This window comes from Lactuca serriola, chromosome 5 (genome assembly GCF_051521515.1).
Source record: "Lactuca serriola cultivar US96UC23 chromosome 5, Lser_US96UC23_V15, whole genome shotgun sequence".
Taxonomy (NCBI): Eukaryota; Viridiplantae; Streptophyta; class Magnoliopsida; order Asterales; family Asteraceae; genus Lactuca; species Lactuca serriola.
In genome coordinates, this window is record NC_136412.1 from 23423294 (window position 1) to 23485325 (window position 62032).

General features: G+C 38.6%; 2 protein-coding genes and 1 long non-coding RNA gene across 3 annotated transcripts; 1 reads left to right on the plus strand and 2 right to left on the minus strand.

Moving 5' to 3' along the window:
• Positions 1-38004: 38004 nt before the first annotated feature.
• Positions 38005-40924, plus strand: LOC145049340 (uncharacterized). Its single transcript, XR_013683267.1, has 4 exons — positions 38005-39026; positions 39354-39412; positions 40012-40094; positions 40812-40924. It is a non-coding gene; the product is annotated as an uncharacterized LOC145049340 (long non-coding RNA).
• A 2216-nt stretch (positions 40925-43140) lies between these two features.
• LOC145052218 (uncharacterized) lies at positions 43141-49909 on the minus strand. The gene is made up of 3 exons (XM_079000012.1): positions 49574-49909; positions 49016-49226; positions 43141-48117 (listed from the first exon to the last, which is right to left on the minus strand). The coding sequence occupies exons 1-3, from the start codon at positions 49742-49744 to the stop codon at positions 43358-43360; spliced, it is 5142 nt and encodes a 1713-aa protein (XP_078856138.1). The 5' UTR covers positions 49745-49909; the 3' UTR covers positions 43141-43357.
• A 4011-nt stretch (positions 49910-53920) lies between these two features.
• LOC145052219 (long chain base biosynthesis protein 2a) lies at positions 53921-59453 on the minus strand. Its single transcript, XM_079000014.1, has 12 exons — positions 59190-59453; positions 59027-59092; positions 57976-58064; positions 57672-57817; positions 57462-57586; positions 57287-57380; positions 57021-57184; positions 56742-56903; positions 55924-56050; positions 55665-55831; positions 55448-55555; positions 53921-54394 (listed from the first exon to the last, which is right to left on the minus strand). The coding sequence occupies exons 1-12, from the start codon at positions 59313-59315 to the stop codon at positions 54299-54301; spliced, it is 1470 nt and encodes a 489-aa protein (XP_078856140.1). The 5' UTR covers positions 59316-59453; the 3' UTR covers positions 53921-54298.
• Positions 59454-62032: the final 2579 nt, after the last annotated feature.

Genomic DNA, 62032 nt, shown 5'->3' on the forward strand with positions numbered 1-62032 from the left:
ACCATCCAGGCAAGGCCAACGTGGTAGCTGATGCATTAAGTCGGAAGGAGTACTCTAATCGCCGTACGAAAACACACTCGATAACCATTCAATCTCATCTGGCCACTCAAATTGCATCAGTCCAGTCAGAGGCTATGAAAGCGGAAAATAGAACTAGCGAGGCATTGCGCGGGATGGAGAAGAACTTAGAAGCAAAAGAGAATGGGGTATACTACTTCATGAACCATATTTGGGTCCCAAAAATCGGAGGATTTAGGGAGACCGTTATGAAGTAAGCCCACAAGACACGATACTCCATTCATCCCGGTTCGGACAAGATGTATTTGGACATTAAACAACACTATTGGTGGCCTAACATGAAGGCGGAAATCGCAACCTATGTTAGTAAGTGCCTTATGTGCGCCAAAGTAAAGGTGGAATACCAAAAACCTTCCGGATTGTTACAGCAACCGGCAATCCCTGAGTGGAAATGGGAGGGGATTTCTATGGATTTCGTGACCAAGCTGCCCAAGACATCGGACGGACTGGACACCATATGGGTAATAATCGACCGACTGACGAAATCTGCCCATTTCCTGCCAATCAAAGAATCCTACAAGATGGAGAGACTGATGCGGTTGTACCTACGAGAAATCGTAAGACTCCATGGAGTGCCAAAATCTATCATCTCGGATAGGGACAGTAGGTTCACATCGCGCTTTTGGCAATCACTCCACAAGGCAATGGGAACTCATCTCGATATGAGCACCGCATATCACCCACAAACGGACGGTCAAAGTGAACGAACCATTCAGACGCTTGAAGACATGCTTCGTGCATGTGTGATAGACTTTGGAAAGTCTTGGGATACCCACCTACCGTTGATCGAATTCTCATATAACAATAGTTACCATTCGAGCATCAAGGTGGCTCCTTTCGAAGCACTGTACGGGCGTAAATGTAGATCACCGTTATGTTGGGCTGAAGTAGGTGACACCCAACTAGCAAGAACGCATACGTCAGACAGGGCACTAACAGGACCGGAGATCATTCGCGAAACCACAGAAAAGATCGTTCAGATCAGAGCTCGATTACAAGCATCGCGTGACAGACAAAAGAGCTACGCCGATAAACGACGAAAGCCCTTAGAATTCCAGGTCGGTGATCGAGTACTGTTGAAAGTCTCACCCTGGAAAGGGGTTATACGTTTCGGAAAACGGGGAAAGCTGAACCCGCGATACATTGGACCTTTCGAAATCGTCGCCCGAATAGGCCCAGTAGCATACAGACTACAACTACCCGCGGAGCTAAACGGTGTACACCCCGTGTTTCATGTCTCTAATCTGAAAAAGTGCCTATCAGATGAAACCCTTGTCATTCCTCTTGACGAAATCGAAATCAATGAGAATCTCCTGTTCGTCGAAGAACCAATCGAAATCATGGACAGGGAGGTGAAGCGTACTAAGCAAAGTCGCATCCCGATCGTGAAAGTACGGTGGAACGCAAAGCGTGGGCCAGAATTCACGTGGGAACGCGAAGATCAAATGAAGCAGAAGTACCCTCACCTATTCTAGCATTCTCAAATCTAGCTTTCAAACAGAATTTCAGGACGAAATTCCCTCTAACGGGGGGATGATGTCACAACTGGAAATTATGTGTCATGTAATCTATACACTCAAGTCAATGTGAATCAAAAACTTAAGGACATGATTGACACCTATGATTATGACTTCAAAAACTTCAATCAAATACATTATACAAGTACTACAAATAGTCATCAAACAATTGGAAACCCTAGAAGTCCTTGTTTAAGTCCATTTTGGACTAGGACTCCCTTATTGGATCCAAATGGACCAATAAGCTTCCAATTAGACTATCATGGGCTTAGAACCCTAATTGGGCTCTAATTGGATCCACACTAATTTATTTCAACATTTTGGGCTATATTGGGCCTAGAATGAAATGAATTAAAAGCCTTGATACATAAATGACCTCAACTAGTCCAATAAAAATATAAAAATGCTACCACATTCTTTTAGGCTTAAAACATACCCAAATTAACTCTAATATTGGGCTTAGGGGCAAAGGCCCAAATTTTTCCTTTTCCCTTCCAAATTCTCGGCCCAAGGCCCAAGTCCAAGAGGAAATGGAAGAGTTGACTATTTGTTTGCCACCTCATTAATACCCAACATGTTTCCATGCACCTTAGTCCATATCTCCATGCATATCACTTCAAAAGTCATCTCTTCTTCCTATCTCTCTCAGTCTTGGCCATACTCACACACACACTCACAAAAATCTCTCAAGCTCTCTCAAGAACATCCCTCCCTCTCCACTCAAAATCTCGAGTTTTAGGAAGCATTCAAGAGGAAATTTCCACAAATTCTTCATCTAAGGTAAGATTATGCTTGGATCTATGACTTAGATTCTTTTTGTTAACAAAATCCTTTCCTAATCTAGCCAAAAATCGTGATCTTGCATCCTAGAACCATCTCAAACTCGAGATCTTCAAGAAAAGGGTGCTAAGGCCAAAAATCACCAAGTTTTCTCCCATATTTTCTTAGCAAAACCGAACCCACATCCAAGGTGAGCTTCATACCCCCTATTTTCTGTTTTTATGAGTTTTGTGGGGGGGGGGGGGAATACAAGTGAAAGTGTAGATCTATATGTGTTTTGTATGCCTTGTATGATTTCCATGCTTACATGTATGCTTTTGTGTGCTATAATGTTGGATCTAGCCATAAAACCCCTCAAAACCGAGATATATCTTATGTTAAATGATTTTAGCATCAAATATATTTCTACATACAAAGTGTTTCAAGAAAAATGGCTAAGTGGTTTAGTAACAATTTAATTTGGGCTAAAAACACAAACTTTGGGCCTAAAATGTGAAAAATACAAAATTAAGGGCCCAAATTGGCATATCACGAATTCTGATGGATGAGGTGTGCCAAAACAGTTTCAATAAAACAATTTCTGGAAATATACTCATTTAGGGGATTAAAAACATAAATTTCAAGCTTAATGGGCTAAAAATGACATTTTCGGTCCAATGAGGCCCATTATGCGAGATTTTCTGTTTTGGAGGGCCAAAACTATATTTTTCTGTAAAACAGTGGACTATAAGTGTTCCAAATCCTTTTCAAAGGTTTAAAACGCTTTTTAAATTTAAAAAGGACCAAAATTGCAAAAATTTTACAATTTGGGCCAAAATTGTCAAAGTTGCGAAAAAGAAGGGTTATAACCGAGAAAACTGAAATTTCAGGGACTTAAACTGTTTTCATTGAAAAATATGCTGAAAAACATCAAGTTCAATGATTTTTGGTGTTAAAATGTCAAGAAAATTGATTTAAGGACCAAACCGGAAAGTATTTAACTAAAGGGTTGAAAAAGTAAATTTTACAAACAATGAGGGGCTGAAACAGAAAACTTTCAAGGCTAATTCAATACATGCAATTTGATCAAACAATGGTACCGCGACTATCGATGAAATACAATACACAACAATACCAAAAGTCGTTGTTAAACGAATTGGTTCGGTCTCGAACCAATAAAAATCCGAAACTACTAACACGACGACACTACGATTCATACAAGTAACGTTTGGGAATTCAATATACATGCGAGTGTGCACAGACGTCTACGCACCATCTTTGGGCCCCAAAAGTGTAAAATCTTGTTTGTTGGGCCTAGCTAGCCCAATGACCTGATCTTAAGGCCCGAAGACCTTTATTCTACAAAGTGTTGGGTTTCACCGACTTGGTACAACGTAGAGGGAATTTCAATGGCTTGTATACTACTGGTCCCCAAGGGTCCTTTGGTATTGCTAGTAAAGTCTACATTTTTGCGAGGCGGGTCAGGGACCCCTCGTACACATTTTTTTATCCCCAACCGGTTAATGGAGTCATCGAGGTCTTCGTGTCCTCTTCCTCTTCGGATGTGGGACTACACGTAGTCAGGGCGGTTGGATAACGTGATTAGTACGGACGACTCCTACGGGATCGTTAGTATAGCTATAAACTGGTCGTTTGTGTAATGCGTGTTTGTAGCAATTAATCATGCCCAAAAATAATCCAACGTCGCCTGGGAATGAGACTACTCTTTTTGCAATGGTTTCAACGTAACTTCATGGAATTCAAAGGATTAGGAAAACATCGGGTTTTCCTAGGGTTTTTCAATACATAACGGATTCGAAATGCATACAATTTTAATGAACAATTTTTACAAGTATAGAAACAAACAAGCATACCTATGGATCTTCACACCTTTTTGACTATACTATTTTCAGAAAATATCGGATTTTCTGGTGGTTTTCAAACAATACAAAACATTGGATTTCAAACACTACTTATGAACTCACCAACATTTCATATGTTGACGTTTTTCAAAATACTTGTATTCTCAGGGAACCAGTGATACCAAGGAAATAATATTCAGTGGTGGCCTGCAGTTTATTTATGTACGAGTCGAACAATTTATTTTTGGGAATGTAATGTTTAAACAATGTATTTCATATAAACGCTACTGGTTGTACTATATTAATGCATGGTGACGAATGTTGTTATGTTTCATATATATTCAATGTTATGGTATTCAATTGAGTCACAACAGCCCCCGGACGTTTCCGCCGTCTGGTTCGGGGGTGTGACATATATTTAGTAAAACATTAGAAATAAAACGTTCACCGGTCATAACATTTCATAAAAGATATCGCATGTCTGGAAAACATTTTCATAAAACATAATAAATGTTAGAGTACAAATCCCCAGGAAGATCTCATAGTGCGGAATACGAGGCATGTGTGTGATGGGCCGCTACCGCACCAGCTCCTTCCCCTTCGAAGAAGAGGTACCTGAAACCAAAACTGAAAACTATAAGCACGAAGCTTACTGAGTTCCCCCATAATACATCATACCATACAAACATACAATGAACAACTAGGAGATACGGGTCTCGCCCACACTCATGAAGATACGGGCCTCGCACACACTCCACTAGCTGGGAGATACGGGCCTCGCCCACACTCCGCTATCTGAGAAATACGGGCCTCGCCCACACTCTGCTATCTGATAGATACGGGCCTCGCCCACACTCTGCTATCTGAGAGATACGGTCCTCGCCTACACTCCACTATCAGAGAGATACGGGCCTCACCCACACTCAGCTGCTCAACCATAACATACAAGTATCACACAGACAACGAGTATAAACAATTCTATCATACTGACATATATCATAATCAACTCAACTATGAGATATGGGCTCTGCCCACACTCCAACACTAACATATCGTCTATACGGGCCGGCCTTGGTGCCTTAGACCCGTTACTACTGGAAGGAAACTCACCTCGAAGAGTAGCTACCGAAAGTCTGACTGTTAGACGTCTGGCTGCTGCATCGGCAATCTTCCGGCTACAAACCCATAAACATAGATTAGCCACTCATAAATACCCTTAGGTCAATTGACTGACCCATCCCTGGTCCAAGGTCAACTCCTTGGTCAAAGTTAACTTCCAGTTGACTGGACTCGCCGAGTCGTGGCACAGACTCGCCGAGTCCTTCTCCTACTAACCCGGTCCTACTCGCCAAGTCCCTCTTTCCACTCACTGAGTCACCTCTGACTCACTACTCGGGACTATAGAACCGACTCGTGATCTGACTCGCCGAGTCCGAGAGCAACTCGCCGAGTTCCATGAGCAGATCTCCTACTCACTTCCAATCCTCACCAGAACACTCCGAAGAGGATTTGGGGTTTTGGGACTACGTTACACTTCTAATTCCGCGTGTAGATACGAAGGGTTGGACCTTCAACACTTAAACCCCTCTTACTCTGTGAAAGTTCATATGACTCGCCGAGTTTAATGAACAACTCGGCGAGCTCCAGGCAATCTTCATAGGACTCGCCGAGTTGTTCATCAAACTCGCCGAGTTTAAGACCATCTTCATAGAACTCGCCGAGTTCCACTTAGGGACTCGCCGAGTCTCTACGACCCACTTCCCATACAGACCAAAACTGAGACATGCAACGCTTCTAACCCATAGATCTATGCTCCTAGGGCATGCTTATCACGTAAAGTTGCAAACTTTACGTGCATGCATGGCCCTATAAGCTCAAGAAGGCAAATCCAAGGTCTTTAAGGGGTCATACACTCAATAGGGACCTCAATAACTCCAACCACAGAGACTTTATACTTCTAGGATGTCCATAAGATCCCAATCTGAAGTCCTTTCGGAACTTAAAGCATAAATACATGGAATTTGAGGTTTTAGGGCTTGAAACCACTAATTTGGGACAAAAAAGGGATCTAATGAACTAATGATCAAGGTAAGAACTTTTCTACCTGAATGGAAGCTTCTCACAGTGTAGATTCCGGACCTACCTCCCCTCCTTGCACACTTCAACCTCCTCTTCCTTCCTCTAAGCTCCAAACCTTATCCACAAGGCCAAAATCACTCTCAAGAACAATATGGGGGCTAGGGTTTCTTCCTATAGTTCTCTGGAAGTGTTAGGGACTAAGGAGGCCAAGTTAGAGCGTTTAAATAGAGTGCAAATGCCCGAATTAGGGTTTTTGTCCAAACAGGGTCTACTCGCCGAGTCCGGGGACCGACTCGCCGAGTACAAAGTTCAAACCCCGCGCCTTGTCCCGCTCCTACTCGGCGAGTTGGTCCTTCAACTCGCCGAGTCCAAGGCAAAAATGCATAAAATTAAAATATTAATCACAAGAAGTACGTACCAGGAACCAGGTGCTACATCTTGGGAAGGTATTTAACCATTACCCTCAATTATTTCAGCTTAGACCCCATCTTTGAATGAGTTTTAGGGTTTTAAAAAGGGTATCAAGTTGGTATGGCAATCTATGGGCTAGATCTGAAGTTGTAACTTCAGATCTGGACCCTCTTTGGATTATTCAAGCATAAAGTTCCAACTTTAGTCGAATTTAAGGTCCCCTTGGTCCATGAACACCCATTAAGAGTTGGGTTTTGGCATTTAGAACTTGTAAAGCAATGCATGCATGTAAAGTTTGCAACTTTACGTGATAAGCATGCTTAAGGAAGTTAGATCTGCAATTTGGGACCTTACCATGGCTTAAAGACGTCTGCATGTTAAAATAACTAAAGGGACTCGGCGAGTCATATGAAGATGTGCATTAAACCCGACGAGTTGGATGATCAACTTGGCGAGTCAGATGAAGGAAGTCGTGAACTCGACGAGTTGGTTGAACAACTCGGCGAGTTAGATGAAGATGGTCATGAAACTCGACGAGTTGAAGAACAACTCGGTGAGTCGTATGAGTTTTAGCCAAGGATATGTTTGCGTGTATACCCGTCGAGTTGCAAGGAGGAAACTCGACGGGTGGCCTTAAGATTTGATCAAGATTCGAAGGGACTCGACGAGTCACCCCGATGACTCGACGAGTTGGAATGTGCTTCAAGGACTCGGCGAGCAGTCGAGTGTACTCAGCGAGTTGAGGTCAACATGGATTGTTGAACTTGACCAAGGACTTTGACATTGATCAGGATTTGACTAGTGGGTTATGGAGTGCCTTATAAGGCTAAGGACTTATGAGTATATTGTGCTATGGTTATAGGTGGTGGAGCCTATGACAAGTGATCCGATAGTTGAAGTTACCTTCCGAGTCGACATATGCGAGGTGAGTTATCTTCACTATATCGATAGGGTCTATGGCACCAAGGTCGACCCTTTAGTTGTTATTGTTATGGTATGCTACATGTGATATGATCAGTTTGATCGGAATGAGGGTAGACAATATGTTATGCTTTTATGATCCGTAGGGATTGGTATGTTAGTGACCTGCTAGGTCGGTGCTCTAGTTACAAGAGAATTCTATGATTGATGATCAGTGAGATAGATATGCTTGATGTTTGTATATGCCAGTATAAGATAGTATGCGCACATGGTTATTTGCTTGTTGGTCGGGTTGAGGCGGTCCTGCTTTGTGCTGAAGGCCAACATACCCTATGAGCGGTCCGGGGAGACTGTAGGCCCACGTGGCGGACCAATCATGCCGAAAGCTCGGGATAGATTCAGAAGACTGTAGGCCCAGAAGGGCGGACCAGTCAGGCCAATGGCCCAGTATGCATGTTGATTGATTGATTGTTATTGATATGGTTTCTGTCTGTACGGTATTGGTATTTTGGGGGTAGCTCACTAAGCCCTCGGGCTTATAGTTTTCAGTTTATTGTTTCAGGTAATTCAGGAGATTGAGGGAAGACGAAGGCGTGACTGTACCGCTCCTGCTCCTTATGATCTGTTTTGGGACACTCTGATGATAAATGATTTGGAAATGTTTTGTAAAAACAATTACTATTTGTTTCTTTTGTTAATGTTAAAAGTTTAAATTTGGCGTAAATTTTATGGATGTTACATATTAGTTGAATGGTAGTTGAATATTTTTTATTACAAATGCTTTTTTTTTTAAATCAAAGTTAAGTTGTTGAAATATTTATGCAACAATTAATTTATGGACTATGGAGTCAACAAAGCATTCATGTAGGTTCAATCAATAGATTCGCCACCCTCCAAATACATGCAAAAAATAAAGATGCAATCCTGCCAAACTCATTTCAACCAATCAAAATTGTTCACTGCTCCCTCTCTCTTCTCACCAAAGAAACAACGAGTTAATAGTAGTAAGCCCCCTAGCGAGTGCTAGGGGGCGGTGTTCAATATGTCTGGCGAGTGTTAGCGATCGTGCATAGCGAGTGGACTCCCTTTAGTCTTAGACTAATATTATGTTGTGTTGCTCCCCCTTACAAAATGTCTATTCAGACTTTTTAGTTGCATTCAACGTCAAAAAGTACAATTCCAATAAGTTACAATTAGAGAAATATTTTTCTTAGCTCAATATATTTATGTTTTTTAATTGGGTTTGTACTTTCATTTTACTCATCCAACCCACCTTATACAATTTTTTTTCATTTTCCAAAAAAAAAAATGTGAAGCTCGTGCGTGTTCACCACTCATAATCATGTCACCCCATTGGTTAACAATATTCTTGAGATATTAAAACAGTTAGGTGTAAGACCCATGTATTACATGGGTTAATTAATTAATAAATTAATATATATATATATATATATAAATGCTTAAGTAGTTAAAAACTTTGGATTTATAAGAAAATAAGAAAAATAATGAATTATTGAAAAAAAATTCTTTAAAATTTAAATAAATAAAAAAATAAACTAATGAGCTTTAATTTAGAAATTTAGAAATAAGAAGGTAAGTCTATTAATAAAATTGATATTCATTTATTACTACATTTATTGTAATTATTATATTAAACTATTATGTGGAATTTATTAAAACTAGCAAAGTACTCGCGGCTACGCCACTTTTGGGGTAATATGGAATAAATGGGCAAATTTTAAAAGATATGTGCTAAAATTGTAAATCACCACAAATAATGGAGAAAATCGACAACCCTTAAAATTAGATGTCAAAAGTATACAGCTAAAAGAAGGGACACTGGTGGAGAAAATCTAAAAATGTTGTGACAATAATGTTAAAGTTGCCAAAGTTGGGAAAATATGGTGGCAAAATTCTAAATGAGGTTTTTTGTGTTTTTTATGTCAAAATGTAAAAGTTTTGACTACAATAACGAAAAGTGTCAAATTCATTAAAGAGTTGTGGCAAAAACACGACAATGTAAAAGTTTTGGCTACAATGACTAAAAGTGTCAAAGTCACTAAAGATTTGTTGCAAAAACCTAAAGTCACAAAAACTCAATCAAAACATAAAAATGTAAAAATTTTGATTTTAGAGACTAAAAGTGTGAAACTCACTAAATACTTGTAGCAAAAACCTAAAGGTCAAAAAATTACTATTGCTAAGCCCCTTTAGATTTAGTATATATAATAATAATTAAAATATATAAACCATAAAATGACATGTATAAAAAAATTATTTCAAATAACCACAAAATGACATTTGACAAAATAAATGATAATGTAACATGTAACAAAAAAACCTTCATTTATTAGAGTAGATACGCTTATTTAATCTAGAGTAATGGTAAACATCCTCATAAAGTCTATGTTGTGACAAACATTGATCAATAGTCGTACAAAGCAAATCATTTTTGGATGTAAAAGTAATATAAGATCTTCTCATTCTCATGCAACACTCAAGATTTACTAATCATACGAGCACTCATACACATGTGATGCAATTTATGACAAGACTTCTATGAAAATTATACTAGCAAAATATATTTTTATTCCTTTATGGTCACATTTATGTGTTACGTACATGTTTTCCTCCAATTTGGTCATCTCAAAACACGTTTTTTGCTTTTTATCCCATTTCTCTGGAAACATCTAACAATTTTTCATTGTGAAAACTAGTTCCATTTTTCTCCACTCACTTTAGTGCAGTGATCAAAGTGGGTGTTAATTGGATGAATTTAGTTCAATTATAACTTGATTGGATGGATTTGGTTTTTATTTGATCTTGAGAGATACCATCAAAAGTCTAATAAAACAACAATTCCATTTTGTGTATTAAACACTTAGAACCAATCAATCTAACTACAACTAAATATCCAATGTTGGTCGGTTTGTTTTAATCGGATTTGAACCGGTTTAAATTCGATCAGATAATACAAAAGCTCTATTTTTTATTTTCTTTCACTTTTTTTTTGCTTTATTTGTGACATGGTCACCAATAAGTTTAGTCTTATAACCCATTCAAATTAGGCTTGGTAATCGTGTCATATTCGGGTTGGCGTGTCGCGGGTTGGCGGGTCAAAATATGTCAACCCAAACACGGCCCATTTAAATATACAGGCCATGGGTTGACGGGTCATGGATTGACGGGTCACAGGTTGACGGGTTTGGAACATAAACTCATATATGATCTGTCAACCCATTTATTTATACGGGTTCACAGGTTGGCGAGTTCGTAGGTCAGATTTCATAAATAAAATTGACAATTAAACATGAATAAATTCGCGATGGTTGATGCAATCATATCCGAATTTTAGACGTTTAAGTCTTAAACATCCAAATGAAAATTAAAAACATTCATAGAAACATGTTCAAACTAAACATTCATACAAACATATATAATTCAAATGCTAAAGTAATAGCCACATTTCATATTTTTTTCTCCCAAAAAACAAAGTCAATTACCCAACACCATTTCGATACCTGATTTCGATCACAGAGTAACAGAGATGTTGGGTCAAAATATGGTTTATACTTTGTTTTTCTGAGTAATTATATTTGTATGTAATATTTTATGAGCTTTCAGTCTAGTTTACGGTCAGGTGGTGTTTACGGTTGAGTTTATGGCCGTAAACAGGTTTACGGCCGTAAACCCATTTACGGCCCATGTCCACCAAGCCCATGTTACCCTTGTATAAATATAGGTGTTAGGGTGTGAGGAACAGATTGATGAACCCTAGAGATTGATGAACACGAAGAGAGTTTACGGCCAGAGAGAGAAAAAAACTATTGTGTGTTAGTGTGTGTGTGTGAATCTCTTGTATCCGGATCAACATTCTATTCATTAATACATTGAGATTCATCATCTTCTTCTTCTCCTTCTCTTCTATTTGATCTGACATCATCCGTTTGATTGGGATTCCGCACCATCAAACGGATCTAATTGATACACAGGCAAATTAGGGACTTACAATTGGTATCAGAGCTTGGTTGTATCCGTCAATTTTGTCAGATTTGGAGCATTATTTGATCTTATTTTCGAAATATTCTTGTGTTTTTGGATAGATCTCTAAAAAATAAGGGGGGTTTCTTCTTTGTGTTTTTCATAAAAAATGGTTTTTGATCAAGTTTTGGAGCTTCAAAATCGAAAAATCGTTGTTTTTTGTCGTAATCAGCGAGGAGTTTGCGGCCGGCAGCTAGGGTTTCGGAGTTCACGGCCGGAGTTTGCGGCCGGAAACTGTTCACGGTCGCCGGAGGATTGCGGCCGGAGTTTACGGCCGGGAATTGTTCACGGTCGCCGGAGGTTTGCGGCTTCGGCGACTTGCGGCTCGGCTTGGTGGGATAGGCTCGGTGATCGGCTAAGGAAATCACGGCTTGGTCGGATAGCGGCGCTTCATTAAAAAAAAGGAAGGGGAGGAGTGAATTGTTGACGCAACCCGGGTCTCCCATTCCTCCTTCTTCAACGCCTTACCAGTTGAACCAGCTTGCATCTTGTTCCTTTCCTTCGAAATTTAAACTATAACCCGTCTTTCTCGCAACAAGTTTTCCTATTTTGACACTTTTAACCCAAAATTCAATTCCTTACATAAAAAAAATTAAAAATAAAATAATAAATAAATAATAATAATAATAATAAAATAATAAAAAAAATTATTTATTTTAGACTTTATTTTTTAACTTTTGACCTTAAATTTTGACTTTGACTTTCAAGTTTGACCTTTGACTTTAAACTTTGACTTTTTCGTTTAACTTTTAAATTTTCAAATTTAGCTTTTTGGTTTGACTTTTGAGTTTAACTTTTTAATTTTGACTTTTAAGGTTTATAATCAAAGGGTTTGACTTTTAAGTTTGATTTTGGCTTCTAGTTGTGCTTTTTAATTGATTTTAAGGTCATCGAGGGAGTTGAAAACATGAAAGAGAGTCGTCAGGATATGTTAAGACAAAATTTCAATATTTTCGATTATATCCCTGGAGAAACCCTCGAAACTCAGTTACAACGATTTACTACACTTACTACTGAGATGAATATAGTTGGGATCTTCTTGTCCAAATTTGAGATAAACAAAAAGCTATTGAATTCACTTCCGAAATCGTGGGATATGAACGTGGCTATCATCAAGAAGACAAAAGATCTCAATCATCTTAGTCTTGCTGATGTAATTCAAGAACTTGATGCTCTGAAGTTACATGTACTCCAGCTTGTGAAGCCACGATTAAATTTCTTCGGGAACAAATTGATTTATTAAAAAGAGAAGTTGAGGACCTGAGATATGAAGGATATCAACTCAGGAAATGACAGAAACCCCTGAAGGCTGAATTAGAAGCAAAAACCAAGGACTTTAGGAAGCTTCAGGAAGAGTATAGCAACAAGTGTGAAAATTATGACTATATTAAGAGACAACTTGCTGCTGTAACTGAAGAACTTGACACTTTGAAAATTAAGTGTGGAAAAACAGACGTTAGTTTTAAAAATTATATTGCGTCAAGTCAGACAGTCGAGTCCTTATGTAACACCGTAAATTTTCAAAATAATTTTTCTTTTTCAAAATCACATAATGTATCACATCACAAATCAAAATCCATAATCAATACTGTTTTCAAAAACAATTCCCAAGATCTCTACACATAATAAACTCCATCGGTGTGTGTGTACGTGTCAAGCCGTCGCCTTCCCAAGGTCCTCGCTAGTACCTGAAACATCAAACACAACAACTGTAAGCATAAATGCTTAGTGAGTTCCCCAAAATACCACATACCACAAATACGCCACTCGAGGCTAACCTGACCCTCTGGTCAAGATGTCTCAGCGGGACCCTCCAGTCCCGCAGCTCGTCGGACCCTCTGGTCCAGTCATAGCTCATTGGGCCCTCTGGCCCGTTCTGAATCGTTGGACCCTCCGGTCCGGTCTATATAGTCATACAGCATACAAATAACACATAGCATACAATCTCATAAATAGCACATAAGACCCTCTGGCCAAACCAGAATACCACTCAAGGTAACGTATAATGAGAAGACTCACTTCGCGTGTCTCGGTAACTCGTAAATCTCTTAACCACTAGTGCTCGATCTCCCGAGCTATCGTCCTCCTACAACACAAGCGTATTTCTACTTAACACTACTTGACTCTGACTGACTAGTACCACGAAGTCAAACCAGTCAACACTGGTCAACGGTCAACGATCAACGGTCAACGGTCAACCCGACTCACCGAGTCTGGCGTGGACTCGCCGAGTTCCTACGGGAACCCGATCCCTCTGAATCTCTTCCGACTCACCGAGTCACTCACCCGACTCGGTTACTCAACCCCTGGTTCATAATCGACGAACAACTCGCACCAACTCGCCGAGTCCGGGAATGGACTCGGCGAGTGCATTCCATGCACAACCCCAAACGACCTTCTGAGGTCAGATCCGCTTCACTAACTCATAGATCCAGTCTCCTTAAGCTTATTGACCACGTAAAGTCCAAGTCTTGATGCTCATCAAGCATTGAATAGCTCATGAATGATGTTTTAGCCTCAAATACATTGATCCCAAGCCAAAACCTCCATGGATGCATATAAAGCTTTGGCAAAGAGGTGCTCTGGACCTCTATGGGTCCAGATCCAAGACCTTAACTCGCTAAGGGACCATGAGGACACTAGATCTAGCCACAAATGGGTTCAAAAGCCCTAAATCTACATGAACATCACAATAACAGAGAATGATTCGAGATTGTACCTCAGATGTGATGTTCTGGACCTCAAATCTTCAAGAATCCACCCCTCTCTTGCTTCCTCTTGGCTAGATCTCCTCTTTCCTTGCTAGACAACAACTCCAAGATCAATAATGGCTCATTCCCTCACTTGAATCACTCAATTGCTCTAGGGTTTCACTCTGGGGTCTGATGAGTGCAAATGACGGCCATAAGGCCCTTTAAATACGCCTCAAACCCGAGAAATTAGGGTTTCATTAAACAACATGGACTCGCCGAGTCCACTCTTGGACTCGTCGAGTCCGGACGCGAACCCGCGTCCAAATCCGCGATCATACTCGGCGAGTCTAGGCTCCAACTCGCCGAGTCCCCTCACAAATTACCAAAATAAATAAATAAATAAATAATACCTGAGAATCCGGGCTGTTACAATTCTCCCCCACTAGAACTAGACTTCGCTCTCGAAGTCTCGCTCTGCAAATAACTCCGGATGCTGCTCACGCATCTCACGCTCCGGTTCCCAAGTCATCTCGGACCCCTTCCGATGTTGCCACTGAACCAAAACCAAGGGCACCTCCTTGTTCCGCAGAACCTTGATCTTTCGATCCACAATCGCAACTGGTCTCTCCGCGTAGTTCCGGATCGCATCCACCTGAATTTCCTCTAACGGCACTACCGCCGACTCGTCGGCTATACACTTCCTCAACTGAGACACATGGAAGGTATTATGAATTCGCTCCAATTCCGCAGGTAGCTCCAAGCGATATGCTACCCTGCCCACCCTCTCGATCACCCGAAACGGTCCAATATACCGGGGTCCTAGCTTGCCCCTCTTCCTGAATCGGGTCACTCCTTTCCAAGGAGATACCTTCAGGAGAACATAATCACCAACCTGGAACTCGAGCTCGGTTCGACGTCTATCTGCATAACTCTTCTGGCGACTCTGAGCGGTCAACAACCTCTGCCTGACCTGTTGGATCTGCTCAGTCGTCTGAAGCACTATCTCCGTACTACCCATCATGCGTTGCCCTACCTCACTCCAGCAAATAGGGGTACGACATCTCCTCCCATACAACAGCTCAAAAGGTGGCATACCGATGCTTGAATGATGGCTATTGTTGTACGAAAACTCTGTCAATGGTAGATAGGTGTCCCAACTCCCTCCAAAATCCAAAACGCATGCTTGGAGCATATCCTCAAGCGTCTGAATCGTCTGCTCGCTCTGTCCGTCCGTCTGCGGGTGGTATGCGGTATTGAAATGCAGCCTCGTACCTAACTCCTCGTGGAACTTCTTCCAAAATCTGGAAGTAAATCACACGTCTCGATCCGAAACGATCGACAACGGAACCCCATGCTGCGATACCACCTCCTTCACATACAACTCTGCCAACCTCTCAGCAGAAGAGCTCTCACTGATAGCAAGAAAATGAGCGCTCTTCGTCAACCTGTCCACAATCACCCAAATTGCATCGACTCCTCTCGCAGTCCTTGGCAATTTGGTGATGAAATCCATGGTAATCTGTTCCCACTTCCACTCGGGAATCTCCAACGGCTGTAGCTTACCATGCGGACGTTGGTGCTCGGCCTTAACTTGGCAACAAGTTAGGCACCTCTCGACGAACCAAGCAACATCCCTCTTCATACAGGGCCACCAATACTGCTTCTTTAGGTCCAAATACATCTTGGTAGCCCCGGGATGGATCGAGAACTTCGATCGATGCGCCTCCTCCATCAAAATGGTACGCGTCCCTCCCACAAACGGTACCCAAATCCGTCCCTGGAAGGTCATAAGCCCACGGCTATTGGTAACAAACTCCGACACCTGCCCGATAACTCGCTCTCTCTTACGGTTCTCCGGTCTCACTGCCTCGGCCTAGGCCCCTCGAATGGTATCCAATACCGGAGTCATCACCGTCAACCTCATATAGATATCTCGCATCGGGGCACCCTCTGCCCTATGACTCAGGGCGTCAGCTACCACATTAGCCTTGCCTGGGTGGTACAGGATCTCGCAATCATAATCCTTTACCACGTCCAGCCATCTCCTCTGCCGCAAGTTCAGGTTGGGCTGATCCATCAAGTACTTCAAACTCTTGTGGTCCGTGTATATCGTACACCGAACCCCATACAGATAGTGACGCCAGATCTTGAGGGCGAACAGCACAGCCCCCAACTCCAGATCGTGGGTGGGATATCTCGTCTCATGAGGCTTCAACTGCCTCGATGCATACGCGATCACATGCCCTCTCTGCATCAACACCGCTCCCAACCCCGATATCGATGTGTCATAGTACACCACGAAATCCTCCATCCCTTCCGGTAGTGCGAGTACAGGGGCTTCGCACAATCTCTGGCGAAGGGTCTCAAACGAGGTCTGCTGCTCTGGACCCCATGAGAAAGTAACACCCTTCCGGGTCAACTTGGTAAGTGGCACGGCGATCTTGGAGAAATCTCTGATAAATCTCCGATAGTAGCCTGCCAACCCTAAGAAGCTCCTGATCTCCGTAGGTGACCTCGGCACCTCCCAACTCATCACAGCCTCGATCTTGGCCGGGTCAACCAAAATCCCATCCTGGTTAACGAGATGCCCTAAGAACTGGACCTCCCGTAACCAAAAATCGCACTTGGAGAATTTGGCGAAAAGCCTCTCCGCTCTTAGAACTCCGAGGAGCTCCCTCAAATGTTCCTCATGCTGCTCTCTGGTCCTCGAATACACCAGGATGTCATCAATGAATACAATGACTGAACGATCCAACATCGGCCTACACACCCTATTCATGAGATCCATGAATGCCGCTGGTGCATTGGTGAGCCCGAATGGCATCACCACGAACTCGTAATGCCCGTAACGAGTCCTAAACGCCGTCTTCGGGATATCCTCATCCCGAACTCTCATCTGGTGATATCCCGATCTCAAGTCAATCTTGGAGAACCAAGACGCCCCCTGCAACTGATCGAATAGATCTTCAATCCTCGGTAACGGATAACGGTTCTTGACCGTCAACTTGTTCAACTCCCGGTAATCAATGCACATCCGGTGTGAACCATCCTTTTTCTTGACAAAAAGGATCGGCGCTCCCCAGGGAGAGCTACTGAGACGGATGAACCCTTTCCCCAACAGCTCTTGCAGCTGTGAGGATAACTCCTGCATCTCTGGCGGTGCTAGCCGAAACGGCGCCTTGGCGATAGCCGCAGCCCCGGGAACCAAATCGATACGAAACTCCACCTGCCTCTCGGGAGGCACACCCGGCAACTCCTCGGGAAACATGTCCGGGAACTCACGCACTATCGGCACCTCATCCGCTGAACTTGGCCTCTCGCACATTTATCACATAGGCTACGAACCCCTTGCAGCCCTGCTGCAAACTCCGCCTCGCTCTAGCGGCCGAACAGAAAACCGAACCACCACGAGTCCCCTCGCCGTAAACCATTAGCGCTCCCCCACTAGGATCTCGGATCGTCACCAATTGACACTCGCAATCTATGACAGCCCTAAAACGGCTCAACCAATCCATTCCTACTATGACACAAACATCCCCCATAGCGATCGGAATCAAATCGATCGGGAACTCCACCCCGAAGATCTCCAGCATGCATCCACGTATCACCTCGGTAGCACATACCTCACGCTCATCTGCTATGGAAACCCGTAGAGGTCGACTCAACGCCTCCCTCGTAATACTAATGTGCCGACTAAAAGCCAAAGATATGAAAGACCGACTCGCACCCGAGTCGAATAAAACCAATGCAGGTACAGAACTCACAAGAAAAGTACCTACGCATAACATATAGCAATTACAATAGCATAAACTCAACATAAAATAGATAAAGATTACATACCCGCCACGACGTCAGGTGCTGCGCGGACCTCCTCCGCAGTCAGCTGGAAGGCTCTCCCCCTAGCCTTCGGTGCTTCGGCCTTCACTGGCCGGGTATCAGTAGCTCGAACCACAGGTGCAGATCCCTACACTGACCTCTGAAGCTGGGGGCACTCGGCCTTCTGATGGCCGGTCTGGTTGCAATGGAAGCAAACCGAGAACCCCTTCGGACAGTCCCTCGCAAAATGTCCTTCCTTCCCGCATTTGTAGCATACCCCAGTCTTGCACGGCCCGTCATGGCTCTTGCCGCACTTCCCACAAGTGCGGCCCCTCGAACTGCCCGTCCTCGAATCAGCGGGCTTTGCCCGTTTGGTGGCCGGCTGCGACTGTGCCGGTCGCCGATCACCCCTCTGCAACTTAGTCTCCTCCCTCGCCTGTGTCTCAAGCTCGATCTCCCTCTTCCTGGCATTTGCCTGGAGCTCGGCAAATGTCTGATAAGTCGAGTTCTCCACGAACTCACGGATGTCCCTCCTCAAAATACTCAGATAACGGCTCATGCGAGCCTGCTCAGTGGACACCAACTCCGGGCAAAATAGCGCCCGCTCATGAAACATCCTCGTAATCACTGTCACCGACTCGGTCCCCTGCTTGAGGGTCAGAAACTCCTGAGCTAAATGTTCCCTCTCCACCTGGGGAACATACTCGTCACGAAACATCACAGTAAACCTCTCCCAGGTCACTGCAGTCAGCTCAGCTGTAGAATAGCTCGCAGTCACGAATTTCCACCAGTCCTTCGCCCCCAAGCGAAGCTGGTTGAGTGCGAATCGCACCCTCAAGTGCTCCGGACACGAGCACGTATAGAAACACCCCTCCATGTCTGAGATCCACCTTATAGCGGCGATCGGATCCTGTGTACCATCGAATTCCGGTGGTTTCGTGTTGATGAACTCTCGGTACAGCAACGAATCACCACCCTGGGGTCTCGCAGCAGCAACAGTTGCGGTGGCTGCAGCAACAGCAGCATTAGTCAAAGCAGCGTAACGCTCGTCAAACGTCTCGATCATTGTGGTCTTAATAGACCCAAACATCTCCGGAATCTCGGCTCTGATGGCAGCAGCCACCTCCTCATGGATGATCCGACGGATCTCCTCATCGCTCACCCCACTGCTCTCGGGGTTATGGCGTGTCCCGACCATGATCAACCTCTGAAATACAACATAAGAAATATCAGGAATACTCTCGATTATACTCACACTCGATAACTCAAACATCCTCTCTCCTGGTACCCCCAAGGATTCTTACTTGGACTACGCACCAATCTGGTGTCTTCAATAGTACGGGCCTAATACTATCGTCCACACCGAATCGATATACAACCCAAGTCCTCCTCCTAGGATCCCAAATTGCAAACACTCTACTCTCGCTATGCACTGGCTACCCTCAATAGCCCTCTCCTGAGCTCCCCACTGCTACCTACTCACTCTCAAAGTATCTCATAGCAGCAGCGATCTCCTAAGCTAAGGCATCACAAATCAGGCTCACTCTAGTCCTAATAGGAATACCTAGCCTCTCTAACATGCACCACATAATAGCTCATAACTCATAACATATAATGTAAGGGTATTTTGGGGATTCACCGTTCGGGCGCTGGCTGACCGTACACACCTTCCACTCTGCTCGTTTCCCAAAACCTCTTTTTCTTTTTAGAAAATTTAGTTTTATTTGAAAATTTCTCAAATCCTCGGTTTGAGTTCAAATACGCCCGAAGGTGCATCCGAATCCCTCAAACCAAGGCTCTAATACCAACTTGTAACACCGTAAATTTTCAAAATAATTTTTTTTTTCAAAATCACATAATGTATCACATCACAAATCAAAATCCATAATCAATACTGTTTTCAAAAACAAATCCCAAGATCTCTACACATAATAAACTCCATCGGTGTGTGTGTGTACGTGTCAAGCCGTCGCCTTCCCAAGGTCCTCGCTAGTACCTGAAACATCAAACACAACAACTGTAAGCATAAATGCTTAGTGAGTTCCCCAAAATACCACATACCACAAATACGCCACTCGAGGCTAACCTGACCCTCTGGTCAAGATGTCTCAGCGGGACCCTCCAGTCCCGCAGCTCGTCGGACCCTCTGGTCCAGTCATAGCTCATTGGGCCCTCTGGCCCGTTCTGAATCGTTGGACCCTCCGGTCCGGTCTATATAGTCATACAGCATACAAATAACACATAGCATACAATCTCATAAATAGCACATAAGACCCTCTGGCCAAACCAGAATACCACTCAAGGTAACGTATAGTGAGAAGACTCACTTCGCGTGTCTCGGTAACTCGTAAATCTCTTAACCACTAGTGCTCGATCTCCCGAGCTATCGTCCTCCTACAACACAAGCGTATTTCTACTTAATACTACTTGACTCTGACTGACTAGTACCACGAAGTCAAACCAGTCAACACTGGTCAACGGTCAACCCGACTCGCCGAGTCTGGCGTGGACTCGCCGAGTTCCTACGGGAACCCGATCCCTCTGAATCTCTTCCGACTCATCGAGTCACTCACCCGACTCGGTTACTCAACCCCTGGTTCGTAATCGACGAACAACTCGCACCAACTCGCCGAGTCTGGGAAATGGACTCGGCGAGTGCATTCCATGCACAACCCCAAACGACCTTCTGAGGTCAGATCCGCTTCACTAACTCATAGATCCAGTCTCCTTAAGCTTATTGACCACGTAAAGTCCAAGTCTTGATGCTCATCAAGCATTGAATAGCTCATGAATGATGTTTTAGCCTCAAATACATTGATCCCAAGCCAAAACCTCCATGGATGCATATAAAGCTTTGGCAAAGAGGTGCTCTGGAACTCTATGGGTCCAGATCCAGGACCTTAACTCGCTAAGGGACCATGAGGACACTAGATCTAGCCACAAATGGGTTCAAAAGCCCTAAATCTACATGAACATCACAATAACAAAGAATGATTCGAGATTGTACCTCAGATGTGATGTTCTGGACCTCAAATCTTCAAGAATCCACCCCTCTCTTGCTTCCTCTTGGCTAGATCTCCTCTTTCCTTGCTAGACAACAACTCCAAGATCAATAATGGCTCCTTCCCTCACTTGAATCACTCAATTGCTCTAGGGTTTCACTCTGGGGTCTGATGAGTGCAAATGACGGCCATAAGGCCCTTTAAATACGCCTCAAACCCGAGAAATTAGGGTTTCATTAAACAGCGTGGACTCGCCGAGTCCACTCTTGAACTCGTCGAGTCTGGACACGAACCCGCGTCCAAATCCGCGATCATACTCGGTGAGTCTAGGCTCCAACTCGCCGAGTCGCCTCACAAATTACCAAAATAAATAAATAAATAATACCTGGGAATCCGGGCTGTTACACCTTATTTGAAACCCAATTAAAATTCAAAGATAATCAAAACAAGGGTCTAGGGTATGATAGTGTTCCTCCACCTTTCAATCATAACTACACATCCATCCCAATGACACAGGAAGAAATTAACAGGGAGACACATCTTTGATATGGCAAAAGAGCTGGATTTGTGTCAGGAGGAGTTATTAATGTTGAAAATACTAATGTTTCTACTTCATGTGCAAGTAAAGTAGCAGAAGATGAGAACAAGGAGAGCACCATTGAACAAACCAACATCTCCTTGAACTCTGAATCTGTTGCTTCGAACTCAACTGCTTCTGATCAACCTGTCGTTGAGAAATACAGGCCACCAATTCCAACGCAACAAAGTTCTTGTTGCAAGTGTGCATGTGGGAACAACAAGAGACAAGTCAAGGATACGCCACCAGGGGCAGGAAGAAACAATTTCCCAGTGAATAAAAAGACTTGTTTTCACTGTGGAACACCTGGACACATTGCCAGAAATTGTCCAAATCGCGCATACGTTCCTTACTACGCACAAGTCTGGCAGAACACGCTAAGAGGGAGATACTCCAAAAGATACCCCTCGAGATCAAGATCAGACATTGATGACCGGAATGCCAAGGAGGCCAAGAATGCAACTCCCAAGCCCAAGAATTCAACTCCCAAGGCCAAGAATCAAACTCAAAAGGACAAGAATCAAAATCCCAAGGGTAAGAAGGGAATGTCGGCCAAGAAGCCAAATCCAAGAGATGCTCTCGTAAAGTCAAAATCAAAGTCATCTCAACAGCTGACATCAAGATCAAAAGCAAGCACTGAGCCACCCATCAGATAAAAAAAAAATGGGTTAAACCCAAATACAAATGGGTTCCGAAGGCTCAATCTCCCAAATCTTCTAACGATTCTAATATTTTTATATCTTTTGTTTGTGATAAACAGGATATGTCATGGGAGAAAGTACCGTGCAAGGATGACAAAGGTCGACCCAGTTTCAAAATGGACTGGGTTCCAAAGACCAACTGATCCCGCTCTGTTTCGGAGCAGCTATGGAGGCTTATCATCAGGCTTCGGTTTGTTGGTAGTGGCTGTTCCTGGCACTTGATAGGAGACATCTCTTAACTGTACAACACTCAGAACATTGTTTGGGAGAATGTGTCCTTTGCGGGAAGGGAAGAAAAGAAGTGATCACTCACGGGGTTTGTGCTTAATGACATGAAGAATTTTCGGATCTGTCCTTTGCGGGAACGGAACACCGATAAAACATTATTTAACGTAAAAGTGAAATTACAATAAAATTCATTTTAGCCTTAAGTATCTAAACAAAAGTTGTAGAGCTCATTAAGTTGTAAACGTACATAAAAAGATCGCCCAAATTGAACCTCGTATGAAGAAGTTACGAATTTTCCAAGTTTCGTAACAGTAGTAAAGGGCTAAAAACTCGAATTGAAGATCGAGCGTTATTTAGCTAACGCAACCTAAACGAAAGTTGAAGGTCTCCACGATAGGAGTAAAATGATAAAAAGACAAACGAAAACCAACGTCGGATAAAGAAACTATGAATTTTTAACGGACTTTAGCAGGCCCGGCCTATTAAAAACACATCATTAAAAATAAATTCAAAACTAGTCGACGGAGTCTAAATGAAAGTTGTAGAGCATAATCTCACCTACGCGTGGATATAAAGAACGCGAAAAACGGAGCTCGTATGCGAAAGTTACGAAATTTAGAAGATGGAAGCCATGATTACGCCCAGCGTACTCAGGTGCAGGGTCGAGTCCCATCGGCTGTAGCTCTACGCCTAGCTAGACTCGAGTCGTAAGCCATGACGCAAAGTTACGCCCAGCGTAACGCGTACGCCCAGCGTACTCCGGTGGTACACCCAACGTACTCGCCTTTCCAGCACTATAAATAGAAGGCATGAGCTACGGGTTTTGGCACACCTTCTCAAACTCCCACTTACTCCCACATACTTTCAAGCACCAGAAGCTGTCCCGACACCCTCGGTTTCCGCACCCAAGCCCCCGACGAAGATTCTACGCTACCGAGATCCCCGAAGAGCTCGAAGACGCAGCTTTCCGCGGTTGAAGTTCTGCTCGACTCTAGCCCCACCCTATTCAAATCAAACAAGTGAGTTCATACCCCTACTTTTCAAGTCTTTTCATGTTTTAAGGGGGAAATACAAGTACATTACAAATAAACGTATCGTTTTATAAACACGAATGCAACATCCATCTTATTATTTATCGATACCAACATCTTACTTTACGTATAAAGTTTAGTATATCATCAAGTTATTTTCACCAAATGGAACACACTTTCTGAAAAACTATAATGAGTATAGTTATCTAGTTATTCATATATTCTTACGTATACATCTTGAAAAACAAAATACTTTCAACAAAAATGAAGTAAAGTCTTTCTTATCGTAAATCTATTTATACTAAGTGATGTGAGATATTCAAACTTCAACGTACTCTTATGTATGCATTTCAAGTCCTGTATTATATATCATAATCTCTTGGAGGGAGAGCGTGATACTTGTGTATAGATCTATACGGGATTGACAACCCCGCACCTAAATTGTTAGCTACAGTTAGACCGGCAGGTCTGGGGTGACAAATGTCATAACACTACAACACCTGAAGAATGTTGTTATAGGCAGTCTGTGTCAATAGTATGGTTATAAGACTCACATGAAAGTATAAAAACAAGTTTGATTTACGAGATTCATATATGCATTCAATATTTACATTATTTCGAGCACAAAGTTTATCTTTATCATTCAAGTATGAAAAATACTAACGCACTCCAACTTTGGGAACTTTTCAAACTATTTATAGAAAATATTGGATTTTCTGAAAACCTCGTTCATCGATTTTCTACCAAAAGGACATACTTTTCAATACAAAACACTTATGAACTCACCAACTTAATTGTTGACACTTTTTCGAAACCACTTGTATTTCTCAGGGAATCAGTAATACAGGTAACTACCAGCTTTTGAAGAAGGAACGCTAAGGACATTTATTTTTAAACATTTACATCATCATATTGTAATATTCTTCTGGAAATATGTATAACGCAACAATATACGTTTTTATTATATATATGATAGTTGTCTTACTTTCTTTATAATATTCAATTGTTATGGTACTACGTGAAGTCATCCACCCCCGAATGTTTCCGCCATTCTGGTTTGGGGGTGTGACAGATTGGTATCAGAGCATTGTTTATAGTGAACTAAGTATATCGAACCACATAAGATATACAAACTATAAATGCAAAGGGGACCAAAAACCCTCTGACAAAACGTTTTCATAAACAATATATTTTCTTTTAAAAATATACATTTTTACTCGCATGTATTAGTCTCGTATCATGACAAGTTTTCTAAAAAGTATTAAGGCAAGTTGCGACACTACGATTGGGCCTTGGGGTATGTAATCAAATCAAGAATAAATATAGCTTGATCAACTATATTTATCTTGGATTTGACCAACGTACGTCGAGGAATGGTCGTAGTGGAAAGCAAGCCAAAAACTTACCAAATAAAAATCCTTTTAAGATTCGCCAATTAGGAATACTATAGGAGTATAATAAAATAATAGTACAATGAAAAACTTGCACACCGTAAGATATAGTTAAACGTAGGATGTCGTTAAATAGAAATTTATTTTCCTATAAAATTCTCATACCTCTATCCTAGTACAGACAAATGGCTGGATTCCATTTACCGGGAGATCCCTACTACCCAAACCAAGGCAACGGCGGATGGATAGAAGAAGACCCGGAGGAAATCGAAGAGGAAGTCGAAGAAGAATTGAAGTCAAAGTCGGAGAGGAATTCGAAGTCGACGAGGAGGTCGAGGAAGTTACTATTGGAACAGACTCCGAGCCAGAAGTAATCGACCCTCCCATCCCTCATCCTCCCGAAATTAGACCATATCAACCAGGACCCATTCCCATGTGGGGAAGCCACCTCTACTACTGGAGCCGCCAACTAGGTGTACGCCCTCCTTTCGGCATGTGTTGAGATTTTTACAATGTCAGTGGGGGAGGCTCAGCTGATCGAGCACTTCCTATTATTGTGGGAACTATAGCTACCCAGAACTACCATGCGGACAAGCAAGCGGCCAGAGTTCGCGAGATCAATGCTGCTACACAGGGTAACGCCGCAGACATCCGTCGTCTGGAAGGACTACACGAAAGTACCCAACTCCACACAGGGACGCTTCAGAACCAAATGATGATAGCACTGACAGAAATAAAAGAGATGAAGGAACAACAAGCAGTTCTTGAAAGGCACCTAATGGGAGTCAAGCAGTCGAATGTTGAGTCTAGCTCCAAACGCACAACACACCGCAAGTAGAACTTGCTCAACTTCAACAATTTTGATATAGCATAGGACCTCGAATAAAGTTTTTCTCTTATTTCCTTTGTATCTGTAATCAGAGACCTCTAGATAGGTCGAATTTTCCTAAACATGAAGCATAATGTAACACACCTTAGGTGTGATATATATATAAATATGAAGTACTTCTTTATATACCTCTCGAAACTTATGGGATTAACTAAATTGCTATACCTACTTTGAAACCATAAACTAAAGTCAAAACAAATTACAAGATACAACTAACCCTCTAGTACACGATTGTCAAATCATTAGAAACTTATAGTGGTCATTATTATTTCTCTACCAGAACATGCCTCCTCGTAGATCAGCACGCAGAAACTCAGCTCCAACACCACCTCCACCACCTCCTCCAATTATGGATGCCGCTATGTTTCAAACTGCTGTAACCGCCGTTGTAACCGCAGCGATGGCTCAAATGAGCAACAACGGGTTGGGAGGAGGAACAAACAGCTTTACAAATGGCCAAAGTCAAGGCCGTTCAGCGGTATGTACTTACAAGGACTTCACCAACGGAAAACCTATTCCCTTTTATGGGACTGGGGGAGTAATGGCTCTATCCCAATGGATAGAGAAAACGGAAGCTGTATTCGAAATTTGCGCTTGCCCTGAAGAAAGCAAAGTAAAATTTGCTGCTTTTACTTTCTCTGAACGAGCCCTGACATGGTGGAACGGCCACGTCAAGGCACTAACCCTAGTGGTGGCGAACTCCATGGGTTGGGAAAACCTGAAATGAATGCTCCTACGAGAGTACTGCCCAAGGGGCGAGATTCAGAAGCTCGAACAGGAACTGTGGGGCCTTACGATGGTAGGCTCGAACATCGCGGGCTATACCAACAGATTCAATGTGACATCCCCATTTTCACGGCCAGAAAAGACCGATTTTGTTTATGCTTTGTTTTATAAAATCAGAGTAATCTTTTAAAGATAACGGTTGCGGAATTTGTTCCCAAAACAAGACATGATAATAACTTATCAAAACATTTCTCAAAGGGAATGTATTTTTCATTTAATAATAAAACCTCGGGATGTCATGTTCCGATACAGACATATAAGCATAAACAGAACTTACATATAATTACACAATTGATTTATATCTCCTTTAAATCTCTCTGTGAAATATGTCTTCGTATTGATACCTGTGATACAAAGAAAACTGAGTGGGTCAGGCTTGGGAGCCTGGTGAGCATATAGGGTTTTCATCCCACAACGTTATATCATATATTTATAAATATAGAACATTCAAACTTGTACAATTTCACCGTATAAAGGCAACTCTTATCCCACCCCATCGATCCTCACAACGACACGATCTAAACTCTCGTATCTAAAATTTACCTCTTTACCTGATCCTTACTCTCGGATCTAAAACTATCCTCTTCACCCGATCCATACTCACGGATCTAAAACTAACCTTTTCACCTGATCCATACTCACGGATCTAAAACTACCTGATCCATACTCACGGATCTAAAACTAACCTCCTGATCTGATCCATACTCTCGGATCAATAATTGTACCCAATCCATACTCCCGGAATAGGGACAATTAATTATACCTTAATCCTGATCTGATCCATACTCCCGGATCTATAACCGTGCCCAATCCATACTCTCGGACTAGGGACAATTAACTTAATCTTAATCCATATCTGATCCATACTCCCGGATCTATAACTGTGCCCAATCCATACTCCCGGACTAAGGACAATTAACTTAGTCTTAATCCATACTCCCGGACTAATAGCAAGTTTATCTCTTTACCTGATCCATACTCACGGATCTAAAACTAACCTCCTGATCTGATCCCTACTCACGGATCTAAAAACTAACCTCTTGATCTGATCCATACTCACGGATCTCATCTACCCATGTCCTACCCAACATATTTGTAGATATAAAATACATATATAGTTTAACTCATTAAAAATCTATATAGTTCATCCATTCCACCAATACCTCAAATAAACAACAATATATAAACACATAGCATGTATTTCGTAGCAAATACTTCATACTTATGCGTTAGAAGAAAGTAACCACACACTCGCACATATAAACAACAATATACTTAATACACTCAAACCATACTTGCATTATTATCGTGTTTATGAAAGGTTGTATACACTCACTTGATCAGAAGATGATCGGACACCACTACGACTTGCAGAAGTAGTAACCCTCAGCAGATCTGGAAGATCCCCATAAAAATTGAACTTCTCGCAGACAGAGCTTCGGCTCGGGAACCGCACTTCTCGGGATCTTCGGGATCTCGGGACTTGCTTCGGGGCTCGAGAACAATATCGGGGCTTCAGGGTATTTCTGGCACGCAAACCGATGCAAAACGGGAGAAAGAAGAGAGAAAATGAACAAAACTCTCGGCTGCCCTCGCAAGCCTTTTACAGAGGCTGAGCCTCGCACGTACGCGGGGCGTACTGGTCCGAGAAACGTCACTGCTTACATATCCGAAGCCACTTGCTGCGATGTCGACACCTTCGGAGTACGCAGGGCGTACACGAGTACGCGGCGCGTACCTCGGATCAGACCGGTGACTCCTTCGGATAATGCTTCCGAATTAAAGATTAAAAATAATTACAAATCATTTAATAAACTTCGGAAATTCATATCTTCTTCATACGAACTCCATTTTCGACGTTCTTTATATCCACGCGAAGGTGAGACTACGCTCTACGACTTTCGTTTAGACTCCGTCGGCTAATTTCGACTTTATTTTTATTATTTATTTTTAATAGGCCGGGACAGAAAATTTCGTTATAAATTCATAACTTCTTCGTTTGACGTCCGTTCTTGCCTAACTTTTCGTCGTTTCGCTACTAACAACAAGATCTTCGATTCTCGTTTAGATCGCTAAGGCTAAATATCGCTCCAACATAAATTCACTTTTTACGTCGCGCTGTGTCGTGCCGGTTCTGTCGCGAAACTTCGACATGTCATAACTTCTTCGTTATAACTCGGATTTTGGCGTTCTTTATATGCACGGAAACCTTGTGACATATACTACAACTTGGTTAAGATTAATCCTTCTAGATAATCTTCCTTCAAAAAGTCATTTTTGACGCCTATTGCCTCTAAAATGACTAGCCCTGATCTACGGGCGTTACATTCAGTGACTCGATAATACTCTGCCCAGGGATGCTGATCCTGGAAAGCCAAAAGGTGGAGAGGTACATCTGGGGACTATCACCCCAATTCGAGGAAGTGTGTTAGCCTCCAAACCCATGACCTTCGACATCGCCAAGGAACTGGCGCAATCTCTCGTTAATCATGGTGTCTCTCAAGGAATCACGGCTATCGTCGCTAAACCAACCAAAGGGAACAACAACAACGATAGCAATGCCAACAACAACAACAACAAGAAATTCTAGAACAAGAGAAAGTGGCAAACTTCGCAAGAACCTTCAAAGAAACAAATGGTGGCGGTTCATGCCGCTACTGCTCCCACTCCAACTCCTACTACCCATGCGCCAACAAAACAATATGTTGGGAACCTGCCCAAGTGCAGCAAATGCAACTACCATCACCACAGTAATTGCCGCGAGATGCACTGTAAGAACTGCGACAGGAAAGGGCACACCGCCCGTTTCTGTAAGGCACCGGCGTGACCAATCACTCAAGTTCCTGGTAGTGGGATAAGCCAGGCATGTTATGGGTGTGGAGAAACTGGGCACTTCAAGAGGGACTGCCCCAAAGCAAAGAATGTTGGCGGTGTTGGGAGAGTGCTGGCGATAGGTCAAAATGAAGCAATAGATGACCCCATGGTGGTTACGGGTACGTTTCTCCTCGACAACATTTATGTATGCATACTCTTTGACTGTGGTGCGGAGAGAAGTTTTGTGGGTCATAAATTCAAACACCTACTTAATCAAAAACCCCAACCACTCAATAAAATATTCACTGTAGAAATGGAAAACAGTAAAACGGAAAGCGCAAGCGATATGTACGTAGGGTGCACATTAAATTTAAACGAGCACTTATTTCAAATCGATCTTATGCCCATTTCGATAAGAAGTTTTGATGTCATCATCGGTATGGACTGGTTAAGTCTTCACCATGCCGATATACTTTGTCACGAAAGGGCCATTCGCCTCAATCTGCCAAACGGTGAAACTCTTGTCATTTATGGTGACAAACCTAGTACAAATTTACAAATCATCTCCTGTGTTAAAGCAGGAAAATACCTTCGCAAGGAATATCATGCCTTTCTAACCCACGTAGTAGACCAGAAACAAGAACCAAAGAACATTAAAGACATTCCAGAAGTTTGCAACTTCCCCGACATTTTCCCAGAAGATCTTCCAGGAATCCCACCAGAACGCCAAGTCGAGTTCAGAATCGACTTAATCCTCGGAGCTACTCCAGTAGCAAAGTCGCCTTACCGTTTAGCCCCAGCCGAGATGCAGGAACTGTCCAGTCAATTAAACGGCTGCTGAGCAAGGGCTTCATCAGACCGAGCTTCTCACCATGGGGAGCACCGATCCTATTCGTGAAGAAGAAGGACGGATCCTTTCGCATGTGCATCGATTACCGGGAGCTGAACAAACTCACAATCAAGAACTGATATCCCCTACCACGCATAGACGATCTGTTCGACCAGCTACAGGGAGCGAGCTACGTCTCAAAGATCGATCTAAGGTCTGGTTATCACCAACTGCGAGTACTGGAAGGAGACATCCCCAAAACGGCTTTCCGAACACGCTATGGTCACTACGAGTTTGTAGTAATGCCCTTCGGGTTGACAAATGCTCCAGCGGTGTTCATGGACTTGATGAACCGAGTATGTTGTCCCTTCCTGGATAAATTCGTGATCGTGTTCATAGATGATATACTCATCTATTCAAGAAGCCAGGAAGAACACAGCCAACATGTTACACCCCCAAACCAGAATGGCGGAAACATTCGGGGGTGGATGACTTCACGTAGTATCACAACCATTGAAGATTGTAAAGAAAGTAACACAACCATCACATATATAATGAAAACGTATGTTGTTGCGTTATACATATTAGCAAAAGAATATTACAATAAGATGATAAATGTTCAATAATAAAACATCCTTAGTGTTCCCTTCTCCAAAAGCCGGTGGTTACCTGTATTACTGATTCCCTGAGAAATACAAGTGGTTTCGAAAAAGTGTCAACAATTAAGTTGGTGAGTTCATAAGTGTTTTGCATTGAAAAGTATGTCCTTTTTGATAGTAAATCGATGAACGAGGTTTTTAGAAAATCCAATATTTTCTATAAATGATTTGAAAAGTTTCCCGTGTTGGAGTGCGTTAGTGTTTTCCATACTTGAATAATAGTGATAAAATTTGTGTTAACAATAAAATGGAAAACTGAAATGCATATATGAATCTCGTAAATCAAACTTGTTTTTATACTTTTATGTGAGTTTTATAACCATACTATTGACACTGACGGCCTGTAACAACATTCTTCAGGTGTTGTAGTGTTATGACATTTGTCACCCCAGACCTGCCGGTCTAACTATAGCTAATAGTTTAGGTGCGGGGTTGTCAATCCCGTATAGATCTATACACAAGTATCACGTTCTCTCTCCTAGAGATTATGGTATATAATACAGGACATGAAATGCATACATACGAGTACGTCGAAGTTTAAATGTCTCACATTACTTGGTATAAACAGATTTACGATAATAAAGACTTTACTTCTTTTGAAAGCATTTCATTTGTCGAGATGTATATGTAAAATGTATGAATCACCTGAATACTACACTCATTATAGTTTATCAAAAGTATGTTTCCATTTAGTAAGAACAACTTGGTGATATAATAGCCCTTTAGACATAACGTTATTTTTGCATCAAAACCCTATAAGAACGATATTATAATTATGTTTATGAAATGATACATTGGCTTGTAATGTACTTGTATTCCCCCCCCCCCCCTAAAGCGTGAAAAGAATTGAAAAGTAGGGGTATGAACTCACCCGTTAAGTTTGAAGAGAGAGGCTAGAGTTGAGCAGAGTTTCGACCGCGGAAAGTTGCGTCTTCGGGTTCTCGGGAATCTCTGCAGCGTAGATCCTTCGTCGGGGGCTCGAGTGCGGAAACCAAGGTAAGGAAATGGTCTCTGGAGCTGGGAGAATGGCTGAGGAATTGTGAAGGTGTGCCAAAACTCGAAGCTCATGCCATCTATTTATAGTGCTGGAAGAGTGAGTACGCGGGGCGTAATTTTGGAGTACGCGGCGCGTACCTCGTTACGCTGGGCGTAATATGGCGTCATGGCTTACGACTCCTGGCTAGCTAAGCGTAGAGGGGGCGGGCCGATGGGACTCGACTCTGGGTCTAGTACGCGGGGCGTACTCCCAGAGAACGCGGGGCGTAATCCGGCCTGTCCTCTTCTAAATTCCGTAACTTTCGCGTACGAGCTCCGTTTTTCGTGTTCTTTATATCCACGCGTAGGTGAGATTATGCTCTACAACTTTCATTTAGACTCCGTCGGCTAATTTTGACTTCATTTTTAATGATATATTTTTAATAGGCCGGGCCTCCTAAAGTTCGTAAGAAAATTCATAGGTTCTTTATTCGACGTCGCTTTTCGTTTGTCTTTTTATCGTTTTATTACCATTGAGGAGATCTTCAACTTCCATTTAGGTGGCGATAGCTAAATAACACTCGATCTTCAATCCGAGTTTTTAGCCTTCTACTACTGTTACGAAACTTTGAAAATTCGTAACTTCTTCATACGAGGTCCAATTTGGGCGATCTTTTTATGCACGCTCACCTTTCAACGAGATCTACGACTTTTGTTTAGATACTTAAGGCAAGAATGTATTTTATTGAGATTTTACTTTTTACGTCAAATAATGTTTTAACGTCGTGTCGTAAATATACGAGTGGTTATACTTTCTTCAATATAACCCGGTTTTGAGCGTTCTTTATGTTTTTGGAAACCTTGGCATGATATCAAATATTTGAGGCATCCCAACTTAGATACTTGAACACTTTATTTTCGAGGTTAATTCCGTTGTATTTGGCTTTCGAGTGTTACAATGCTTTTGGAAAATATAGGGTTGTCACACAACACCTCCGCCAAGTTTTGGAAACATTGAGGGCAGAGGAGCTATACGCAAAATTTTCAAAGTGTGAATTTTGGATTCGGGAAGTTGATTTCCTAGGACATGTAGTAAGCAAGGAGGGGATACACGTGGACCCTTCTAAGATCAAGGCAATAGAGAGTTGGACGACTCCAAGAACCCCTACAGAAATCCGGCAATTTTTGGGACTCGTCGGGTATTACCAAAGGTTCATACAGAAATTTTCAAAGATTGCCAAGCCACTCACCACCCTAACTCAGAAGAGTGTGACCTTCGACTGGGGAGAAAAACAAGACATCGTGTTTCAGACACTAAAGCGAGCCTTATGTAGTGCGCCCATCCTAACCTTGCCAGAAGGAACAGAGGACTTCGTAGTCTGTTGCGATGCATCAAACCAAGGACTCGGGTGTGTCCTGATGCAACGAGGGAAGGTCATCGCCTACGCCTCAAGGCAACTAAAGACGCACGAAGTAAACTACACGACGCACGATCTTGAGCTAGGAGCAGTCGTCTTCGCTCTAAAGATATGGAGGCACTATCTCTACGGCACGAAATGTACAATCTTCACTGATCATAAAAGCCTCCAGCATATCCTCAACCAGAAAGAACTCAACATGAGACAAAGATGGTGGGTAGAACTACTAAATGATTACGAATGTGAAATTCGATATCATCCCGGAAAGGCTAACGTGGTGGCCGATGCACTCAGCCGGAAGGAATACTCGGGCCGCAGAGTGAAGTCTTTAACCATGACAATCCATTCACACCTGTCCACGAAAATCAAGGAAGCCCAAATAGAAGCCTTAACATCTGAAAATGTGGCAGGGGAAGCCTTAAGGGGAATGGATAAGAAGCTTGAAGTCAAGAATGATGGAGTTCATTACTTCATGGATCGGATCTGGACGCCGAAGTTTGGCGGATTCAGAAAAGTCGTCATGAACGAAGCCCATAAGACACGATACTCCATACACCCCGGCTCGGATAAGATGTATCTCGACATCAAGAAACTGTACTGGTGGCCGAACATGAAAGCCGAAATTGCTACCTATGTGAGTAAATGTCTGACGTGCGCCAAAGTCAAGGTAGAATACCAAAAGCCCTCAGGATTGTTGCAACAACCAGAAATACCCGAATGGAAGTGGGAACGTATAACCATGGATTTCATAACCAAACTACCCATAACGGCAAGCGGACTCGACACCATCTGGGTGATCGTCGACAGGTTAACTAAATCAGCGCACTTCCTACCAATCAAAGAGACAGATAAATTGGAGAAACTTACTAGGACATACCTCAAAGAGATTGTACGACTTCATGGTGTGCCCATATCCATTATCTCGGACCGAGATAGTAGATTCACCTCAAGGTTCTGGCAGTCGCTACAAAAAGCTCTAGGAACAAGACTAGACATGAGTACCGCATATCACCCACAAACTGACGGCCAGAGTGAGAGAACCATACAAACCCTAGAGGATATGTTGAGGTCTTGCGTAATCGATTTTGGCAAAGCATGGGATACCCATCTACCCTTGGTCGAGTTCTCGTACAACAATAGCTACCACACTAGTATCAAGGTTGCCCCGTTCGAAGCCCTCTACGGCCGAAAATGCAGGTCACCTCTGTGCTGGGCCGAAGTGGGGGACACTCAACTAGCAAAAGGACAAGTAACAGACAACACGCTCACTGGACCAGAAATCATAAGGGAAACTACGGAGAAAATTGTTCAGATCCGGGAACGTCTGAAAGCATCAAGGGACAGACAAAAGAGTTACGCGGATAAAAGACGGAAACCCTTGGAATTCCAGGTTGGAGATCGAGTCCTACTAAAAGTCTCACCCTGGAAGGGGTTAATACGCTTCGGAAAGCGTGGGAAACTGAACCCAAGATACATCGCACCATTCGAGATCCTTGCCAGGATTGGTCCAGTGGCTTATAAACTTCGATTACCTCAGGAGCTCCACAACGTAAACCCTACCTTTCACGTATCAAACCTAAAGAAGTGCTTGTCCGATGAGACCCTTGTCATCCCTCTAGATGAAATTGTAATAAATGAGAATCTCCAATTCGTAGAAGAACCGGTAGAGATCATGGATCGGGAAATAAAAAGGACTAAACAAAGCCGTATACCTATTGTAAAGGTCCGCTGGAACGCCAAGCGAGGACCTGAATACACCTGGGAACGCGAGGATCAGATCAAACAATAGTACCCGCATCTTTTTCCTAACCTGTAAACTTTATCTTAGATTAAATTTCGGGAAAAAATTCCCCTAATGGGGGGATGATGTGACAACCCTATGTTCTCCAAAAGCAATGTAACACTCAAAAGTCAAATACAACGAAAACTATTTGGAATCAACGAAATTAACCTCAAAAATAAAGTGTTCAAATATCTAAGTTGGGATGAATCAAATGTTAGATATCGTGCCAAGGTTTCCAAAAACATAAAGAACATTCGAAACCGGGTTATATTGAAGAAATTATAACCACTCGAATATTTACGGCACACCGATAAAACATTATTTAACGTAAAAAGTGAAATTACAATAAAATGCATTTTAGCCTTAAGTATCTAAACAAAAGTTGTAGAGTTCGTTAAACTGTAAACGTACATAAAAAGATCGCCCAAATCGGACCTCGTATAAAGAAGTTATGAATTTTCTAAGTTTCGTAACAGTAGTAAAGGGCTAAAAACTCGAATTGAAGATCGAGCGTTATTTAGCTAACGCAACCTAAACGAAAGTTGAAGGTCTCCACGATAGGAGTAAAATGATAAAAAGACAAACGAAAACCAACGTCGGATAAAGAAACTATGAATTTTTAACGGACTTTAGCAGGCCCGGCCTATTAAAAACACATCATTAAAAATAAATTCAAAACTAGTCGACGGAGTCTAAATGAAAGTTGTAGAGCATAATCTCACCTACGCGTGGATATAAAGAACGCGAAAAACAGAGCTCGTACGCGAAAGTTACGAAATTTAGAAGATGGAAGCCATGATTACGCCCAGCGTACTCAGGTGCAGGGTCGAGTCTCATCGGCTGCAGCTCTACGCCTAGCTAGACTCGAGTCGTAAGCCATGACGCAAAGTTACGCCCAGCGTAACGCGTACGCCCAGCGTACTCCGGTGGTACACCCAACGTACTCGCCTTTCCAGCACTATAAATAGAAGGCATGAGCTACGGGTTTTGGCACACCTTCTCAAACTCCCACTTACTCCCACATACTTTCAAGCACCAGAAGCTGTCCCGACACCCTCGGTTTCCGCACCCAAGCCCCCGACGAAGATTCTACGCTACCGAGATCCCCGAAGAGCTCGAAGACGCAGCTTTCCGCGGTTGAAGTTCTGCTCGACTCTAGCCCCACCCTATTCAAATCAAACAAGTGAGTTCATACCCCTACTTTTCAAGTCTTTTCATGTTTTAAGGGGGAAATACAAGTACATTACAAATAAACGTATCGTTTTATAAACACGAATGCAACATCCATCTTATTATTTATCGATACCAACATCTTACTTTACGTATAAAGTTTAGTATATCATCAAGTTATTTTCACCAAATGGAACACACTTTCTGAAAAACTATAATGAGTATAGTTATCTAGTTATTCATATATTCTTACGTATACATCTTGAAAAACAAAATACTTTCAACAAAAATGAAGTAAAGTCTTTCTTATCGTAAATCTATTTATACTAAGTGATGTGAGATATTCAAACTTCAACGTACTCTTATGTATGCATTTCAAGTCCTGTATTATATATCATAATCTCTTGGAGAGAGAGCGTGATACTTGTGTATAGATCTATACGGGATTGACAACCCCGCACCTAAACTGTTAGCTACAGTTAGACCGGCAGGTCTGGGGTGACAAATGTCATAACACTACAACACCTGAAGAATGTTGTTATAGGCAGTCTGTGTCAATAGTATGGTTATAAGACTCACATGAAAGCATAAAAACAAGTTTGATTTACGAGATTCATATATGCATTCAATATTTACATTATTTCGAGCACAAAGTTTATCTTTATCATTCAAGTACGAAAAATACTAACGCACTCCAACTTTGGGAACTTTTCAAACTATTTATAGAAAATATTGGATTTTCTGAAAACCTCGTTCATCGATTTTCTACCAAAAGGACATACTTTTCAATACAAAACACTTATGAACTCACCAACTTAATTGTTGACACTTTTTCGAAACCACTTGTATTTCTCAGGGAATCAGTAATACAGGTAACTACCAGCTTTTGAAGAATGAACGCTAAGGACGTTTATTTTTAAACATTTACATCATCATATTGTAATATTCTTTTGGAAATATGTATAATGCAACAATATACGTTTTTATTATATATATGATGGTTGTGTTACTTTCTTTACAATACTCAATTGTTATGGTACTATGTGAAGTCGTCCTCCCCCGAATGTTTCCGCTATTCTGGTTTGGGGGTGTGACAATAATTTGGATCAAAATAAATATATGTCATCAAACCACAAGGGTGAAATGTGACTTACCCTAAACTATGAGTGATAGAGTAACAAGACATGTAGACTATTGTATGCAAACAAACCTCTTCCATTGTTTCACCACCGTTCTCCTCCCTCATCTCCAAGCCCTAAACCTTTTGCAATCTCCAATTCATCAACTCCAAATCCAATTTCTATTGCTTAGGGTTTTTGTGTCATCCGAGAGTTTCAAGTATCTGGGAAATGGCAAGTTCGATGACTACCACCGTCTATATTCAAGTCAGGATGTCATCAACAAAGTCTGAGAAGAATTCGTCTTGGCAAAGGAATTCCTTGGCCTCAATGCCGTCGCTACTTCTTACTTGCGGTGAAAGCACAAAAACGACAACATGCTTGTGGTAACTCTCTCTCCCTCTCTCTCTCTCTCTCTCTCTCGCGTGCAATTTCATCGACTGGATTAGATTTCGAAAGAAGGTTAGATGGGCAATTGAATCTATGTTGTTATGAGCAGTATCAATTGACCTAATTTTATTTATTTTGTTCTTGTTATTTTCACAATTTTGATAATTGAATCCATGTTCTTATGACCAACAAGCTTAACGTTCATAGGGAACAGTGGCTTTCTCTAGGTGTTTTATTCTTGCTTTGATTATTTAGATTGTTGATCTTTTTTTACAGTAAATTAGTAACTACCTTTTGTTTTAGAGTTCCAAATCCATTTAAAGTTGATAATTTAACTATTTAGTTGATATCAATATATATACCTTAGCAATGTATGGAAGAATTTAATTATGTTGTTATGCATAGAAAGGTACATAGCCTAAAACGATATTAAGTGTAAATAATGGTAAAAACAAGCTTATTAACTATGATTTTTATTTGTTATGGTGTTCATTTTGTTCTAATGAAGGTGAAAGTGTCCTCTATCTTCTCACCTCGATTCATAGGTAATCAAAATGAAGGTGAAAGTGTCATTTATCTTCTCATCATGATTCACAAGTAATTGGAATGAAGATGTAAAAAGCTTTGATCAGTGTTTACCCTTGATTTATTCCCTGGTTGTACTGTTAGTTATTTAAGTAACAGGAGACTAAAAGATATAAAAGAAGTGGTGGAGCCTAAGGTTGATCCACGAAGGGTACCAAACGACTGTCTTTTACTTACCATGTGCATATTTTGGATGAATATTATCATTTTGACTTTGCTTGACTATTGTGTTCCATAAAAATTCCTTTTGTTATCAATCTGTTGTTTGCAGATAAAGGCAATGGAATATAATTTTCATGAGTCCTCAAAAGCAAGAAAGGTAATAGGTAATTCTTACTCTTTATCATTGGCAACCAATTGTTTTTAATTAAAAGCTCTATTCTTCCTAAGTGCTCTTATATTTTCTATCTTTCTAAAAATCTAACCTTTTTTGGTTATTGGATTCTTCATGTTGAAAGGAAGTGATAACAACTTGCAGTTCTACCAAGAACCTACTATATCAGGTCTCAGATTTTTCATTTGGGTTGGATTCAACATGAATATAGGCACAAGTCATACATATATAACATTGCTTCTAAAGTATTCAAGATTAGTCAAAATAATAATGCGATTAAGGCTGAGTTCTTATTCTTTTTATTTAACATACATATTATAATTGTTATTAATTAGGCTTCTTGTCTTAGTGAAAAGTAACTCCAACCTGAAATAACCTTTCAACAGGACCCAAACCTCATAATCTCTAATACAAATGACCGAGTTACCCTCTTTGGCATATTAACATAAGATGCCATCAATATGATGATGTTGATCGTTTCTTGTAATATAAATAGGGGCACACCTGGAGCTGGAGCTTTTATAATGATGTGTATTATGGACATTATATCTTCTGGTAAGTTTTATTGTGGAACAAATATGGGGTCTTTTCCTCTATTGTATTCTAATCGGATCGGATAACAATTTGGGGAAAAAGGAAAATCTCCAACTTTTGATGAAATAAGGATTTGAATAACCACTTCATATATGTCTCAGTTTATTTTATGTACGTTCTATATGTTTTAAACATAAATTCCTTTGTTTGCTAATATATTTAGCTATGAACACAAATCATTTTGGGGTTTAGGGTTCTTATGTGAAGTGTGAGCTTTAACCATTCATTCTACATAATAGATGTTTGGGTGTTATAGTTCCTTTAAAAGGGAGTGAATCTATTTAGTGAACTCATAGTCCATTAGGCTACTAGTTATGTGGTACTAAAAAATAATTATATAAATAGTTAATATAAATTGTTAATGAGGTTAGGTGAGTGTAGGCGTGTAGCTTTCATGATTTATGACTCACAAATGCTAAAACAGGTAATGATTATGAATACGAGTATAGAAAAAAATCATTACCTTAAACTGTAATATTGATAATAATTTGCAAATTTATTAATTTGGTATTTTATTTCTGATAATAATAAAGTTCTTACTTGGTCTTTCCCTTTTGTAGTAAATTTGAAATTACCAGGAAACTTCTAGGGTTAAAATTGGATGGGGTGCGGGTGATTTGTGCTTCCAAGAACTCTGAATAGAGTAAGCCTTGACTTCCTTTATTCATATGAATTTTTATGGATTATTATATATGCCCGATAATGGTAAGAAAAAGCAATGTACTTCCCTCTTTTTACCAACATAGTAATGTACTTTATTCTGTAAACCATAATAGTAATGTACATGCTTCTTTTACAACATTATGTACTTATGTTTTTGTACAAATAACATCAATTAATGTGCATTTCTGTAGCCATATTCTTAAAGAAATGTAAGTACATTGTTAGTACATTTCTATTAACGGTAAATAACTGTAAGTACATTACTATTTCTTTTCTACTTAATGAGTTATGCACTTATTCTGGACGAAAATACATGGTTTGGTTGTTTCTTTTTTACTTGATCTCGACATAATGGCTTAATCATTTAAGTAAAAAAAACTTAGTTAAAGTTGATGATGAATACTATGAGATTTGTTGTTTTGAATATAAGGGTAAAATTGTCGTTTGGTCTCATTTAGACATTTTATTTTGCCCAGAAAAGAAACACTATATATGTATACAATGTTTCTTATCCAGACAGACATCGTTAAATTGTTGTATTTGAGTCGGCAAATTTCTCTCTTTTCCAGGATTTTTAACTAACAAGAATGTTTTTCATCAAATTATTTTTGTATATTTTTTATTGTGATACAAGAGCCTCTTCTATTGTTTTTCTCAATGCTACTATGCATTATTCTAATGAGAAATTCTTTTGTAGGCTGGGACATGTCAAGAGAAGAACTTAAATAAATAGGAAACTGAAAGAATCAAGGTTTGTTATTGAATATATATATATATATATATATATATATATATATATATATATATATATATATATATATATATATATATAAACATGGTTTAATGAGGACAACAAATCCTTGTTTATGTTTTTTCCTCTCCATTAAGTTTTGTCAGTAGAAATGATGTGTGGAAAATATTTGAGCAAACAAAAAGAAAATATAAATTAATGTTGAGAGCTTTGTTCCCACTTTCTCAATTAAGTTGTTCTTTCTGTGTAAAAAAAGAACATGTACACCAATGGATAAGGTGTATATATGAGTAGTTCTTTTTGACTTAATATAGAAATAACAACTTTATAAAGAGATTTAGGGAATTGAGTCTTTCCCATTAAGACCTAAATTTTTACAATTTTTGCGGCATTAATAGTCGATGCAGAAGCAACTATTTCACTTATCTTTAACTTGTTTTCGGATAAAAAAAAGGGTCCATCTGTTTATTAGAAATTGGGGTATAGTAAGGCTTGGAATTCTGAGAATTGTGTAAAACACTTTCATATTAAAGCATTTGGGTGGTACTCCCAATATTTTTTAATCGGATAAGACTCAAAAAGACAAGAATTTAGAATGTTTGATGATAGTTTCGTATGTACCAGAAATGAGACCAAAACCGACTTTATGATCTTTGTCTGAAAACTATCATATGATAGTTTCAAACTGTTATAAAACTATAAAAACTGACATAAAAACAGAAGTTTGGATAAGGGTCAAACAATGGTCAATTCTCTAAAAATCCAATTTTCTGATACAGTTTTAATATAGCAACATACCTTATATAAAAAAATTTCGCGTTGACCTGGCAGCTCGACCCCAGCCAAGGGCTGTCGCCCCTTGGACCCCGCTCCTAGGGGCGCTGCCCCCGGACCCCTGTTCGTTTAGGGGCTTCGCCCCTAAATAACAGTGTACTTTGAAAACTTGATCAAACTTAAACAAGTGTGTACTCCACACCTTCCTTACTTTTTTAATATTTATCAAGATCACTTTTGGTCAACAAAGTAATCTCATTACACTTAAATAATATTGATGATAACAAATCATCAACAACGTTCATGAAGATTCTCAAAGCACCATAATTTGATGGCCATGAAGACACTTGAAAATGTTTATTTTTATTTTGATGTCTTTTAATTTTAAAATATTTGTTTTGTAAAAATTTGATATCTATATGTAAGAAATAGTGATATACTTTAGATGGTATGTTATTTATAACATTCTACTTCTATCGTTAGCTATGAAAATTCTATCCAATTATATCTATGAAAAATGTATAGCAACTCAATTATAGCATATTGTCTTTTCTCATAGTTTCTTAAACACTGACCACTTTTTTTTGGGTCTCTTAACAATATTTATTTAGTGACCACTTTTTTTGGTCACTAATTATATAAATTAGTGACAACTTTCAATGATTAGTGACAAGATTTAGTGACGAAACAGGTTGTCACAGATTTAGTGACCATTATATTTTAGTCACTATTTAGTGGCCACTTATATATATGGTGACTAAATCACTTTGTGATGGACCTATAGTGACGAAAAGTGACGACTAGATATTTGGTCACTAAATCACTTAATGACGACTCTTTCTATTGTTAGTGACCATTCGGCTGTCGTCACTAATTGGCATTTTTTTTTGTAGTGCAGAATCTTTGATTCTATGCAAATATCTTGACTGATTAGAAAGCAGTCATGAAAAAGTATTACCATTAAGATAACCATTTTTCATCATTTGTTATGTAAGATTAATCAAAATCACTTGAAGCAACTTAGAGTGGTAAAAGCTTAGTCAATAAACTTTTTGCCACTTTACAGAATGCAAAAGTTTGTATAGAAAAAGCTACAGCAGGAAATAGCAACATAGACTGACATCAGAATATTAGCTGGTCAACCAAAGAAAATCAGTTGCTATAAAGCGAGAATTATCTAAAATACAATGCTTAAAAAGAAAATAAACATAGAGTAAAATATTTAGGATACAGGAACTGTGTGATGTCAAGAGTCGAGACTATCTAACAACTATTCATACATGATACCAAACTGAATTATAACAAATGTTTTATATGAACATAATGTCGAAAACATCAGTATGAAGAAGGTTTGAATATCAATCATGATAAAACATAGCGCTTATAAATATCATCTACAATATGATAATTGAAAATATCTGAACGAGAATTTAAGCATTAAGAAAATCATTCAAGGAGTGATACAAGTCATACAAAAAGTTAACCGAACAAGGAATATGCACAAAAACAATATGTGTGTATATAATAAAACTTTTATATCAAATTAGATTAGGCAAAAATCTAAAATCAGAGGAATGTAAATATCATTACTGGCTAAGCGTTCCTATATGAAGCCTCAAATCTAAAACCAGATAAATCAAACACTTGCAAAACCAATAACCAAATGAAGGAATAAAGTAAAAATATATGAAGCATCAAATATGACACATACCTCATAATTAAGAGAAGGTAGAAGAAAGGAAGTCTTGATCCTCCAGAAAGATCTGCAGATTCTTGATCTTCATGAGGAACTCCACTGCTTCCTCATCAAACTCCAACAAAAACCCCAGCCTTATGAGCTCACACAGATCTGGAACAAGCTCTTCATTATCCCACAGAACTCCCTCTGCTATTTCTTCAGCAAAATGAGAAGCGTATTCAATAACATTCTTATGACCAGAAGATCTCTCCATCTTCTGCATATATAATTTAGACAGCTGTTTGTCCCAACGGATCATTCTCCTGGGCTCCACATCCACAACTTCTCCACATGAAAAAGTCAAGCTGTATCTGACTGACATTTTTTCCGGTGTCTCAAAAGCTTCGATCGCAAGCACACGGCTAACAGCTTCATGTCTCTTATCTGGCTCGATTTTCAGATTAGGATCAGCCAGAAAGGCAAGAATGAGTTTGAACAAACCCTTTTTGTTGATCTTTTCTTTCAAATTGACCGGCTCGAATCCAGCATGATCAATATCAGATATGTTTTTTTGTGCAGATTCGGACAAGATCCGGACACCAAGTTTGGTGTAGATGTCGACAAGCTTGGCTCGGGTTAGGGTTTTCTGACTTGGCTGAGGAAACCATACGAATATGGGACGAGAGAAGGTTTTTGTAAAGAGATCTGTCAAGAAAAGATCATCGCCTATGAAGACATCACGCTTGTCATACAGAAAAATTCTTCCATTTGAATTAGGATCTAAAACAGGGAGTTTGGATAAGTTGTTCTTGAAAGTATCTTCTGTTCTTGGGTTCCAGTTTCGAACCACAAACTCCCAAAAGGCGCAGCATTCTTTGTGTGTTACAATTTGGCTTCCTGAACTTTCCCATGCCTTCCAAAGCTTGCAGTAGTCATCAATCGAGGGATGAACCTTCACATTCAAAGTATTTGCAAACAAGTCCAGAATTTTTCCATCATACTTGCAATTCTCCAAAACGTTCAACTGCTCGCCAAATAAATTGTTTTTGTCATGAAGCACACAATCTTGAGGCAGTACCCACTCACCATTGTCGGTTCCTCTTGGGATCCATATCCTTTTACTGTCTTCATCAACTGGCTCCCACTTAAATGTAGACAAGTAGTTGTAGATACGACCAATTGTTTCAAAGTTGGAGTGGCATTCAAGGTAACCAGCAAGCAACTGGCATTCCTTGTTGGAATCGGTGATAACTCCTAAAACATTAAGCTCCTTTCTGTAGGATCCAATGCAAGTTCCATAGAATCCTTCATCGATAAAAGGACCATCTTTGCATTTCAACAAGGAATCCCAGGAAGAATCGAAAAGCAAGCACTCATCAGGACGTTTGTAGCCAAAATAGGTTTTTAACCAATTCTTTTGAGAAACTTTCTCTAGGAATTCAGCAGGAAGATCTGTTCCACTCTCTTCTTTCAGTTTCTTGACAGAATCAAGAAGGGCGTAAACATTTGCAGGAGTAAGACTACTGCAATCTTGAGGTAAGAAAAGCCCATTAGCCACAAACTTGGCTCCATCTTTGAAATCTGTGATAACACCCAACCCCTTGAGATCGGTGTGATAGTTATGGATCTCATTGCCATAAAAGTTGTCATCAATGAAGGGAAGCAGGGAGATTGTAGAAATTGGTTCCCATTCAGCACCAAAAAGAATGCACTCTTTTGGTGGTCTGTAGCCACCAAGTCTTGTCCTTATCCATTTTTCTTCTCGTATGCACTTCTTGAAATCCGAAGAAAATTTGATTTCCAGTTTCATTAGCTTTCCATAACATTGCACAAACGAAAGGACATGTTCTTTTTTGATTGAAGATAGCGAAGCCTGTTTCTTGAAAGTTCGGGAGAATTCTTTGCTGGCATCCTCAAAATCCACCATCACACCTATTTTCTTTAATTCGTTCGACATAGAAAAGATAGACCTCCCGTAAAACTTTTCATCAAGAACCGGGAATGATCCAAAGACCTTAAGAAGGCAACCCCATTCAGATTCAGGGTTAGACAAGAAACATTCAGATGGGCATCTGTAACCCAAGTTTGTCTTCAAGCACTTATTGTTTTTAATTGCTTGCACAAGCTTATCCGATGATTGCAAATTCTGTATGCACCTTAGTATCAGTAACATGGCTTCAGGAGACAAACAAGTCAATGAAGATGAGGACTTGAGGTTGTCTAAAACAAGCTGATAACTATTATCAAAATTCACAACCACACCCAGCAGATTAAGTTCATTCTTGTAAGAAAGTATTTCTGTGTCGTAGTAATCTTGATCAAGGAATGGAATATCACTAATTTGTGAAGCATCATTCCAATCCTGACTGAACAAAACAGACTTGCTAGGAGTCTTATCGCCTCGAGTTGTCCTAAGCCACTCTTTTTCTCTGATAACTTTGATGAACTCTCCACAGGGGATAGAATGCTTTCCTAGATACTCAATAAACTTCAGTATCGAAAGGACATTGTCTTTGGTAAGCTGTGAAGAAGTTGCAAGATCCATGAGACGCTTACCAATAAATTTACAGGCGTCTGAATCCTGAAACCTAACACCAATTGTTTCTAACTCATCTTTGTAATTCTTCATTGTGACACCATAATATTTCTCATCCACCAATGGAATATCAACAAGCACAGAACCATTCTGTAGAAGACTTCCTTTTGTAGAGTCTAACATGAATGACTCTGAGGGCGGGCGATAGCCTAGAGTTCCATTCAAAGAAACCTTCAACCAGCTGCCATTTTTTATTGATGACAAAAACCTTTTTGGTAAACTAACCTCTGATAGCCTTAAATTACGTAGCCATTTTAGAAGCAAGAATGTGTTCTTTTTAGTGAGAGGAGAAGAGAGAGTAGGAATAGCAGCATTAGGGGGGGATAGATTAGGAACATCAGAAGCTTCAACATATTCTTGAAGAAACGAAACAAGCTCTTTCCCTGATGTGACATCACCAAAATAGGTCATACTATGGGTATAATCTTCACCCAGCTCAACATAATTATGCTGCCTCCAAGGATTTGAACCGATCAGCTCCACCCATTTGCTTCCATTAGCAGGCACAAGAACTTCTCTATGCTCTCTGGTTACTTGCCCATAGTTATCAACAATCGGCATATCACAACACAGATTCTGAACTTCATACATCCGCAAGTAATCCTTTTGTAAAGAGTTGTGTAGGAAATGGGCATAAATCACAGCCAGCTTGCTGTTACTTTTTAGTGAAGAACCAAGAAGCTCAGCGTATTCACAAACACTAACAAACTCAACCTTCACCTTCTCTTTAAGCCATTTCACTAGTGTTGTCTTCTTCGAACATGATTGCATCGCTTCTTGTGTGACTTTTGGCAGAAAAAATTTACCTAGTGAACATTGGAACTCGGTGTTCCAGTTTATCAACCATGAGAAATCATCAGAATCAGAATCAGCAGCCAGCAGCTTGTTTGTACCAGAGACTAGAGTAATTACATCAACCTTGCCATCTCGCCCAATATACTTTATCAGTGGTGTATTCTTCATGTTGGTCTTGTAAAAACAAGACCCCCAACTCCCGGCAATGAATAACAGAAGCTGTATATAAACATCCTCTGAGACACCCATTACAAGATTGGAGCTCCCAATGCATTTGGCATACCATTCATGGCTTACAGGTTTGATTTCCAAAAAATCCAGAATCACATTGTAATCACTTTTATCAAATGAAGAAGCCAGAAGATATGCTCCATGAGACGAAATATTGGAAAAACTAACACCTTGTCTCCTTGCCTTTTTGAGTATGCTCCAAAAAGCAGGCTTCAGCCTGCCAACTTCATTGGGTTTACAAAACAACTTCTGTTCAGTGTGTGACTCGCATGGGACAATAGCCTCATTCATCAGCTTAGCTTTGATGGCATCCCTGACATGGTTCAGTTTTGGATGGGATGACTCATAGACAGGTAAGAACCTAAACATGTTTGGGAGACTGGAAACAGGAGCATTTTCTGTTGATTTCACCAGTGAGGTAAATGCATTTAGAAACGCCAGAGGCACACAATCGAGTATTCCCTTGTTCCATTTGTTGTCCCAGAGGATATTTTCCCTTGATGAGGCCAACAGAAAATCTGCTTGGATTATGAATGGAAAATTTGTGATTGTTTCCGTTGGTAGAAAGGAATAGATGCCAGGCAAAGTTGAACCTCTACTGAGTCTTTCCCCATTTGGAAAAGCCAGGGTGATTGTCCACTCCTCTACCTCCATTCTAACATCAACTTTGTTTTCCTGCTTCACTGGAAACCTCTGTTTCCACATGTAGTACCCACATTCTGTTTCATCTTCATCATCGCTATCATCAGCATCAGCAGTAAGATGAACTGTATAAGAAACAGCATCCATGCTCTTTGATGTGAAAAAGTTTTTCTCACTGGAAATAGATATTGCGTTAACAGTGTCGAGCCTAGGATCCTCATTATCTTTCCTGACAGAAAGCCGCCTTATTTTTGAAAGAAACAAGAGAACTTCAGGATGGACACTGGAAAGCTGATCCTTGACTGGTTTGACTTTCTCTGGTTTTAGAGGCAATACCAGAGTTGTGGTTGGCAGGGAAGTAGCAGAACCATATACACTTTGAATGGCAGATAGTGTTGGATCCTCCTCCACCCATTCAGGAACAATATAACCAACATTACAATGCTCACAAGGTTTTTCGTTAAATCTTATCTGATAACCATTACTGAAAATATAAGGCTGAGCTGTTATCAGAAACACACTCTTGAATCCAATTCCTGCAATCACAAATTACACAATGTATCAGAACAAGTGAAAATAATAGATCAAACAAAAACAGAGATCCGATGTAAAAAAATCCATAAGCATGTGGAATGTACCTGTTAATTAAGAATCATCTAATGTTAATTTAATATAGAGGCTGCTGAATTGTGTCGTGGTATTAATATGAATCATTCTATGTGAATCACTCTCATCCATACCAATTTGATAAATAAAAATACTCCACCAGTCCCGTATGTAACAACATTGTCTTTGTTATGCATGCATGCTTAGAAGCTTCTTGTTGTCAATTCGGAACTGGGTTAAGATTAAATATCAAGCTTGATCACACATGCAAAAAAAAATTATTCAGTGAATGTAACATAAGCATCAATGTTTGAGGTGGAATTTTTTTTAAAATCCCTAGATACACCTAAAAATGAAACGCCAGAAGTTTTTGTTCAAATCATTCTAGGACCATCAACAAAAGGAAAAAAAAAAATCCTTTCATAACATGAAAATAACCTGAAGTTTAAAAGATGTTGATGTTTAGAACAAGGTGTGGTTAGAGAAATAGTCCAAACACACTATCGATGTTCAAGCTTGAATTTTGACCTCTCTATATCCAAGAAGACAATTTACTTTTCTCACATACCTAACAAACATAGTTACTTTATCCAAACATCTTTAAAAACGTTTTAATTACATAAACGCAATCATCATGTAACCATAGTCATTTTTAATAGATGATCCTATTAAGTATTAAGTTAGCAGCAAAAAAAAAAAAAAAAAAGATTACCGAATTATAATATATCATCAACGTAATGTGCACCATTGTCCATTATTTGCAAGAAATTCAATATGCAGAAGAAAAAATAATACGAGTACAAAAGTAAAATAAACATCAGAGGTTACCTTTTTCGCCAATATAACCACGCTTACGGAGATCTTTCTTAGTAGAACGTCCCACGCTACAAATCGACTCAATGTTCTTATCGGAAAACCCTTTCTCGTTGTTGAAAACTAACAATGTCGCCGGAGCTCCGGTGTTTGTTATGTCCTTGGACGTAATCACGAATTCCAAGGAAGGATCAACCCCTTCCGGATACTCGTTATCCTCCGCGTTCTGTGAAATAGCATTAAACCAAATAACAGCTTATAGTCACGAACAGAGCCATAACTTTTAGCAAGTTAACTCGGTTATTTAATTGATAAAAACTTAAAATCACTTTATAATTCTTAAAAAATATATATATTACAAAAGAATTCAGAGATTTTTGAAGTAATCAAGTTTAAATTTTAAGAAGCAGTGACCGATCAACCACCATAAACATTTATAGACAGAACAATCAGAATTCAGAGCGGAAACATAATATGTACAGCGAAAACACCATGTTTGAACAGTTATATATTCTACTTGAAATGATAACAGAGAAAATAAATTAAACAAGTACTACATGCAAGATCATATACCTGAATTAGTTCCATAAGAAAATGCACATCCTTGGCGTAAAGCTCCGCAGAGAGATTTTTAACCGCCTGATGAAGATCCTCCGTTAACGGATTCGGTTCTCCGCCGATGGAGAACTTCCTCCTCCGTATCTCATCAACATGTTCCCTCGCTGCCGCATTCGTCGACGCCATTGCAATTGTACAAACATACAATGCACGATTTGTCTCAAATCACAAACAACTAACACACAGACGTTAACTAACCTGATCGATCAATCAATCACATACTATGTAGATTGAAATGGAGAGAAGATTGATGAGGAAGGACGAGTAGATCATAGGAACAACGCAAAGGAGTGGAGAAGCGACTGTAAATGATTCGTCAATTCCGAGTCTTGAGAAAATGAGACTCTTTCCCTTTGCCGGCCAGCTTTTGGCAAGGTTCAGTTCTAACCCCTGCTAAATACGTTAACTACAAATTAACCTTTTAAACTTTAGAAAATCATACGAAAGTCATTATATTTTTCACATTTTACTCAAAACTGTAATTTTTTAAAAATATATATATTGACATTTCCAAAGTTCACCTCAGCCAAATTGAGAAAACTAGGGGTGAGCATTTGGACCGGTGGACCAGACCGGACCGGAACGTTTTTTTGGACCCCCAGGCCGGTTCTCGGTTCTAGGAATCCATCCTGGTCCGATTCGGTTTTTTTCCCGGTCCGGTCTGATTTTTACCGGGTTTAGAACCGGTTGGACCCGATTTAAAAAAAATTGTAATCTGTGAAAATTATTAAACAACCATAACTCATACGTTTTAAATCGAATTGACACGCGATTTTTTCCAACGTTTAACTTATAGTTTGTAGATTAATTTAAACTATAGTTTTGTTGATTTTGGTATAGTATTCAATGAGTTATAGACTTTCAAAGTTGAGCTATCAAAGCTGAAATTTTTCAGCTTTTCAGCAACATTTTTAAAAATTTGTAATCAGTGAAAATTTTTAAACAACCATAACTCATTCATTTTAAGTCGGATTGACACACGGTTTTTTCCAACGCTTAATTTACAGTTTGTAGATGAATTTAGACTATAATTTTGTTGATTTTGATATTATATTCAAAGAGTTACAGTCTTTCAAAGCTGAGCTATCAAAGCTGAAAAATTTTCAGCTTTTCAGCAAGTTTTTTAAAATTTTGTAATCTGTGAAATTTTTTAAACAACCATAACTCATTCGTTTGAAGTCGGATTGACCTAAGGTTTTTTCCAACACTTAGTTTACAGTTTGTAGATAAATTTAGACTATAATTTTGTTGATTTTGGTATTATATTCAATGAGTTACAATCCTTCAAAGTTGAGCTATCAAAGTTGAAATATTTCAACTTTTTAACTATCATTTTATACTATAATTCTGAATTTTATGTATCTTTGATAGATAAATCATATGAAAGAGATCTTGATGAACTTGATTTATATGTTAGTTGATTTTATTTGGAAAATTAATTTTGCAACTTATAATATTATAACATTAAGGTAGATTAGTTATGCATGAAACGGAAACATAATCATTTTTACAAGTTGTATTGTATCAAACCTAAAAACTTATTTTAACGACTTGTACCCTATACAGTTAAAGTTGTACCGTTCCAAACGGGTCCAAGAACCAGAAACCTCGGACCTGGACCCGGACACGGACACAGACACGACTTATCCGGTCCGGTCCATGGTCCAAAATATTCTTCATAACCGGTCCGGTCCAAGCGCCGGTCCAATCCGGTCCAGTTCGGTCCAAATGTTCACCCCTAGAGAAAACTACGACCCTTGGATCATTTTAGTTTTGACATCCAACAGCAACAAGAAGGGATTGCTAGTGTTGATTATTTTAAAATTTATACCAAAAATCAGGTTTTTCTATTTGTATTAGTTTATAATGAAACTAAGTGTAAAACTTGTGTATTATACATATTAATTAAAAAAATAAAATATTAAAATATAAATAATAAGTATTTTATTAAAATAAAATTTTGAAATAAGAAATGAAATTTTGAAATAAGAAACATATTAATTGCAATTTAGTATAATATTTATTACATTTGATAGTGTACATATATAAGTATAAGTATTATGTAGTTTTTTAATTTTAAAAATTAAAAAAAAAAACCATAAATTGACGTGTGGATATTATTTATTTAAAAAAATATCATAAAATGACAAATGTAAAAACTTATTAGAGTTTGACATGTGGCAAAATTATCTTCAATTATTATAATAGATTTTAGTTTCATCAAACAAGTTGTTTTGGCTTTGAATTACTTCAATTTGTAGCGGCTTAGCCTCATGTATGGTTCCCAATCGATTGTTTTATGTGATGTTTGCATGTTTTGGCTGTGTTTGGCGCGCTCCAAGCTAGCTGAAAAGCTAACTTATTTTTCGAGCTTTTTTAAGTTGTCATGTTTGGCAAATTAAAAAGTAACTTATAAGCTAGCTTTTTAAAAAGCTACTTAGACTAGCTTTTTAGAAGCTTTTTAAAAAAAAATTCAAATATACCTCTTAATTAATTATAAAAACACATTCTTTTAAATGTCTTTTTATGTCATTTCATATTTTTCAGCTAGCTTTTTAGTTAATTTTACCAAACATCATTTTTTATTAGCTAGTTTTTCAACTATTAGCTATCTTTTTATTTAACAGCTAGCTTTTCAGCTAGTACGCCAAACATATCATTTTTTACGGTGAAGGAGAACATCTATCAATTAGTCGACAACTCCATGATTCAGTAGAATAAACTTAGACGAATCCAAATCTATGTCTAATAATGTCTAAAGTAAAATAATAGACATAACTCTAATCCATCAAGACTTGCAAGCACTACAATGCTAGTCCAAACTAAAGAAAAATCACAATAATATCAAGAGAAATCAAATATCCTTCATTTATTCTCTACTATCATCTTCCTATCCACTTAAAAAAATTATGACTCATATTTAATATTATTATTTTAAATATTCAGATCATCTTTCTATCTATTTCCCTTTTGCAAGTCATGAAATCGGCTACTTTTAGTTTAGGCGATAATTATCAGTAAAGCTAGAGTTAGGATTAGCAATTATCGATACAACCCACAACACGTCACGAAATAAACGGGTTTAGATTGAGTTTTTCAACCTGTTAACCCGCTAACCTGTCAAACTGTTTATTAAACAGGTCATATATGAGTTTCTTAAAAATATACGGATTGACCCACCAACCCGTTTAGAATTTTAATAAAAAAATTATATTTTTTTAATGTATTAAATATTATACATTATACAGGTTAATAGGATAGGATGTCCGATACCATTGATCATTTGGCATTTGGTGTTTGTCCTAAATAATTTCAATATCTCACAAACAAAATCGAAGAAACCCTCTTTCACTCCCCCCTATGTGACGAACGACAGAACAAACTCACAAAGAACGGCGGCATGAATGATTGAATCATTATCTAACGACGTCAATGCTTGAACGTGAACTATGGAGGCACAACATAGTAGACAATTCATTTGTTGCGATCCAACCCAAGAACACACGAACTCAAATCTGATCCACGAACCTCCAACCTGTGAACCCGTATAAATAAATAATAGATTGAAAAGCCATATATTGGTTTATGTTCCAAACCCGTTAACCCGTGACGTGTATAGTTAAATAAGTCGGGTTTTGATTAATATATTTTGACCCGCCAACCCGAACAAGACACGATTGTCAGGTCTAGCTAGAGTTGAGTTTGACTTCGGAAGTATATATATATATATATATATATATATATATATATATATATATATATATATATATATATATATATATATATATACACATACTACCTCCGTCCTATATTTATTGTCAACTTTTGAAGTCATTATTCTTCAACTTTGATCTAAAATATTTCTATTTTTGATACATAATATTTGATGCAAAATATATGAATGAATTGTATTTTATATGTATTTTCATTATTATAAGTTGCATAAAGTAATATATAACACAAATAAAAATATTTAAGGTCAAAGTTGACGAATAAAGACTTCAAAAATCAAAAGTAGACAATAATTATGGGACGGAGTATATATATATATATATATATATATATATATATATATATATATATATATATATATATATATATATTCTCAAATCATGCATAAACATTGTGTTTGTTTTCATGAACTAATAAAACTTTAAGGCTATAAGAAATGACCAAACCATCCATAGCGACATAAACATTAGTTAATATTAATGAGACTGAAGAGAGCATATTAAACTGCGTTTATCATGAATTGAATTAGAAAAGGTTATACGGCATTTAGATGGGAGTAGGTACAAAAAAGACATGAAAGATGAGTAATCATATCCATGAAAAATCGAGTTAAACCATAACAAGACTAATGATACAATACAAGAGGAGCAATTATGAGACCAAGAATCTATTATAAAGAAAAAACAAGAACAAATCATACAAATATTTACTGGTATCCCATTCATTCTCCAACGAAACAAACCCATGCCCGAGCATGGGATTGGAGTGAAGAACGTTTCAAGGACTCGAGAAGATAAGAGGTACAAGAATTAAAACGCACACTCACAGAGAGGGACATAGCATAGCTGTAGCTGCATCTGTAGAATATGGTGAGTTAAAATACAGTTACACTTTTGGAAGAGCAATTGCAATTCCATTCACGGCTTTAACAGATTGAAAACCAACATTTTACTCCACTTTCGTTCTGCCTTGTTCAAGTTGCGCCTTCTTGGGTTCCGCTGGAAAATATTTTATGCCCACCATGTCACCCACTCTACTTATAACCTGACAGATTCACCTCACTATGTTATACTCAAAACACATGCTACTACATTGTATTGTAGTAAACAAACCTACTCATTCAGCACCTAGCTAAAGGTCTCATATTATATTTGTCAATTTTGGGTTGTTGATACATACTCAAATGTATGATACCAAAGAAAAAAACTAACTCAGTTGCTTTCTTCGGATTATTACTTTTGTACTGGTATTTTGAGAGCATATTTAGTATATAAATATTTATGAAATTCTAAGATGTTTGACAAAAAAGTGTAGGCGTTTCAAGTGTCAACTCTCAACTCGTTTTGACCAGCCTTAAACTTCACCGTATGTATAAATTATAAAAGCATCCAAAGTATGGTTTTTACTTTTTTAAGATTAGCTTTTTTAATGCTTGAAAAAGCTTATGACCATTGGGTGGGGGTCATTTTCCTTTTAAAGCCCCACTCATGTGTAACTTGTACAAGCAACTTATTCACATTCGTTTTATTTTTTATTTTACATCATTTTCAACTTTTATTATATGTTTTTTTTTCATAAAGTGTAAGAAATTTTATAGCAATTAAACTTTATTTTATTTTAATTACATGAAGGCATAAATTTTTTTTTTTTAAAGTTGGAAATTCCGTAACGCTCAAAATATCAAATATCAAATATATTTTTTTAGTTATGTAAAAATATAAATATAAAAAAAGTTAGAAATTTGATAATGTTTAGAAATGCATAAATAGTATAAAATCAGAAATTTCATAATATTTAAAAATATATGAGCACTTATTATTATTTTAATATTTTATATTTTTAATACTTATTGTAATTGTAATATTACTGATATATATAAATTAAAATTGGTGGGGCCCATGAATAAGCTGATGAAAGATTTTTGTTATGGTGGAGAGCACAAAAAGCTGTAACAAATAAAAAATCACCGGAGTGGATGCTCTAACAACCATACGAGGCAAGCCCAATAATAAATGTAAAACAACCAAAAGGTAAGAAATTATAAAAAAAGAAAACCTAAAGAAATAAATTACGTAAAGGTAAAGGTAAAGTTTTTACCTCTAAGGCTTTGATCATGTCTTCCCGTGTATGAGCAGCAGAAATGCATATACGTGCCCTAGCTAACAGTAGAGGAGTCGCTGGAAATGCAACAGTAACAACCGCCACCTGTCACCATACAAGTACAACTCAATCACAAAGACACAAACCATAGTCTCCTTAAGAAAACATAATTTGTAATAAGATAAAAAAAAAAATAGAAATAGAAGAAACATACATTCCGTTTAAGACACTCCCTTGAAAAGGCAGGGATTTTTGCAGGATTATAGAGCATTATAGGCATTACAGGCGAATCGTTATCCCCTAAAACCTCAAACCCCATTTTCTGCAATTCTGATCTAAAATAGTTGCTGTTCTCACGAATTTGAGCAAGCTTCTGAGCACCTATTTTGGACGAATAAAAAGTAAAAAAGTCAGCTAATTATTGTGCGAATGATTAAATTAGTGCTGAGAATTATAATTATAATTATTTGGACCTCGACTAGAGCCATCCTTTCCAAGAATAACCTTAATGGAAGATATAATTTGTTGAGCAGCAGGAGGTGATATGGATGTCGCATATAAATGAGCAGGACAGGTATATTTTAAATATTGAATGAGTTCCTGGAATCCAAATAGATATGTCAACAGCGCATATTTCATTTTATCGCATGGGACAAGAATCATTTTATTAGGGAACAACTACAAAAAATATATATATTATATTATATCATGGGAAGTTTTGTGGTTTAACCACTATTCCACTAATACTTAATTTTTTACAGAGTAAGTTACATTTTTCATCCCTGAGTATAGCTGTTTTTTTCAATTTTGGTCCTAAATAGTTCTCTTGCAGCCTTGGTCTTTATTCGAGATTTTTGTAACGTTTTTGGACACTGCTCCAACTAAAACGACTATATTTTAGGACCAAAATCGCAAATTTCAGCTATATTCAAGGACCAAAAATAGTCATTTTACTTGGAACAGGGACCAAAAACTAGCTATACTCATTACTCAGGGACCAAAAATGTAACTTACTCCTTTTTCGAATCAAACCACGGAAGTTTCAGATATTTTTTCAAATTAACCTTTTTCACATGTTATATAAGGTTGTGGTGACACTCATTACTCAGCTTTCAAAGGTAATTTTCCAAATTAACCATTTTGACCAGTTATATATCATGTCAAAAGGATTAATTTGGAGAAAAAAATAAAGTATTAAGTGGTTGAAACGCAAAAATTGCCCAAAATATTATGATTTTTCTGTAATTTTCCACTTTAACCCCCAGTAAATCATGTGTGAAACAAAACAGACCTTTGATCCTGCTATATAACCACCACATGATCCGAACGATTTTGTAAAAGTTCCCATCATAACATCCACGTCAGCAGTATCCACACCTAAAAGCTCACACACCCCTCTTCCTGTTTTCCCAACTGCTCCAATACTGTGAGCCTCATCCAAATACACGTACGCCTGTTACATATATATATATACGCAGCATATAAATAAGAACAGTGTCCAGTTTTTTAGTAATAACGTGTTCTGGAATTTTATTTTTATAGATTTTAAAAGTTAAAACAAATGCATCACCTTGTATTTTTTGCAAATGGAAACAATTTCCGGAAGCTTGCAAATTTCGCCTTCCATGCTGTATATTCCCTCAACCACAACAATGATTTTCTTCCAAGGTCTATGTGTTCTTGGTTGTCCATCAGCAATGTGTTCTCTCAAGACTTTCTCCAAATGAGAAGGTGCTTTATATTTAAAAAAAAAAAAAAGTAGTCAATATAATACAATTAATAAAAATAAAAACGTGGGTATTTTAGATAGAACTTTAACCGTGTGGATAGACTTACTGTTATGCTGAAATACCCTAATTGTAGCACCTGAACCTCGAGCACCATTTACAATAGAGTTATGGTTTAAAGAATCACTAATTATTAACCCTCCCTGTGAAAATCCACATAAAAAATGAAAAACAATATAAAAAATGTTATACAGATTGATTAGTTATGATATATCAGGACTTACTTTTCCAATCAAGACAGGAAGGATAGCAGAGTTAGTGACATAACCCATGCCAGTAACTAAAGAAGCTGGTTTTCCAACAAAATCAGCCACCACCTCCTCCAATTCAGCATGCAGTGCTGTTGTGCCTAAATAAATTTATACAAAAAAAAAAAAAGAAATTCAAATTTTATTCACAATAAAACTACTACAAATAGTCAAATAGAATTATACCTCCATCAACACGACTACTGCATGTGCTTGCAAAGTATTTCTTCAAAGACTCGATTACACGAGGGGTGCAATATTCATCTGCAGCAGCAAATCCAAGGTAGTTGTATGATCCCAAATTAAGACACCTGCTAACTTTTTTAGTTCGCCTGCAAAAATATATAAATTTGGTAATTTTAGGATAAGTAGTGGGGACAGCTTTTTTAAAGATTCATTATATACAAGGAGATGTGATGAGGACATAAATCATAACATGTCATAATAATGTTGCAAACATATAATGTGTGTTTAAAGTTTAAACACTCACTTGAGTGTCTTGTTATTATCATTGGAAACACGCTCCACCACATCAAACCAAGCATCAGGGGGGCTTGATATAGGTCGTCCAAAACAATCCTACATATTAAGAAGCAAACTTAATTTTTCAGGCAAGAAAATTAAACCAGATATCAACATGAAAAGCAGGCAGACAGATAATTTTACTAGAGCTTTACTTAAAAGGGTGATAATGAGACTAACAATTGCATCCCCATTGGATCTTTTAGAGATTCAGTATCAAGAAAAACTTGATTTTTGCCAAAAAAAATATATATATAGTCCACATTGTCCAAAAAAATAGTCTTGACTCCTTTTAGGAATAACCAACATGTCCAAACTTACAGCTCCCAGTGTGTTTAGATGTGGATTTACAGTAGGTATTGCAACTTAAAGGATAAAAATCAATATCCCTTATAATCCATTTGATTAAAGTAAGGATTGTTAGGTAGCTTACAGTTATCTCAATAATCAGCTTACGGAAATTCCTTACCTACTTGTCCAAATCTAACTATTTTGACCCTAAATAATCAGAAAATCATAATCAATTAATCATAATCTCTTTTTGCCAAACACTCAATTGCTTATTGCAAACAATCACTTTAAACACACATCCAAACAACCCCCACCCCTGATTAAATGAATCCTTTCGATACTAAATTTGGTAATTAGATCCCCTCTCCGAGCAATCAACAATTACTTGTAAATTGGTTGAGGAGTTGCAGGCAAATTCAAGTACGCACTAGATCCCCTATCTGAGCTTCCATTTTATGATTTCCAACTCGTGAGTTAGATCCCAATCCAACTCAAATCGCATCTTTACAGGGATCTGCCTCGGTACGTGCCCAGATACATTCAATAACGTGCATATTCTTTCTGGTTGATCAAACTAGCCTTTTAGCATGTCCCTTACTAATTAAACAATCCCAATCATGCTTTATGAATTACAAAAAACAAATCAACTAACTGAAAACGTTTCCAACTGCATCATTTCTATCAACAAGCATAACAAACCGAGCAACAAAAGCGCAAATTACGTTTACCTGAATACGAAGATAGAGGCGGCGAATATAGAAATCTTCTAGCCCTAAGCAGATCGGTGCATATCCCTGATAATACATAACAGAGTGATCCTTTTAAGCATACTAACAACACTTTTCAATGGGAGAAACGCCTAAGCGAAAGCAAAAGTAAGATATGATGCACCTGAAGATTGCTAGCTTTCCACCAGTCAACGATATTACGGAAGAAATCGCGCAATTGACCAAAAGCGAAGAGCAATCCGTAGCTGAAGTAGGTTGTCAAGGCAGTTATATACGGAATCGTAATCATCTTGACGAGTAAATGACGTTCCCTTCAGTAACGAAGTTGTTATGAGATCGAAGATCGGCAAGGAAACACAACGCCGGCTACTTCAGAGAGAAGGAGAGATTGAGTGATTGGATATGAGGAAGTGGAACTTTCTGCTTCCGGTGGCTTTCGATTGATTTAAGTTATATAATTTCTCCCTACACTTATACTTCATTGTAGTTTCAGCCCCTCTACTTTTAATTATTCTTTTTTCACCAATTGGGCTCTAATGGGCTCTAGTTAGAACCAGCAAAAATCCGTCAACTCAACTTGAGCTTGATTAACCCATTAAACTAAATGACTTATTATCCGACTAAATAAAATAAATTTAAATTTAAATATTCTTCGATATTCTTTTTCTGTTCATTTTTCGTTAAAATATTATTAATTTTATTAAATATGATACATATTAATATTTAATATGGATAGGAAGATGAATAAAAGAAAATATAGACCGATATTTAACTTCAAAGAAATGTTATGTTTTTTTTTATTATTTTAATCTTTGTTTAGAGATTCATTGTTATTAGTTTTTTATGTTGAAGATTTCAAGATTAAATAGATATTGTTTCAATCATAATTGTAAATATAGTTAAGGTGTTAAAGTTGCAAGTTGCATCAGGAGTTTAAATAGTAACTTTTATGATTCAAAGGTATCATGAGATAGGAAGTCATTGGTTTTTTCATATGTGCACCACAACATTAAAGATAGGAAAAAGAAGAAGCCAACAAAGTGTATTCCAATTATTTTCTAAAAGTATTGAAAAGATCTCATCATTATCTATAATACACATACAAATCCAAGGGATATCAAAAACCTAATTTTGTGGAATAAAATGCAATATTACCTGCATTTATAATCAAGAGTCTATGTTTGATGTCGCCTGATTTCATGTCCAAGCAGAACTTCAAACATTCTCCATCCACCTTGCATATCAACCATCAGGATAGGTATTATATTCTTATTTATAGCATTAAACTTTCAAAAAGTCTACATATTAAGATATTGTATTTTTACTTTTAATTCCATTTAATACATCATACTTTGAAGATCTACTTAATTATGGAATTATATTATGACGTAAAATCATAGTCTACTATGCGTTGTAGTTTTAGGTAAACCACAATCATCACATCTCATTTAGTTTTGCTTTTGCATCAGAAAGTTTCCTACTTTTTATTCTTAGTAAGTCATTTTACATGCACAAATAGAAACACAATTTTTTCATAAACTTTCTTACTTGCATTTTGTTGATTAATGTAGCATCTTGCTTTTATTTAACATCCTTTTTTATTTTAGTCAATGTTTAATATGCTAGAATTAGATATATTGATATTTGCTAATTTGTTGTTAACCAATTGCTAACCATTTGAATGCAACTGTCACTTCCACGTGGAAAAAACAGAAAATACAATAGAAAGTTGAATTTTTATGTTTTTCTAGGTAGTTTTGAAGGTTAATAGATGAAAGGAAAAAGTATGTAGCGTCCAACTACTAAAAGTTATTTTTATTTTATTTTTCACATACTTGCTAAAATCAAATACATATTAGGATGAAAGTTAAACTTTGTTTTTATGAACGGCAGTCAGCGGCGAGTCTAGAACGTAAAACCACATGGTTCACTATTGGACTATTAAAATATAAAGTATGGACTATAAAAACCAGATTTATACATATACTTTTTTTGCAACGGTGAATATAGGATTTAAACTCACAAGTGAACCGATTTGAATTAGATGTAAAAATAAACTGGTCAAAAAGTTATGCGTTTGGAATCAAAAATACTATATAAGCCAAAATGTAATATTAAATTATTAACTTTAACATGAGAAATAAATAATAAACATCATAAAAACAATAAACGAATGAAGATTTAGTAATTAATAAACAAATAAATTATTAGGACTATTCTAAAATCTTTGATCAAAGTTTGTATATGGTATATAATTATAACCTAAAAAAATTACCAATCATTAAAAAAATTTGTTGGAAAGATTGAAAAAAAAAAGAACCTCCAACTAAAATGAGTAAAATCGATTACATTATACTCAAAAGATAAATTACCTTCTAGTCTAGTTATATTCAAAATGGCGCTTAATACATCTATTATACTTTATATTTTCTAGACTAGGCTACTAGACATTGACGTGTTGCTTTATACTTATTTGGATATCTTTATATATAAATTACTTCTAGATGACAAAGTAAAAAAGTGAAAACTGATACATGGAGATAAACGAGGCTAGCCATCAGACGAAGTGGAGAAGTAGGCGTCCGATTGATCTCCGGCCGGCATAAATTGACAGTGAATCGACAGAGGTGGGTGAAGGTGGACAGAACCGTTAAAGCAACTAAGAGACAACAAATAATCGATGGAAATAGGTGGAGATTGGCCGACCTAAGTGATGCTATCGACGACAAAACTTAGCACTTTTAGACAGATGTTGAGGACGGCGAACATCTTTCGGTGACCTAAATTTTTTTGTAAATTTTGTTTTTGGGGTTTTTTCATTTTTCAATCTTCTTTTATTCTTCCCTGTCTGTGATATTATTTTATTTTAAATTTTATAATTTTGAAAGATTAACATTATTTGTATGACTGTATCCTCCGAAAATGTGGGTAACCATATAGAAATTTTGTTAATTTTGAAAGATTAACATTATCGGTTTCTTTTTTTGGTTCACAACGGGTGTCCTT

Excerpts from the sequence above, each read along its gene's own strand:
- LOC145052218 (XM_079000012.1), bottom strand. The coding sequence starts at position 49,744 with ATGGCGTCGACGAATGCGGCAGCGAGGGAACATGTTGATGAGATACGG. Across the intron at positions 49,227-49,573 it reads TTCTTATGGAACTAATTCAG|AACGCGGAGGATAACGAGTA; the intron begins GTATATGATCTT and ends GCTATTTCACAG. Across the intron at positions 48,118-49,015 it reads TGGTTATATTGGCGAAAAAG|GAATTGGATTCAAGAGTGTG; the intron begins GTAACCTCTGAT and ends TTGTGATTGCAG.
- LOC145052219 (XM_079000014.1), bottom strand. The coding sequence starts at position 59,315 with ATGATTACGATTCCGTATATAACTGCCTTGACAACCTACTTCAGCTAC. Across the intron at positions 57,381-57,461 it reads TTCCTGTCTTGATTGGAAAA|GGAGGGTTAATAATTAGTGA; the intron begins GTAAGTCCTGAT and ends GGATTTTCACAG. Across the intron at positions 56,904-57,020 it reads CCATTTGCAAAAAATACAAG|GCGTACGTGTATTTGGATGA; the intron begins GTGATGCATTTG and ends TATATGTAACAG.